A 71,370-nucleotide genomic window follows, 5' to 3' on the forward strand; every position below is an offset into this window, starting at 1 on the left:
CATGAACAAGCTTGAAAAGGACGAAAAGGGAAAAACTTAACTTTGTTAATGCTTCACCGTATATCTTTTATCATTATGTTGCTAATGTTATTTATATTAGTAACTCATATATATTATTATTATTTGTGTTTTAATATATCCACTTTTCATAATTATCTGTTTAGGATATTTATAACTTGAATCGCTGACTCAACAGCTTGGTTTGTGACACCCAACCCCCTACGTGTCACCAAACCATTCAAAACTATTCTCATCATTATTAATCACCATCATCAGCATCTCATCTTCTTCCTTTAACGTTACAAGAAGAAAGGAAAAAGAGAGAGAGAGAGGGAATGTAAAATTCATGGAACCCGAGAGCTTCCGACTTCGATTTCTTGAGATCTGTAACTCCAATAAAAAATCCAATCAGATAAAAGTGTTTGTATCCTCTTCTTTTACATATTAGTGTCACTTTTGTTTGGTAGAAGTTGATGGTGATGTATCTTTCCTTTCCCTTGAGTTCGGCCAATTGGAGTTCTAGGAGGCATAGACAATTTCTGATATTTTTTTTCAGCAGCTCGGTCAAAAAGCTTCTCTGAAATTTCCGTTGTTTTGATTTCGTATGGAGGTAAGGTTTGGTAATTTTATAATAATTAAATATGAATTTGATAAGTGAATGTTGGTTTGATTTATTATTGTTTGAGTTTGATTAAGTTTATATTGAATTATTGTTGAATTATTGTTGTTTGCTTGAGATTTTGGTTCAACTATGTATAAAAAGCCAGTTGGGGTGTTTTGATTATTTTGGGACTATTGTGATGTGGTATTTCAAGATAAATTTGATAATGTTTGATGACTGTGAGATTAAATTAAAAGTTGTGAAAAATCAGTTATCGAAACCGTTGAAAAACTAGTTAAAAATCAAGTATTTTTTATGAACTTTGGATGAGTTTAATTTGGTTCTTTGAAAAATAAAAAATCCTCATGTTTTGACTATTTTGTGGCTAAAATATAATTAAGAAAGTGTTTTGGGGCTGAAAGTTAAATAAAAAAAGTTTGTGAGTTAAAATAGAATTTCTAAAAGTTTAATGATAAAAGTGCAATTTCTAAAAACTTTGGAGATCAAAATGAATTTTCAAAAAATTTAAGAATTATACTAGCTAAATTTTGAATTATTAAAAAAAAAGATTTGATTTTGGAAGCGGTTGGATTTTGAGTTGGTTTGATTTTGAAAGAGATTTAATATTAGGATTGGTTCGATTTTGTAAATGATTTTGCTGTTGGAAATGGTTTGGATGAGACTCGAGAAGGGTGCAAAGTCCGAGATTTAGGAGAGGTGCTGCCAAAAGTTTTAGAAGAATTTTGAGAAGTTTTATTTTAGTTAATTTGGATTGAAGAATTATTTTATTTGATTTTGATTTATTTAAGGAAAGAATGAATTATGTTTGAGTTTAAATGATTTGGTTTTAAAATGAGATTGGTTGTCGTCCCCCTAAAAGTCTAGAAGCTTTGTCGAGGGGTTTAACTAATAAATGATTATTCTTTTATCTTTTGAAAGAAGAGTTGAGTTTGGAAAAAAAATTGGTTCTAAGTGAAATGGTTTTGAAGGTTTGTGAGTGTGTTTCTTGTGATTGTGGGTGTACTATATGATTGTTTAATTTCTGTCTCCTTTATTTGCTAAGTCTAAATGTATTCTACTGCTCGTTGCTATTGGCTATGGTAATAAAATGAACATAACTACACACCCCAGTTCTTATCCCCTTTTTCTACCCCTTTTAACTGCAGGTGTGAAGATTTAGAGGGGAGCTATAGGAGCAAAGAAAAGTATGTTTACAAGTTGGGTTGTTAGAATTTATTTTTCTTTCAACTTGTTAGTTAGAGTTTTATTTAGAGGGGTAGGTTTTGTAATTGGTTTTGTACGTAATACCATAATGTATTATAAACATTAAGTATGTGAATATATGTTGTTTGCTTTTGTTGGAAAAATTTTAAGTGTTTAGCGAAACCATCGGTAGATTTACGCGTAGAGGCTCATACCTTATTATTAAGTACATAAAGTAGTCGTAATAATTTTTGCTATCAAAATGGCGTAGTCGGAAGCGTGACATTCTGATAGTGAGGGTGTTACACCACTTATGCAAAGTTTTATGTTCCCTAAAAAGATTGCATTGAATACAACTCCACACATATTATAAATGTATCTTCCATAAACAGGGAATGAATCCTCTCAATTGTTAAAAAAAATTGAAGAAAAAATGTGATCTCTAACCTTCATTGCTCTCTCTCTCTCTCATTGATTTTCTTGGTCCCACTTATAAAATTAATAGTGAGAGATCACAGTTTACTCTCTCAATTGTTAAAAAGAATTGAGAGGATCCATTCCCCCATAAACATTGTGTTTTGGCAGATAACTTCATTATTGATTTCTATGGAAATGCTTACAACTTTAGGAATATAATGAACTCGTTTGTTTTGTTTATGTTACATGTAAATCACCAAAATACATTTTGTACTTCATGTTCCTAGAAAGTGTTCTTGCCTGTCAAGTTTAGTTGTGACTATCACACTTAATCGAGGTTAAGAGCGATAATTCAAACTAATATTGTCAAGAATATCAGCAAATGAAGAAAACCAATTTTATATCATGTGGATTTGTCACATGATACAAATTGGTATGTGATGTAAGGATTGTAGACATGTCAGAGTAAGTTATGGGATTTGATAAGGATCACATGACATTTTAAACCACCGAAAAACAAAAATGAATTGTCCTTTACCAGAGTCCATGACTCAAACGTTTTAAATTCTTTATTTTCCACAAAAATCTTTAACCACCAACATCCTTTTCACTTTTAGATACACTTGTGTATTCCAATTCTACCTTAGCCATAAATTACAACACAAACATGCCTTCCAAATCTCCAATGGCGTAGTTTCGAATACCAGAATTCTCTTATAATAACTGTTGTCAATTGTTGTTTCAAATAAAATCTGTCATGAAAGCTGCCACTTAGCGAGCTCTGGTGGGTCTCTTCGCTCTGGTTATCATCATACATTTAATAATGTGCTTTATAGTTTCAGTCAATTGTGAGAATAAAAGTAATCTAGTAGATAGGTTGGTGACGCGAAAGCTGCTAGCTCGTGCCTCCTTTTCTACAAGTGTAGATAAATTAAAAAGATCATATGAAGCTTCTCAAAAATATATAGAGCCAAGTTTGAATAAGGATCCTTCAAAGAACTCGAATCCAACATACAATAGATGATGCGAACGGAAAGAATGATCAACTCTAATCTCTTTCTGCATTTTTGTAGTTTATGTAACTAGTTAGTAAATCTTTCCTTTCATTTAATCAAAGATTAGAACTTTTCACTTAGCTGTTAGAACTTTGTTGTATTTTACTTTTGTCTGTTCTGGACTAGGAGGACAATATCAAACCATCTAAGCTTTTGTGGGATCACATGATACATAAATATTATGCACTTTTGACCAAAACAAAGATACACTTTTAGTTTGAACCATCTAATTCATAGGATCTATTAAAAATTAAGGCTCTCTTATCTATCTTTCGGCATACTATTGTGGCTGTTTAGGAATTATCTTATGCAATCTGATTCTACTTATTGGCTTCTGTAAAATAATCTTCAGAAGCCTAAGACCACTCCTTTTTTTTTAATTTGATCTTGTATAATATATTTCTAAAAAGTTCCTTAATAGTGATTACTGGTACTCAGATTATGCTAATAGTTACAGCACTTTGTAAGATGTTAATTATTCATGTTGAATTAATATGTGTTATTAAGTTTTAATCTAAAATTTGTGGTTTGTTGAGATTATAATATCAATATAGTATATCTTCTTTGCCACAACTCTAAAAAACATAATCTTAATTTAACTAAAGAGTCATCACAACAAATGATTCAGGTCAAAATGCGTACCTAGAAGTTATCAAATATGTACAATTTGAAAGATCTTATTGAAATGGTTTATAGTATTACAATTATCATCTTTCTTCCATATGGAAAGAGATGTATAAGATCAAAGCATTATACTTTAAGAAAATATATTATTTTTTTGTTTTAATCTTTAAAATTTGAACTTAATAAGTATATTCAAATATATTGAGTGCTTGTTTCATAATACTAGAGTGAAGAAACCCACTTTGATCATTCGTTTGCATGACTATTGAAAATCAAATTTCAACAAAAATAATATTATATAATATTTTATCAGGATCTTTTAACATGTACATGTTTGCTATAGCTTTTATGAATGCATTTTGACATGGATAGTTTGTTGTGTAGAATCTTTTTTTTACACTTAAATTCAATGTTTTTTAGGAGTGGCCAAGAGGATGTGTCACAGTTACATCATAATCTCCTTGATCCAGTGAAAAATGTACAACTCCAATGCTGTCTTTTGTGGCTTTCTGAGTTTCAACTTGCCACTTATTGATGAGCTCGTCCATAATGTCATCGGCCGGAGTATTATGAAAATTTTCCTCAGCATGAGAGCCATGTCCTTGAAACTAGCTATTGCCAGACTGATAAACATGATGATCCCTTCAACAAAAGGATGAGAGTATCCTTCTCTTAGAATTTCTTCCAAGTGCTCTGCCTGCTTCCCATGCAAAAATCAAGAATGAGAATATAATTTGGTGTCTTATCATTAAGTCATAAGCTATAGTTAATTAAAGTAGTACAATTTTATTCTAAAATTCTAAGAAGATCGTCTCTATCGAATTTTAAGAATGACACTGATCAAATTAGCATATGTTTTCATATCTTAAACATTGTCTAGAGTTTAGGAAGACCTGATTTGGATCTGAATCCACACTCACTTCTGTGAGCCATATTGGAAGTGAAGCAGCATCAAGCATCAAGAGTAGCTCTCATTTAAGCAAGATTTGGCTGGCTAGCAGTGAAATGGCCTTGCAACCCTATTGCTGCTGATTCCTTCATTTCCTGGAAATGACCGAATCTTTGCCTTTTTTGCAATATAATTGGCTGGGATGGTCGCTCTGTCACCACTATATTCAATAATATTATACTCATTCCTGAACAATAATGGTTTTGAATCAAGCTTGTAAGTTTTCGAAAAATACTATGCTGCATCATTTTCACCAAGATTGTCCTCAGAGAAGCTAAAGTGGAAATTCTCATTCATCACATCTCATGTAATAAGTTCACTTTCATATCTTGAAATCACATAATTTATTCTTTTTTCCACTGTTTCCCTTAACTCATCAGGAGATAAGGAATTGACCCATTTAAGCTACATGTTTTCATTGTCCTAGAAAATGTTATGGCCTCTGACACTAATGTCATTCTCTTTGGTGAAATCTATCATGGCATCTAATATGGTATAGTTCTCTTAACCTTGAATTTTCTCTGTGCTATACCATTTCATGGAATTGGTGAAAGTTGTATATTTGAATCTCGATGCAGACCAGTTCTGGTAGTCACTGTTTGTGATGATATGGAAGTTCATTCCACATCCAAATGGGAAAATAGACTTTTTATGGTAACACTTGCTCCTTTTAATGTTGTTTCATTTGTATGTATTATTTGGAAGCTGGCTTTTCTCTTAGACCATCTCCAGTAGAGAACTTATCCCAGTCTTTATTTATGGGCCACTGATAAACCACAATTTTGTGGTTTATATCGTGTAGAATTTAGGGGGTTTTGTCAATATTTTCCGCACTTATTCACAAGAAATGCATGGTTTTGTGTTCTCTTCCTAGTATTGCTTCATGATGAAAAACATGCTTCTTTTGCCTTAAAACTGCCATATTTTAATCCTCTTTTATTGCCATTCGATACCGTGATATATTTGTTGAGTGATTTCAGAAATTATAGGGTAAGAATGGCCTAGAAGAGAGAAAGAAAGCATGCACAAGAGGAAGGAACATGAAGATTTGGATTTCGGAAACTTCAGCATGGGCGCGCACGCGCACTTCACGCGCACGCGTGGATGCGGATAGCTAGAAGCGGCGCGGATGGATTGGCGCTTCCATGCGAATCAGAAAAAGCCCACCGACGCGCACGCGCACTTGGCGCCCACGCGTGGATCACAAAGTCAATCGGCGCGCACGCGTACATGGCGCGTACGCGCCACAAGCTGCACGTGACCTCATTAAAGAAAATCGTGCCTGGCAATTTCTGAGGCTCAAGAGGCCCAATTTCAAGCTGGTTCTGCATGAAAAAAGACCCAAGGATGCTAGGGGAAAGGGGGGATCATTCATTCACACTTAGACACAATTTTTAGCTAGTTTTTGGTTCTTTGTTCTTCTAGAGAGAGAAACCCTTGTTCCTCTCTAGATCTAGCTTTAATTTGATCTTCCCTTGTTGAATTCTGAATTGGATCTTGTTAATTACTAGTTTTAATTATTTAATTTGAATTCCTTAGTATAATTTTGTTTAGATCTTGTGTTAGTTTTATGTTTACTTGTCAATTGTCATTTTATACCCATTTAATGAATCTTGTAGATCTTGATTTGTTAATGTTGCATTGATGATTTTCATGGTTAATTGTGTTGTTTGAATGATTCTATATTGATAATTATTAGTGGGTATTTGTTAATTTCAATTTAATTGTTTTTTTTTTTGGAAATGTCTTTTACTAATGCTTACCATGTGTTTGACGAAATGTTCCCTTTAATTATGGAGTAGTTTTCTTTACTATTGGCATAAGCTAAGGGAATTGAGTGACCTTGAGTCATTGGGTCTCATTGAATTGGTGATTTGAGAGCCCTTGGTGATCAACTTGATACCCATTGACACTAACCCACTACTAATCTAATTAGTAGATAGGTTGGGACTTATGGGTTGATGTGATTAAACCTACTTGACGTACTTCAAGCCTAGGAGTAGACAATACATACTTAAGGCTTTTGAGAAGTAGACTTAGTGGGTTGATACCTCATAATTGTCAATGTTTGATATGGAGGCAAGGATAGCGATCTCAATTTCCATGCTTAGCCAAGAGTTACTTTTATCATTCTTATTTGAAAACCCAAAAATCTTGATTACTTTGTCTTAGTTATAATTAGTTGTTTAGTTTGGTGTAGAATTACATTGGATGTTATCTTATTAGTTTGGAATTGCTCACATCTTGCTTTAGTCATTTGAATTAGTTTCTTGCACTTCAAGATTGCTTGCTTGTTAGGATTCTGAGTTTAATTTCTTGCTCATGACTTGCAACCCCGGATTTCTAACCAATGTTGTTGCATATGTTTTCCCATTCCTTGTGAGACGACCCGAGGTTTGAATACTTCAGTTATTTCTATTTGGGGTTGAACTTGTGACAACCAATTCCTTCTAAATTTGATCTGCAGACTATTTGTTGGTTGAGGACTATACTTGCAATGCAAATTTCTTGTGAATTTCCTTACCGATGGTATCCGTGGCTTATCAAATTTTTGGCGCCGTTGCCGGGGAATGGTTGCAACATATGCCTAGGTATTGGTTATGTGAATATGTGAATATTGTAGATAGTTTACTTGCTTTCAATACTTAGCTATAGTTTAGATTTCTTTTATATTTGTGCTATGACTCCCAAGTTTGATGACTCGGTCTCAACCGAATTCTAGCTTAGCCGAGTTTGACCCTGAGATTGAAAGAACTTTGTTGCACACTCGGCAAGCTAGACGGCGGTTGGATTATACGGCTAGTACTTCGGCCTCTTTTGAGGAACATACCGAATCACTAGACGGTACTGAGAGTGACTTGGAGTCCACTACTTCCTATTCTTCTGTTGGCACTACTAATACATCTTTGCATCCTACAAGTGAGCCATACATTGCGGAGCCACGACGGATCACTTTGCATGAGCAAGGAGCTCCGGATATCATACTTCAACCTTTGCAAGCAAGGTATCCCAACCTTGATCCAAACTTTGAGTTGAAGAGTAGCTTGATAAATCTACTTCCTAAGTATCATGGGTTGCCGGGTCAAGACCCCATCAGACATCTAAAAGATTTTCAAGTTGCTTGTTCTACGGCTCGAAGGCATGGAGCCGATGAGGTGGCTATCATGGTTTTTGCCTTCCCTTTCTCTCTTAAAGGGCAAGCAAAGACATGGTTTTATTCACAACCAGATGAGATTGTGACCAATTGGGATTTCTTGAGAAGAGAGTTTCTTGATAAATTCTTCCCACCGGAGAAGACCGACTACATCCGGAAGAAAATCTCGGGTATAATGCAAAAGGACCAAGAGAGTTTGTATGAGTATTGGACTCGGTTCAAGAGACTATTGGAATCTTGTCCACACCATGGGTTGAACACTCACTTGCTCATTACTTACTTCACCGGAGGAAGTCTTTGTGCAGAAGATAGAAGATTGTTCACCGCTTCTTGTGGCGGTTCCCTTTCAAAAAACAAGACAGAAGGAGAAGCTTGGAGCTTGATAAATAATGTTGTCGAAGCTACACAACACGTAAGGGTGAGAAGTAATCCTCTCAAGGGTGTAGTAGAACCATCACCATCCGAAGCAAGCTTGACCAAGGCGCTTGGGGATATGACTACTATCCTCACGCAAATACAAAAAGATCAAAAGGAATACTACTCCATCCAAGCCATTCAAGCCCCACCCCCAATTTGCTCAACTTGAAGGCCCTCCTAGAATTTGTGGTTTGTGCTCTAGCACCACACATTACACCAATCAATGCCATCAAATTCAAGAGGAGCATGCCCTTGTCGTAGCTAATGTGAATTACAACAACCGTCCGCCTTACCCTCTCAAGGCCAAAACAACTACTCACATGGTAGTAATCAAAATCAAGGGAGGAGGGATAATGCACAAGGGAGCAATCAAAACCAAAGATGAAACAACTCTTCTTCTCACTACAACAACAACCAATCTTCATCTCAATACCACCATAACAACAACAACCACCAAGCCAACCAAAATCACCACAACTAAAACCAAAGTAACTACACCAAATACCAAGCACCACACCATAGACAACAATCCAACCAACCCTCTTCATCTTCCACCAATCAATTTGATGAGCTTAGAACCGCTATGGAGAAACGAGATGAGGGCTACAAGGCTCAATTCGATACCATGGGTGCTCAATTGGCCCATCTCACTAACATGATTTCAAAGATGGCCATGTCCTCCTCCAACAACACCAACCAACCCTCAAGCTCTTCTAACCTTCCTTCCCAACCCCATCCAAACTCCAAGGACAACCTCAATGCCATCACTCTACGGTCAGAGAATACATTGGAGGAGATACCTCCTAGGGTCATGGAAGATATCCATGAGGAAGAGGTGGTAGATAAAAGGCATGAGAAAGAAGGAGTAAGCCTTAAGGAACCCAAGAGAAAAGCTATAGTGGATGAGTCCATTCTTATCCCATTCCCTTCCTTGGTGAAGAAAGCGAAGAAGTCTCCGAAATTCGATTTAAACATGCTTCAAGTGTTCAAGAAAGTTGAGGTAACCATACTACTTCTTGATGTTATCCAACAAATTCCGAAGTATGCAAATTTTCTGAAAGACTTGTGTACTCATAAGGATAGGATAGGAGAGCTGGAGACATTATCCTTGGGTAGTTCAATTTCTTCCTTGATGGAACCTATTCCAAAAAAGTATGGTGACCCTGGACCTTGTTTGGTGTCTTGTTGTATTGGTGGACGCATTTTTCATGACTGTATGTGTGATCTAGGGGCTTGCATAAGCATCATGCCGCTCTCCATTTTTGTGCGGTTGAATTTAGCTCCTTTGAAGAAATCGGCGGCGAAGTTTGCCTTGGCCGATAAAAGTGTGATCACTGTGATGGAAATAGCAGAAGATGTACTTGTGGCGATCAAGGACTTGTTCTTTCCAGTTGACTTTTACATCCTTGAAATTACCCCAACAGAAAATAGAAGCTCATCCTCCGTTCTACTTGGTAGACCCTTCCTCAAGACCTCTAAATTCAAGTTAGATGCCTTTACCGGCATATATTCCTTTGAGGTCGGAGACAAAACTACAAGTTCAATTTGGAAGAAGCCATGAAGCATCCTCCCGAAGAATATTCCGTTCTCTGATGTGATGTAATTGATGAAGTGGTAGCGGAAGTGCGGAAAGAAGACCACAACAAGTTGTGCTACCCCATTGATGAGGAGACGGATATCCAAGAGGATGAACAAGAGAAAGTTGTTGAGAATGAACTCCGTGAGCTTGATGAAAAGGAACCTCAGCTTGAGGCAAAGAGTGAACTGAAGCCTCTTCCATCTCATCTAAAGTATGCTTTCTTAGAGGACAATCAAAAGTTTTCGGTCATTATTGCTAGTGAGCTTTCTAGTGAAGAAGAAGAGAAGCTCCTAGATGTTCTAAGAAAGTACAAGAAGGCAATAGGTTGGAGCCTAGCCGATATTGTGGGGATTGACCCCCACAAGTGCATGCATCGAATATTTCTCCAAGAGGGAGCTCGGCCGGTTAGGCAACCGCAAAGGAGGCTCAACCCAACCATCCTTGATGTGGTAAAGAAGGAGGTCACTAGACTACTTGATGCGGGTATCATATACCCAATTTTTGACAGTGAGTGGGTGAGCCCGGTCCAGGTTGTTCCCAAGAAATCGGGCATCACTGCGGTTAAAAAGGATGATGGTGAAGTGGTCACCAAGAGAGTACAAAATGCGTGGCAAGTGTGCATCGACTATAGAAGATTGAACGCCGCTACACGGAAGGACCACTACCCTTTGCCCTTTATCGATCAGATGTTAGACCGTTTGGCGGGTAAATCCCATTATTGCTTTCTTGATGAATTCACTGGTTACTTCCAGATTCATATTGCCCCCTGAAGATCAAGAAAAGACCACATTAACTTGTCCTTTTGGCACCTTTGCCTATAAAAGGATGCCATTCGGACTATGCAATGCACCTGCTACTTTTCAGCGATGCATGACAAGTGTCTTTTCCGATCTAATGGAGAATTGTCTGGAAGTCTTTATGGATGACTTCAGTGTTTATAGAACTTCATTTGATTGTTGCTTAGAGAACTTGGCCAAGGTCCTAGCTAGATGTGTTGACACTAATCTTGTCTTAAACTTTGAAAAATGCCACTTTATGGTAAGGCAAGGTATAGTGTTAGGGCATGTAGTATCTTGTGAAGGTATTTCTGTAGACCCGGCCAAGGTCGATGTTATCACCACTTTACCTCACCCCTCATCTGTGAGGGAGGTCCGCTCGTTTTTGGGACATGCAGGCTTTTACAGGCGTTTTATTAAGGATTTCAGCAAGATTGCTTTGCCATTGTCGCGCCTCCTCCAAAAAGATGTGGACTTTGAGTTTGACAGTGCATGTGTGAATGCATTTGAAGAGTTAAGGAGAGTTTTGACCACATCACCGATCGTGCGAGGACCCAACTGGACGCTACCATTCGAGATAATGTGCGATATGTCAAACCATGTTGTAGGTGCCGCGCTTGCACAGCGCGATGGTAAACTTCCTTATGTCATTGCTTACTCTTCTAAAACATTGGATGCAGCACAATCCAACTATACCACTACAGAAAAGGAACTCCTAGCTATTGTTCATGCTCTAGATAAATTCAGATCTTATTTGCTAGGATCCAAGATAGTGGTATACACAGATCATGCAGCTTTAAAGTACTTATTGACAAAGAATGAGTCAAAACCTAGACTTATACGTTGGATCTTGCTTTTGCAAGAATTCGACATTAAGATTAGGGATCGGAGTGGATCTCAAAACTTGGTTACGAATCATTTAAGCCGCCTTGAGAATTTAAAATTTGATCCATTTCTGATCAATGACTCATTCCCATTGGATAGTTTGCATGCTGTGTTAGATAGCTTTCCTTGGGTTGCACCAATGGCAAACTACTTGGTTGCAAAATCTTCCCTCCCAACTTTTCTAAAAACCAAAGGGACAAGTTGAGGAGTGATTCCAAATACTGTATTTGGGATGACCCTCACTTGTGGAAGAGGAGAGTGGACCAAATAATTCAAAGATGTGTCCCAGAATTTGAAATTCAACCCATTCTTGAAGCTTGCCATCCATCCGAATGTGGTGGCCACTTTGGCCCACAGAAGACAGCTAAAAAGGTGTTAGATTGTGGATTCTGGTGGCCAACCTTATTCAAGGATGCTAACCGATTCTGTGTGTCATGCCATCAGTGTCAGAAGTCGGGAAACACGTCCCAAAGAGATGAGATGCCTCAACAACCTATGTTGTTTTGTGAGATATTTGATGTATGGGGCATTGACTTTATGGGACCGTTTCCCAACTCAAGTGGGTATCTGTATATTCTGTTAGTGGTTGACAATGTGTCAAAGTGGGTAGAAGCAATACCTACCCACCTTGATGGTGCCAATACCGTCATTTCTTTCATTCGGAATAACATTGTATGCCGTTATGGGTCGCCACGAGCAATCGTGAGTGACCAAGGATCCCACTTTTGTAATAGGAAAGTAGAGGCATTGCTCAAGCACTATGGGGTATCGCATAAGGTTGCCACTGCTTATCACCCACAGACCAATGGACAAGTGGAAGTATCCAACCGGGAGATCAAGAGAATTCTGGAGAAAGTGGTAAATCCACAAAGGAAGGATTGGAGCCTCCGATTAAGAGATGCACTATGTGCGTATAGGACAGCCTACAAGACTCCATTAGGGATGAGTCCCTTTCGGATCGTCTATGGTAAGGCATGCCACCTTCCGGTGCAGATTGAGCATAGAGCCTATTGGGCGGTAAAGCAGTGTAGCATGGATTTCACCAAGGCGGGTGCGGCCAGGAAATTACAACTAGAGGAGCTTGAGTGCTTGAGGATAGAGGCATACGAGAATGCTCGGATATACAAGGAGAAGACTAAAGCCTTTTATGATCACCACATCCGAAGGAAGGGTTTTTAAGATGGTGATGAGGTTCTCCTCTACAACTCGAGGCTTAGATTTATGCCTGGCAAGCTCCGTTCTAGATGGGAAGGACCCTTCAAGGTGAAAGAGATAAAGCCCTATGGAGTGGTGGAATTGTTTGACCCTCAAAGTGACACAACTTTCAAGGTGAATGGACACAGAGTGAAGAAGTACCATGGCTACAAGTCACAAAGAGAAGTGAAAGTGCTCCTACTTGAGGATGCACCAAAAGGAGAGAAAGCTTAAGCGAAGGACCGTCTAACTTAAGGACGTTAAAGAAAAGTGCTTGGTGGGAGGCACCTCACCGTGGTAAGATCTTCCTTGTGTATACTTTCTTGCTTTTAGCTTTAGATTTTTGTGAATTTTGTGACTTCTTGATGTTGTTGATTGCATAGGAATGCTAGTTTTATTGTCCTTGTTAGATAGATAGGATGTTCATATATTCTCATCATTTTGGTATGGATGAATTGTTGAAGTAGGAAAAATGCTTTGTTTTGAATAGTGCATAAAACTGTGAATGTCTCTTTGACTACTAGCTTAAACACCTGCCAAGAATATGTTAGCATAGCTCTTTCTATGTTGTATAAAAAAAAAAGAAAGAAAAGGGAAATAGGGCATCCGCGCGCCAGCGCACTGTGCGCGTGCGCGCCGGTGGTGCGTTTTATACTCCTGCTACAAAAACCAGAGAGTTGTGCCCACCTTGTGCCCATTTCATGCCAGGCACCCATGCGCCCCTCCATACATAGCCATTGACGTGCAAGCGCACTGTGCACGCGCGCGCCGATCGTGCAATCTGGACTCCCTGGTACAAAAACCAGAGAGTTGTGCCTTCTTTGTGCCTATTTAGTGCCCGCGACTGACACGTAGGCGTACTTGGCGCGTCTGTGCCGATTGCCAACTCGATCAAGCACGCGTCCGCGCAGTGTGCGCGTTTGCGCGCCTGTGCTGCATGCCAACTCTAGTACAAAAACCAGACAGTTAGGCCTCCTTTGTGCCAACTTTGTGCCAAGCACCCAACTGACTTCACGCGTACGTGCCCTGGACGCGTACGCGCACCTTGCTCCACCCTCACCGACGCGCCAGCGCACTGCGCGCGCGTCGGTCGCGCGAACTAGTTTTAAAGCTAGCGCGCCCTGTTCTGTCTCTCTTTCTCACCACTTTTCTTATTTTCCTTCTCCTTCTTCTTTCTCCATCACCTTTTTTCTATTCCTCTTCTTCTTCCATACTTCACCACCGTCTCCGGCCACCCACCGGCGACCACGACCACTTCTGGTGGCACTACCACGACCACGACCACGACCACCGTCTCCAACTCCTCATCTGTTCCTGGCGTCTGAACGCCAGAACTGTGCTTCTTTTGGGCGTTCAACGCCAGTTCCTTGCTTGTTTCTGGCGTTGAACGTCAGTCCTGAGCATAGTCTGGGCGTTCAGCGCTAGCCTTCCACCCAATTTCTGGCGTTTTAACGCCAGAATTATCTTTCCCTGGGCTCTTACTGTCCTCAGATGGATTTTGGGTGATTTACTCATTTCTTGGCTTCCTGCTGCCTTGAGGTGGGGTATTTAATGTTTTTCCACTTCTTAATTGAACTGCTTGGCATTCTTCTGTTATTTGTTTTGATAGCTGCTGCTTTGTTTGCTTCAATTGTTCTTCCATATTTATATTAGCCATCCTTGTCTCTTGTAGTCTATCTTTGAATTCGGCTAACTGCTGTGTTAGAAAGTCCAATTGCTGATTGAATTCAGTAGCTTGTTCAGCAGGACTGGGTTTAGTAGTCACTGTTTTAGCCTCTTCTTTCATGGAAGATTCGCTGCTTAGGTACAGATGCTGATTTCTGGCAACAGTATCAATGAGCTCTTGAGCTTCTTCAATTGTCTTTCTCATGTGGATAGATCCACCAGCTGAGTAATCTAGAGACATCTGAGCTCTTTCTGCAAGCCCATAATAGAAGATGTCTAACTAAACCCACTCTGAAAACATTTCAGAGGGGCATTTTCTTAGCATCTCTCTGTATCTCTCCCAGGCATCATAAAGAGATTCATTATCTCCTTGTTTAAAGCCTTGGATGTCCAGCCTTAGCTGTATCATCCGTTTTGGAGGAAAGTATTGATTCAGGAATTTCTCTGTCAGCTGTTTCCATGTTTTTATGCTAGCCTTAGGTTGGTTATTTAACCACCTCTTGGCTTGGTCTTTTACAGCAAATGGAAACAGTAATAATCTGTAGATATCCTGATATACTTCCTTATCATGTACTGTGTCAGCAATTTGTAAAAACTGTGCCAGAAACTCTGTAGGTTCTTCCTGTGGAAGACCAGAATACTGGCAGCTTTGCTACACCATGATAATGAGCTGAAGATTCAACTCAAAGCTACTGACTCTAATGGAGGGTATGCAGATACTACTCCCATATAAAGCAGTAGAGGGTTTAGCATATAACCCCAGAGTCCTTCTGGATTATTCATTTCCACTTAGATCCATGATGGAGAAAGGGAGATGATGTAAAATAGAGAAGAAATGTTTTTATTTATTTAATTATTTATTTATTTCAAAAATAAAATAAATTAAAATAAAATAAATAAAGATGGGTGAAGATTTTCGAAAAAATGAGGAGAGAGAAAGTGGTTAGGAAGTTTTGAAAAAGATATGATTTTTTTTTAAAAAGTTTTAAATTTTGAAATAAATAAAAAAAATCTGAATTTTAAAATTGATTTTCGAAAAATTGCTTTAAAATAGAGGGAAAAGATATTTTTTGAATTTAACGAGGAAAGAGAAAAACAATAAAATAACATAAGATCTAAAATTTTTAGATTTAATGCTCATTGTTTTCGAAAATTTTGGAGAGAAAACACCAAGGAACACCAAACTTAAAAATTTTAAGATCAAGACAGAGGGAAAACTCAAGAACGCCTTGAAGACTCACAAGAACAACAAGAACATGAAGAAGGAACACCAAACTTAAAATTTTTAGAAAACCAAACTAAAATTTTCGAAAAACAAAGGAAAATCAACAAGAAAACACCAAACTTAAAGTTTGGCACAAGATTTAATAGAAAAATTATTTTTGAAAAAGAAGATTTTGAAAAGAAAATAAAAGACTCTGACCCAAAAGACAAAAATTTCCTAATCTAAGCAACAAGATTCACCGTCAGTTGTTCAAACTCAAACAATCCCCGGCAACGGCGCCAAAAAACTTGGTGCACGAAATTGTAATGTCAATGTTCACATTACTCTCTTACAACTTCGCACAACTAACCAGCAAGTGTACTGGGTCGTCCAAGTAATACCTTACGTGAGTAAGGGTCGATCCCACGGAGATTGTTGGCTTGAAGCAAGCTATGGTTATCTCGTAACTCTTAGTCAAGATATAATATCAATAATAATTTTTAGTTTGAATTGTAAAAAGTAAAAAGGGCAGAACACAAATTATACTTGTATGCAGTAATGGAGAATATGTTGGAGTTTTGGAGATGCTTTGTCTTCTGAAATTCTGCTTTTCTCTGTCTTCTTGTTCACGCACGCACGTCCTTCTATGGCAAGCTGTGTGTTGGTGGATCACCGTTGTCAATGGCTACCATCCTTCCTTTCAGTGAAAAGGGTCCAGGTGCGTTGTCACCGCACGGCTAATCATCTGCAGGTTCTCAATCGTACTGGAATAGGATTTACTATCCTTTTGCGTCTGTCACTACGCCCAGCACTCGTGAGTTTGAAGTTCGTCACAGCCATCCAATCCCAGAATCCTACTCGGAATACCACAGACAAGGTTTAGACTTTTCGGATTCTCATGAATGCCGCCATCAATCTAGCTTATACCACGGAGATTCTGATTAAGGAATCTAAGAGATACTCATTCAATCTGATGTAGAACGAAGGTGATTGTCAGACACACGTTCATGGATTGAGGAAGGTGATGAGTGTCACAAATCATCACCTTCTCCATAATTAAGCGTGAATGGATATCTTAGATAGGAACGCGCATGTTTGAATGGAAAACAGAAATACTTGCATTAATTCATCGAGACACAGCAGAGCTCCTCACCCCAACAATGGAGTTTAGAGACTCATGCCGTCAAAAAGTACAAAGTTCAGATCTAAAAATGTCATGAGATGAAAATTATATCTCTAAAAGTTGTTTAAATACTAAACTAGAAACCTAGGTTTACAGAAAATGAGTAAACTATATAGATAGTGCAGAAATCCACTTTTGGGGCCCACTTGGTGTGTGCTGGGGCTGAGACTAAAGCTTCTCACGTGCCTGAGCTATTTTGGGCATTCAACGCCAGGCTGTAACCTGTTTCTGGCGTCGAACTCCAACTTGTAACGTGTTTCTGGCGCTGGACGCCAGACTGCAACATGGAACTGGCGTTGAATGCCAGTTTACGTCGTCTATCCTTGAGCAAAGTATGGACTATTATATATTGCTGGAAAGCCCTGGATGTCTAATTTCCAACGCAATTGAAAGCGCATCAATTGGACTTCTGTAGCTCCAGAAATTCCATTCCGAGTGCAGAGAGGTCAGGATCCAATAGCATCAGCAGTCCTTTTTCAGCCTGAATCAGATTTTTTGCTCAGCTCCCTCAATTTCAGTCAGAAAATACATGAAATTACAGAAAAATACACAAACTCATAGTAAAGTCCAGAAATATGAATTTTGCCTAGAAACTAATGAAAATAAACTAAAAACTAACTAAAACATACTAAAAACTATATGAAATTAACCCCAAAAAGCGTATAAAATATCCGCTCATCACAACACCAAACTTGAACTGTTGCTTGTCCCCAAGCAACTAGACAAATAAAATAGAATACAAATGAGTCAAGAAACAATAATATCTCAGAGTTTTTGAGTGAAGCTCAGATTCTAATTAAATGAGCGGGGCTAGTAGCTTTTTGCTCCCGAACAGTTTTGGCATCTCACTTTATCCATTGAAGCTCAGAATGATTGGCATCTATAGGAACTTAGAATTCAGATAGTGTTATTGATTCTCCTAGTTCAGTATGTTGATTCTTGAACACAGCTACTTTTATGAGTCTTGGTCGTGGCCCTAAGCACTTTATTTTCCAGTATTACCACCGGATACATAAATGCCACAGACACATAATTGGGTGAACATTTTCAGATTGTGACTCAGCTTTGTTAAAGCCCCCAATTAGAGGTGTCCAGGGTTCTTAAGCACACTCTTCTTTTTGCTTTGGACCTTGACTTTAACCGCTCAGTCTCAAGTTTTCACTTGACACCTTCACGCCACAAGCACATGGTTAGGGACAGCTTGGTTTAGCCGCTTAGACCAGGATTTGAATCCCTTAGGCCCTCCTATCCACTGATGCTCAAAGCCTTGGATCATTTTTATTACCCTTGCCTTTTGGTTTTAAGGGTTATTGACTTTTTCTGCTTGCTTTTTTTTTTTTTTTGCAAGCTTTGTATTCACTGCTTTTTCTTTCTTCAAGAATCATTTTTATGATTTTTCAGATTACCAATAACATGTCTCATGTTTATCATTCTTTCAAGAGCCAACATATTTAACATTCAAGAACATCAAATTCCAAAGACATATGCACTGTTCAAGCATTCATTCAGAAGGCAGAAAGCATTGCCACCACATGTAATTAATCATAATTTCTTGTATTAAAAACCCGAGAAATATTGCCTCCTTATTCTAAAGAAAATCTTCTATTTTATTCATGTTTAATGATGATGAGAAAAATAAATTATAGCTTAATTGGAGATAAAATCAAAATATAGATACTAATTACTACTACTTATACGTAACTTCTAAGGTAAAGCACAAATAAGAGCAATTATCACAGGGTTAAGGCTAAGATTAGAACTCAACAACCTTGAGGTTGGGAAGTGGATGTTCCTCTACTCTGTGGGGTACTTGGTCCTTCAAGAGATAACTTCTGATGCTTCAGTTCCTTGAAGTCACGCCCTTGCTCTTCTTGTTCCCTGAGCAGTTTGCAGAGCATGCTATGTTGATTTTGCTGTTCTTCTTTTATTTGGTCCATTGCTTCTTGCAACTTGGTAACAGATGCTTCAAGCTGTTCCCAATATTCAAATTGAGGGACTTCTGGGAGGAATTCTTGCGCCCTCCTCTTGGTGTGGTCATCCTGCATTTGTTGTTTTTCCATTGTGATTTTAGTGATTGTTGCTCCACTGAGATATACTCTGTTATTCCCATCTTTACTCCAGCATCTTTGCAGAGCATAGAGATTAGGCTTGGATAAGCCAACCTGGCATCCTTGGAGTTCTTGTTTGCGAGTATGTAAAATTCAGATGGGATCAGTTGATGGACTTCTACTTCTTTTCTCAACATGATGCAATGGATCATTACTGCTCTTTTAACAGTAACTTCAGAACGGTTGCTTGTGGGCAATATAGAACGCCCAATGAAGTCCAGCCATCCTCTGACGACTGGTTTGAGATCTTCTCTCTTGAGTTGATTTGGGACACCCTTGCTGCTGGTGGTCCATCTGGCTCCAGGGATGCATATATCCTCTAGAATCTTATCCAGGCCCTTGTTTGTTCTCATCATTCTCCTATTGAAGGAGTCTGGGTCATCTTTCAGCTGAGGTAGCTTAAAGATCTCCCTGATTTTGTCAGGGTGGATGTGAACAATCTTTCCTCTGACCAAAGTTCGATAGTCATAGAGGGCAGTTCCAGATATTCTCTGCCTGTCTATTTGCCACAGATTAGCATAGAATTCCTGAACCATATTCCTTCCCACTTTCGTTTCAGGATTAGCTAGGACTTCCCAGTTCCTGTTTCAAATCTGCTCTTGGATCTCTGGATATTCATCTTCTTTCAGATCGAACTTGACTTCCGGGATCACTGATCTCAGACCCATTATTTTGTAGTAATGGTCTGAATGTTCTTTGGTTAAGAACCTCCCTTGATTCCAAAGTGGTTTTGGAACACTCTCTTTCTTGCCTCTTGGAGTGGGTTGTTTTCCTTTAGGAGCCATGATCTTAGTGGGTATGGTTTAGTGATCACGGATAAACACACCAAACTTAGAGGTTTACTTGTCCTCAAGCAAAACAAAGAAAGGAGAGGGATAGAAGGAGAGCGAGTGTTGAATGGTGGATGAGAGGAGGGAGGCCGAATGTGTTTTTGGGAGGGGGTGGGTTTTCGAAAATAGGGAGAAAGATAAGATAGAAGATATGATTTAAAAAGAAATAAGTATGATAAGAAAAGATATAATTTAAAATTGAAGAGATATGAAAGATATTTGAAAAGATAAATTTGAATTTTTGAAAAAGATAATATGGAGATTTAAAAAAAGATATTGATTAGTTGAAAAGATTTTAGAATGAAAAGAGATAGATTTGTTTTGAAAATTTGAAAAAAGAGTTGAATTGGATTGAAAAAAGGATTTGTGCTTATGGATTAAGATACATTTGATATTTTTAAAGTAGGGTTTTTAGAAATTAGGGATTTTAGAAATCAGGGTTTGTAACATGTTTATGCAAGAAATCATAAATTGAAACATGAAAATTAAAATTAAAATGAAAAATATGAAGTAAAAACGAAATTACCTCCTCCCCACCATCCTGGCGTTTGAACGCCCAAACGCTGCATGTTTTGGGCGTTCAACGCCCAACTGCTGCTTCTCCTGGGCGTTCAACGCTCAGCTGTTGCTTCTTTTTGGCGTTGAACGCCAGGAACTCCTTTGTCACTGGGCATTTTTCTGAACGCTCAGGACGCTGTAAATCTGGCGTTAAACGCCCAGAAGGAGCTTCTTTCTGGCGTTCAACGCCCAGAAGATGATTCTTTCTGGCGTTTAACGCCCAGATGGCTATCCTTACTGGCGTTCAACGCCCAGTGGATGCTTCTTTTGGGCGTTGAACGCCCAAAACAGACTTTTACTGGTGTTTTCTTGCTAGTGAGCTCTTTTTCTCTGTTTTGTGTGCAGGATCCTTCTGTAACCCTGTGAACTTATACAATTGCTTCTTTACCTTAGTATCAATGAACTTTATATAAACAAATAAAATCAAGAATAGGGCAAAATGCTTAGAGGAAGTGATGCCCCATGGCTGGGTTGCCTCCCAGCAAGCGCTTCTTTATTGTCTTTAGATGGACCTTGCTGAGTTTTTAATCTAGCCTCAGCCTTGAGCACTCTTGCTCAACATTGCCTTCAAGATAGTGCTTGATTCTCTGTCCATTAAGAATGAAATTCTTATCAGAATCAATGTCTTGAAGCTCCACAAAACCATATGGTGATACACTTGTACTCACATATGGTCCCCTCCACCGGGATTTCAGTTTCCCGGAGAATAGCCTAAGCCTAGATTTAAATAGCAGAACCTTTTGTCCTAGTTCAAAGACTCTAGATGACAGCTTTCTGTCATGCCACCTTTTTTATTTTTCTTTATACAGCTTGGCATTTTCAAAAGCAGTGAATCTGAATTCCTCTAGCTCATTCAGCTGGAGCAATCTTTTTTCTCCAGCTAATTTGGCATCAAAGTTTAGGAATCTGGTTGCCCAGTAGGCCTTATGTTCCAGTTCCACGGGCAGGTGACAAGCTTTACCATACACAAGTTGGTACGGAGAGGTCCCTATAGGAGTCTTGAATGCTGTTCTGTAAGCCCACAGAGCATCATCCAAGCTTCGTGCCCAATCCTTTCTACGGGTACTTACAGTCTGTTCCAGGATTCTTTTCAGTTCTCTGTTAGAAACTTCAGCTTGCCCATTTGTCTGTGGATGATATGGAGTTGCCACCTTGTGGCGAATCCCATACCGGACCATGGTGGAGTAAAGCTGTTTGTTACAGAAGTGAGTGCCCCCATCACTGATTAGTACCCTAGGGACACCAAATCTACTGAATATATGTTTCTGGAGGAATTTCAGTACTGTTTTAGTATCATTGGTGGGTGTGACAATGGCCTCTACCCATTTTGATACATAGTCAACTACCACCAGAATATAAGTGTTTGAGTATGATGGTGGGAAAGGTCCCATGAAATCAATTCCCCATACGTCAAACAACACAATCTCCAAGATTCCTTGTTGAGGCATGGCGTAACTATGAGGTAAATTACCAACTTTCTGGCAACTGTCACAGTTACGCACAAACTCTCGGGAATCTCTGTAGAGTGTAGGCCAGTAGAAACCACATTGGAGGACCTTGGTGGCTGTTCGCTCTCCTCCAAAATGGCCTCTATATTATGATCCATGGCAATGCCATAGGATCCTCTGTGCTTCTTCTCTAGGCACACACCTACGTATTATTCCGTCTACACATCTCTTAAAGAGATAGGATTCATCCCACAAGTAGTACTTTGTATTAGTAATTAATTTTTTCTTTTGTTGCCTGCTGTACTCCTTGGGAATGAACCTTGCAGCTTTTTAGTTTGCAATGTCTGCAAACCATGGTAATTCCTGAATGGCGAACAAATGCTCATCCGGAAAGGTTTCAGAGATCTCAATAGAGGGGGAGGACGCCCCTTCCACTGGTTCTATCCGGGACAGATGGTCAGCCACTTGGTTCTCTGTCCCTTTTCTGTCTCTTATTTCTATATCAAACTCTTGCAGAAGCAACACCCATCTTATGAGCCTGGGTTTTGAATCCTGCTTTGTGAGTAGATATTTAAGAGCAGCATGATCTGTGTACACAATCACTTTTGATCCTACTAAGTATGATCTAAACTTGTCAATGGCATAAACCACTGCAAGCAATTCTTTTTCTGTGGTTGTGTAATTTTTCTGGGCATCATTCAAAACACAGCTAGCATAATAAATGACATGCAGAAGCTTGTCATGCCTCTGCCCCAGTACTGCACCAATGGCGTGATCACTGGCATCACACATTAATTCGAATGGTAATGTCTAGTCTGGTGCAGAGATAACTGGTGCTGTGACCAGTTTAGCTTTCAGAGTTTCAAACGCTTGCAGGCACTCTGTGTCAAACACAAATGGCATGTCAGCAGCTAGCAGGTTGCTTAGAGGTTTTGCAATTTTTGAAAAATCCTTTATAAACCTCCTATAGAATCCTGCATGCCCCAAAAAGCTTCTGATTGCCTTAACATTGGCAGGTGGTGGTAACTTTTCAATTACCTCTATTTTAGCTTGATCCACCTCTATTCCCTTGTTTGAAATTTTATGCCCAAGGACAATCCCTTCAGTCACCATAAAGTGACATTTTTCCCAATTTAAAACCAGGTTGGTCTCTTGGCATCTTTTCAAAACCAGTGTCAGGTGATCAAGACAGGAGCTGAATGAGTCTCCATATACTGAGAAGTCATCCATGAAGACTTCCAGAAATTTTTCCACCATATCAGAGAAAATAGAGAGCATGCATCTCTGAAAGGTTGCAGGCGCATTACACAACCCAAAAGGCATCCTTCTGTAAGCAAATACTCCAGATGGACATGTGAATACTGTTTTCTCTTGATCCTGGGGATCTACTGCAATTTGGTTGTAGCCTGAATAGCCATCCAAAAAGCAGTAATAATTATGACCTGCTAGTCTTTCTAGCATCTGGTCTATGAATGGTAAAGGAAAATGATCCTTTCTGGTGGCTGTATTGAGCCTTCTGTAATCAATACACATGCGCCACCCTGTAACTATTCTTGTAGGAACCAGTTCATTTTTTTTTTATTATGAACCACTGTCATGCCTCCCTTTTTAGGGACAACTTGAACAGGACTCACCCAGGGGCTATCAGAAATAGGATAAATAATCCCCGCCTCCAGTAATTTAGTGACCTCTTTCTGCACCACTTCCTTCATAGTTGGATTTAGCCGCCTCTGTGGTTGAACCACTGGCTTAGCATCATCCTCCAACAGGATTTTGTGCATGCATCTCGCTGGGCTTATGCCCTTAAGGTAACTTATGGACCACCCAAGAGCTGTCTTGTGTGTCCTTAGCACTTGAATTAGTGCTTCCTCTTCTTGTGGATTTAAAGCAGAGCTTATGATCACTGAAAAAGTATCACCTTCTTCTAGAAATGCATATTTCAGGGATGGTGGTAATGGTTTGAGCTCGGGTTTAGGAGGTTTTTCCTCTTCCTGAGGAAATTTCAGAGGCTCTTTCAATTCCTCTGAATCCTCTAGGTCAGGCGGAACATCTTTAAAAATGTTTTCCAGCTCTGATTCGAGACTCTCAGCCATGTTGATCTCCTCCACCAGAGAGTCAATGAGATCAACTTTCATGCAGTCTTTTGGTGTGTCTGGATGCTGCATGGCATTGACAGCATTCAACTTAAACTCATCCTCATTGACTCGCAGGGTTATTTCCCCCTGTTGGACGTCAATGAAAGTTCGTCCAGTTGCTAGGAAGGTCTTCCTAGAATAAGAGTAGCACTCTTGTGCTCCTCCATTTCCAGCACAACAAAGTCAGTGGGAAAGGCGAATGGCCCAACCCTGACAATCATGTCCTCAATCACGCCTAATGGGTATTTAATGGAGGCATCAGCAAGTTGGAGACATATCCGGGTTGGTTTAACTTCTTCAGTTAAACCAAGCTTTCTGATGGTGGATGCAGGTATTAGGTTGATACTTGCCCCAAGATCACATAGGGTTGTCTTGGTGCAATTACCCTCTAATATGCATGGTATCAGAAAGCTTCCGAGATCTTTAAGCTTTTCAGGAAAGCTTTTCAAAATGACTGCACTGCATTCTTCAGTGAGGAGAACTCTTTCAGTTTCTCTCCAATCCTTCTTATGACTTAAGATCTCTTTTATGAACTTGGCATAAGAAGGTATTTGCTCAAGTGCCTCTGCAAACGGAATCTTAATTTCAAGAGTCCTAAGATAATCTGCAAAGCGAGCAAATTGCTTATCCTGCTCCTCTTGGCAGAGTTTTTGAGGGTAAGGTATCTTGGTTTTATATTCCTCAACCTTGGTTGCTGCAGGTTTATTTGCTACAGAAATGGTTGAAGAAGCCTTTTTAGAGGGGTTGTCATCAGCACTTGTGTGTGTCTGATCCCTCACTGGCATTTGAGTACCAGAGTTAGAAGCTAGAGTGACGTTAGACGCCAACTCCTCATCTGTTCCTAGCGTCTGAACGCCAGAACTGTGCTTCTTTTGGGCGTTCAACGCCAGTTCCTTGCTTGTTTATGGCGTTGAACGTCAATCCTGAGCATAGTCTAGGCGTTCAGCGCCAGCCTTCCACCCAATTTCGGGCGTTTTAACGCCAAAATTATCTTTCCTTGGACTCTTACTGTCCTCAGATGGATTTTGGGTGGTTTGCTCATTTCTTGGCTTCCTGCTGCCTTGAGGTGGGGTATTTAATGTTTTTCCACTTCACTGCTTGGCATTCTTCTATTATTTGTTTTGACAGCTGCTGCTTTGTTTGCTTCAATTGTTCTTCCATATTTATATTAGCCATCCTTGTCTCTTGTAGTCTATCTTTGAATTCGGCTAACTGCTGTGTTAGAAAGTCCAATTGCTAATTGAATTCAGTAGCTTGTTCAGCAGGACTGGGTTCAGTAGTCACAGTTTTAGCCTCTTCTTTCATGGAAGATTTGCTGCTTAGGTACAGATGCTGATTTCTGGCAACGGTGTCAATGAGCTCTTGAGCTTCTTCAATTGTCTTTCTCATGTGGATAGATCCACCAGCTGGGTAATCTAGAGACATCTGAGCTCTTTCTGCAAGCCCATAATAGAAGATGTCTAACTGAACCCACTCTGAAAATATTTCAGAGGGGCATTTTCTTAGCATCTTTCTGTATCTCTCCCAGGCATCATAAAGAGATTCATTATCTCCTTGTTTAAAGCCTTGGATGTCCAGCCTTAGCTGTGTCATCCGTTTTGGAGGAAAGTATTGATTCAGGAATTTCTCTGTCAGCTGTTTCCATGTCTTTATGCTAGCCTTAGGTTGGTTATTTAACCACCTCTTGGCTTGGTCTTTTACAGCAAATGGAAATAGTAATAATCTGTAGACATCCTGATCTACTTCCTTATCATGTACTGTGTCAGTAATTTGTAAAAACTGTGCCAGAAACTCTGTAGGTTCTTCCTGTGGAAGACCAAAATACTGGCAGCTTTGCTGCACCATGATAATGAGCTGAGGATTCAACTCAAAGCTACTGACTCCAATGGAGGGTATGCAGATACTACTCCCATATGAAGCAGTAGAGGGGTTAGCATATGACCCCAGAGTCTTTCTGGACTGTTCATTTCCACTTAGATCCATGATGGAGAAAGGGAGATGATGTAAAATAGAGAAGAAATGTTTTTATTTATTTAATTATTTATTTATTTCAAAAATAAAATAAATTAAAATAAAATAAATAAAAATGGGTGAAGATTTTCGAAAAAATGAGGAGAGAGAAAGTGGTTAGGAAGTTTTAAAAAAGATATGATTTTTTTAAAAAGTTTTAAATTTTGAAATAAATAAATAAAAATAAATAAAAAAATCTAAATTTTAAAATTGATTTTCGAAAAATTGCTTTAAAATAGAGGGAAAAGATATTTTTTGAATTTAATGAGGAAAGAGAAAAACAATAAAATAACACAAGATCTAAAATTTTTAGATTTAATGCTCCTTGTTTTCGAAAATTTTGGAGGAAAAATACCAAGGAACACCAAACTTAAAAATTTTAAGATCAAGACACAGGGAAAACTCAAGAACGCCTTGAAGACTCACAAGAACAACAAGAATATGAAGAAGGAACACCAAACTTAAAATTTTTAGAAAACCAAACTAAAATTTTCTAAAAACAAAGGAAAATAAAAAAGAAAACACCAAACTTAAAGTTTGGCACAAGATTTAATAGAAAAATTATTTTTGAAAAAGAAGATTTTGAAAAGAAAATAAAAGACTCTGACCCAAAAGACAAAAATTTCCTAATCTAAGCAACAAGATTCACCGTCAGTTGTTCAAACTCAAACAATCCCCGGCAACGGCGCCAAAAAACTTGGTGCACAAAATTGTGATGTCAATGTTCACATTACTCTCTTACAACTTCGCACAACTAACCAGCAAGTGCACTGGGTCGTCCAAGTAATACCTTACGTGAGTAAGGGTCAATCCCACGGAGATTGTTGGCTTGAAGCAAGCTATGGTTATCTCGTAACTCTTAGTCAGGATATAATATCAATAATAATTTTTAGTTTGAATTGTAAAAAGTAAAAAGGGCAGAACACAAATTATACTTGTATGCAGTAATGGAGAATATGTTGGAGTTTTGGAGATGCTTTGTCTTCTGAAATTCTGCTTTCCTCTGTCTTCTTGTTCACGCACGCACGTCCTCCTATGGCAAGCTGTGTGTTGGTGGATCACCGTTGTCAATGGCTACCATCCTTCCTTTCAGTGAAAAGGGTCCAGGTGCGCTGTCACCGCACAGCTAATCATCTGCAGGTTCTCAATCGTACTGGAATAGGATTTACTATCCTTTTGCGTCTGTCACTACGCCCAGCACTCGCGAGTTTAAAGTTCGTCACAGCCATCCAATCCCAGAATCCTACTCGGAATACCACAGACAAGGTTTAGACTTTCCGGATTCTCATGAATGCCGCCATCAATCTAGCTTATACCACGGAGATTCTGATTAAGGAATCTAAGAGATACTCATTCAATCTGATGTAGAACGGAGGTGATTGTCAGAACACGTTCATGGATTGAGGAAGGTGATGAGTGTCACGAATCATCACCTTCTCCATAATTAAGCGTGAATGGATATCTTAGATAGGAACACGCATGTTTGAATGGAAAACAGAAATACTTACATTAATTCATCGAGACACAGCAGAGCTCCTCACCCCCAACAATGGAGTTTAGAGACTCATGCCGTCAAAAAGTACAAAGTTCAGATCTAAAAATGTCATGAGATGAAAATTAAATCTCTAAAAGTTGTTTAAATACTAAACTAGTAACCTAGGTTTACAGAAAATGAGTAAACTATGATAGATAGTGCAGAAATCTACTTTTAGGGCCCACTTGGTATGTGCTGGGGCTAAGACTAAAGCTTCTCACGTGCCTGGGCTATTTTGGGCGTTCAACGCCAGGCTGTAACCTGTTTCTGGCGTCGAACTCCAACTTGTAACGTGTTTCTGGCGCTGGACGCCAGACTGCAACATAGAATTGGCGTTGAACGCCAATTTACGTCGTCTATCCTTGAGCAAAGTATGGACTATTATATATTTCTGGAAAGCCCTGGATGTCTAATTTCCAACGCAATTGGAATCGCATCAATTGGACTTCTGTAGCTCCAGAAATTCCATTCCGAGTGTAGAGAGGTCAGGATCCAACAGAATCAGCAGTTCTTTTTCAGCCTGAATCAGATTTTTTGCTCAGCTCCCTCAATTTCAGTCAGAAAATACCTGAAATTACAGAAAAACACACAAACTCATAGTAAAATCCAGAAATATAAATTTTTCCTAGAAACTAATGAAAATAAACTAAAAACTAACTAAAACATACTAAAAACTATATGAAATTAACCTAAAAAGCGTATAAAATATCCGCTCATCACTTGCTCTTTTCTACGTGTGTTGAGTTCATTTTGCTTTATGCATGCCAATAAGATACTCATTGAATATAACTTGCTCTTTGTGATGGATGCTTGAGCTTATACTTCTCATGCCATCTTGCATGCTTTATTTCCTCTTGCATCCCATGTCAATTGTTGTGACCCATGCCTCTATAATTGTTTTGTTGAACAACTCCTTTTGGGCACTACTTCTCACTTGCATGTTTTCATCAAAATGACTCTTTGGGTTTAATATTTTCCTTCTTCCCATTCCTTTTTCAGGATGGCCATCAAGAAAGGCAAGGAGAAAGCTCAAAGGAGACCGGCCACAAAAAGGGCACCCCAAAAGTCAACCTCTAAGGCGCACCCTACACTAGGAGCCAAACCCCTATCCAAGAAGGCAAAGGCACCCACTCCTATTGATGAAAAAGAGAAGATCAAACCGGCAAAGGATTCTTCAAGGTTCCCCAACCGCTTCTGTGAACTTGTGTTCCCCTCCATGGTTGTGAGGAACTATTATCCTGAGCATCTACTCACTCCGCCGGACAAGGTCGCTCATTGTATTCTACCCCGCATTGAATGGCGAGGATGGGAGTTTCTTTTGAGGAAACCACAGGAGATCAACCTCTCTTGGGTGGTAGAATTCTACACTAACTATCATCTTCCCTCTCTTCAATCGGTAAATGTGTGCCGGAAGCAAGTCCCAGTTTCAGAAGAGGCTATTTAGCAAGTGCTTAATGTCCTACCGATACCAAGTGACATGGATGGCTACCAAGAAGTCTTACATCAGCGAGAAGAGTTTGGGTTTGATTGGGACTCGATTCTCCGAGTCATTGCTGAGCCAGAGACATTTTGGACCCAAGGTCGACTCCGGATGTGGCCCAAGTGCATTGACGCACGTTCCCTCACTGTAGAAGCTAGAGCTTGGGCCCAGATCCTATCCCACTATGTACTACCTAGCACCCACAAGTCGTCCTTCACGGCGGATCTCACCTTGCTTGTTTGGTGTGTTCTCACGGAGAGACCGGTGAACATCCCGCTTCTTGTCAAGCAAGCGATGAGTCAAGTCCACGCTCGGGGGGAATTTGCCATTTCCAGCATTGGTATCTGATTTATTTGCTGCTGTGGGTATTCCGTGGAAGGCCACGGACACGAAGGCTATAATTCCGGCTAAGGACGATGTTGTCCCAAGCGGAAAATATTTACAGCTTCCCATGAACAACCCCAGCCTTGACATGGACCCTCCACTCATTTTTCCTTCTACCTCATCATCACCACCGCCACAAAGATCCACCCATCAAAGGTTAGAAGATCTACACTGGAAGATTGATAGATATGAGCGGCATAACCACCGCCGATACACTTACATCAGGAAGCTTTTGCGTTGTGTTACCCCTAGCATGGAGGAACTCGAAATATTCACATTCACCTCAAACCCAAGTGATGGGAGCTCTGATGAAGGGGATAGTGACGGTCCGGTCCCGACCGCCCTTTGTGCATTGTTAGTAGCATGGAGGACCGTGCTAAATTCTAAGTGTGGGGAGGTCATTCGACCGATCTCCATGGGTAACAATCTCTTCCTTTCAACACCCATGGATCTATCTATTGCTTAGTAGTTAGTACATTGCATGCATAGTTAGTCTTGCTTGTAAATATTCCTTGCATGATAGCTAGTCTTTATAGAGTTACTTGGTCAAAATAATGAATTCCTCCCCAAGAAACTGTGATTTTGGGGTACCCTACCAATTTTTGAAAAAAATTTTGCGGTAAACTTGCTTTAAGAATGTATTTTGGAACATAGAGATTGAGCTAAGAACACAAGCATGTAAGTTTTGAGCTTATTGTATGGTTATATCTTCTAACCACTAATTCCCATTCTTGTGTGCATTATTCTCTCTCTATGATTGTAATCCTTACTTTGTCTGATTCTATATGTCCATTACTTGTGTATGAATGCATTTACATGATTGAGGCCATCATTTCAATAGTCACTTTTCCCAAATGGCCTTAACCCTTTTATCTACCATTGCTAACTAATTTTGGGCCCATGATAAACCCTTTTTGTTCTTAAATAGAGCACATCAACAACCCTAAGTGAAAAACCATGAATATCCATAAATTTGGATCCTTGATTAGCTTGGGTAAGTGAGGGTGTGTATCATTCAATTGGGAGGGTATACTTGGGAACTTGGGTAGATATAGAGGTGTGTATTTGTAGTTGTAATTGAAATTTATGGGATTTGGGAACATACTCATGTATTGAATGATTGAACCATATGCATTGAAACTTTTGTACATGAAACCCCAAGAAAAAGGGGACCAAAAGGAAAAATTTTTTTATGTGTATATATGAGAATGTAAGAAAAAGAAATAGAAAAATAGAAGAAACAAAAATAAAAAAAAAAAGAGTGAAAGCAATGAAAGGGGACAAAAATGCCCCAAGACAAAGTAATAATAACAATGCATATGGGATGTGAATTGAAAAAGAATGCATGAGTATGCAAAAAAGTGAAACTCATGGGTAGCTAGGTATTGTATTAGAGTTGTATAGGTTGTTCTATGTGTTTAGTGAAAACTCAGGTTAATCAAGGATTCAAGTTTAAGCTCACTTGACCATATGCATCCTTACCTTCACCTACCCCCATTACAACCCATGAATAAGACCTCATGATACTTGTATGCATGCATTAAGTAATTGTTGATTGTTAGATGAAAGACAAATCTTGGAGAGCATGATTAGGAGAGGATTGAGTGACGAACCCTATACACTTGAGCGAATGGAGCGGATACACTTCTAGTGAGGGTTCGATACTCAACTCCTTGTTCCCGGCTTTCACGAGCGTTCATTTAGCAAGTTGTATGCACTTCATGTTGATGTTCAAATTGGTAGGATTCATGCACTATATATCATTTTCACCTTGTATACTCATATGTGTTCTTGGAGGATAGGTTTACCCTTGACCAAGTAGATAGATGCTTTCACGTTAGTTGCATGCATTCACTTAGGTAGTTTGCACTTCATAAACCCTTTCTTACCATAATTCTTGGCCTTTTTATTTTTCTTCTTAAGCATGAGGACATGCTTAGTTTAATTGTGGGGAGGTTTGATAAACCCTAATTTTGTGGTTTATATTATGTAGAATTTAGGGGGTTTTGTCAATATTTTCCACACTTATTCACAAGAAATGCATGGTTTTGTGTTCTCTTCCTAATATTGCTTCATGATGAAAAACATGCTTCTTTTGCCTTAAAACTGCCATATTTTAATCCTCTTTTATTGCCATTCGATGTCGTGATGTATTTGTTGAGTGATTTCAGGAATTATAGGGTAAGAATGGCCTAGAAGAGAGAAAGAAAGCATGCACAAGAGGAAGAAACATGAAGATTTGGATTTTGGAAACTTCAGCATGGGCGCGCACGCGCACTTCACGTGCATGCGTGGATGCGGATAGCTAGAAGCGGCGCGGATGGATTGGCGCTTCCGCGCGGATCAGTAAAAGCCCACCGACGCGCACACGCACTTGGCGCGCACGCGTGGATCACAAAGTCAATCAGCGCGCACGCGTACATGGCGCGTACGCGCCACAAGCTGCACGTGACTTCATTAAAGGAAATCGTGCCTAGCGATTTCTGAGGCTCAAGAGGCCCAATTTCAAGCTGGTTCTGCATGAAAAAAGACCCAAGGATGCTAAGGGGAAAGGGGGGGATCATTCATTCACACTTAGACACAATTTTTAGCTAGTTTTTGGTTCTTTGTTCTTCTAGAGAGAGAAACCCTTGTTCCTCTCTAGATCTAGCTTTAATTTGATCTTCCCTTGTTGAATTCTGAATTGGATCTTGTTAATTACTAGTTTTGATTGTTTAACTTGAATTCCTTAGTATAATTTTGTTTTGATCTTGTGTTAGTTTTATGTTTACTTGTCAATTGTCATTTTATACCCATTTCATGAATCTTGTAGATCTTGATTTGTTAATGTTGCATTGATGATTTTCATGGTTAATTGTGTTGTTTGAATGATTCTATATTGATAATTGTTAGTGGGTATTTGTTAATTTCAATTTAATTATTTTTTTTTGGAAATGTCTTTAACTAATGCTTACCATGTGTTTGACGAAATGTTCCCTTTAATTATGGAGTAGTTTTCTTTACTCTTGGCATAAGCTAAGGGAATTGAATGACCTTGAGTCATTAGGTCTCATTGAATTGGTGATTTGAGAGTCCTTGGAGATCAACTTGATACCCATTAACACTAACCCACTACTAATCTAATTAGTAGATAGGTTGGGACTTATGGGTTGATGTGATCAAACCTACTTGACGTACTTCAAGCCTAGGAGTAGACAATACGTACTTAAGGCTTTTGAGAAGTAGACTTAGTGGGTTGGTACCTCATAATTGTCAATGTTTGATATGGAGGCAAGGATAGCGATCTCAATTCCCATGCCTAGCCAAGAGTTGCTTTTATCATTCTTATTTGAAAAACCAAAAATCTTGATTACTTTGTCTTAGTTATAATTAGTTGTTTAGTTTGTTGTAGAATTACATTGGATGTTATCTTATTAGTTTAGAATTGCTCACATCTTGCTTTAGTCATTTGAATTAGTTTCTTGCACTTCAAGATTGCTTGCTTGTTAGGATTCCGAGTTTAATTTCTTGCTCATGACTTGTAACCCCGGATTTCTAACCAATATTGATGCATATGTTTGCCCATTCCTTGTGAGATGACCCGAGGTTTGAATACTTCGGTTATTTCTATTTGGGGTTGAACTTGTGACAACCAATTCCTTCTAAATTTGATATGCGGACTATTTGTTGGTTGAGGACTATACTTGCAACGCGAATTTCTTGTGAATTTCCTTACCGACGGTATCTGTGGCTTATCAGCCACCTGTCATAAAAAGTTAACTCCACATCAGCTTTTACGTCATAAACAGTAAACAGTAAATAGGAACTCAAAGCATCTATCTCTTCTCCATTAGGAGGAACTAACTTTAGTCCTTATTGTGATCTCACTTAATTAATTAATTAAAATAATTAAAATTAATGTAGTTACTATTTTTTAATAATATTATTTAAATTTATAAATTCAAAAATAATTCACTATTAAAAGATATTAATATTAAAAAAATTCATATATAACAATAATACACAATATATAATTCAGGATTACATCAATTTGTAAAATTACTTAATACAAATAAAAACATAGTTAAGCTCTATAGTTGACGACAAGCATTGTGAACTTACCATATATGTTCAATCAAGTCCTAATTCAACTGTTTATGTTGCTGCCTATTTCGAAGTTGGGCTTTTCTTTGGAAAAATTGATGGTATGGTGCAAAATCTCTCTCTCCCAGCTGAGATTGTGATAAGCCATTTTCGACATTGTCATACTCTAAGCCTTGAGCGTAATTTTTCTGCATAAGTGTCTCTTTCATCCTCAACAATCATATTATGCAATATAATACAAGCTCTCATTATGTTTGCAAGCTTCTTCTTTCTCAAAAGCGAGCTAGACCATGTATAATTTGCAAAGCATGCTTGCAACACTCCAAATGCTCGCTCGACATCTTTTTTTGCCCTTCTTGGTATTATGCAAATAACTTGCATTTCTCTCGTTGTGGCTTTGAGATTGATTTGATAAATGTGACCCATTCAGGATAAATACCATATGCTAAATAGTATCTCATAGTATAATTATTACCATTAATAGTATAATTTACCTCCGAAGCACAGTCATTTAGAATATCATCGAACACTGGAGAACGATCTAACACGTTGATATCATTATTTGAACCAGAAACTCCAAAGAACACATGCCATATCCAAAGGTCTGAAGATGCTATAATTTCAAGTACTATGGTTGCAACCCCACGATAACCACTCATGTACATACCTTTCCACGCCTTTGGATAATTTTTCTATTGCCAATGTATGCAGTCAATGCTACCCAACATACCAGGAAAGCCACGACCTTCTGCCATTTGTAGCAAGTGTCGTACATCATTTGGATTTGGTTTTCGCAAGTATTCATCCTCGAAGACCGAAATGACACCTTCAACAAATTTTCCAAGCATTCAATTATAGTGCTCTCGCCTATGCGCACATAATCATCAATAGCATCAGCTGCTGCGCCATATGCTAACATCTGTATCGCAGTGGTGCATTTTTGGAGTGGTGACAAGCCTCTTCTTCTAGTTACATCGACCCTCTGTCGGAAATACGGATAGACGTTTGAGAGAGTGTCCACTATCCAAAGGAACACATGTCTTCTCATTCGAAATCTCCGTCAACAAATGTCAGCATTATACACCGGTTCATCTGCAAAGTAATCTTGGAAAAGGCGATCATGTCCTACTTTTCGATCTCTGTTGATCTATCTACGAGGAGTTAGGATAGAGTTTCTATCAATATCTTCTTCTTCTGAATCATCAAATAAACACTCGTCGATCCAATTATCCATGAGTGTGTTATCTTGCCGTCTTCTTTTACCATATAAAGCATCATTACTTATATCATCAAAATTTCTAGCCATATCTTGAGATGTATTTTTTAGTATTCTTTTGAGGTGAGAAATAAGAGTTGAAATAGAGTTGCTGAATTATTGATAGTTGATATTTATAAGTGTGTTCGCAATAAGTAGTTACTTCTCAATAGCTAGTTTTACAACGGCTACTTTTTCTTGTCTAAGTTTAAAACGGCTAGTTTTGCAACAGTCACTTTCATAAACAATAATGGCACAATAATATTGACTAATTTAAAAAGTTACATCAAAAATGAATAAAACAGACTACATCACATACCAGTAATACGCAATAAAAATAAAAATATACTAATTAACCTTAATACAAGGAACCATTAAGTAAACCACTTATTAATTATTTTCTCACATGCAATCTCATGAAGAGCTCGTCGTTTTTCACTTATTGTAGACGTGTCAGTATTAAGTATTTGCATATCCATTTCTCTTTCCCTTTCCTTAGCTATCCTTTCCATTTCCCTTTCTTTTTCATTTATCTCCATTTCTTTAATATATCTCTGAGTTTGTAATTCTTGTTCTTTCATTGCCGCTTGCATTTGTAACTCCTTCTCTTTGATTGCCATGATCTTTGCTATATGTTCCCTTTCCTTTTCTCTTTCTTTTACCCTATCCATTAGTTTCTTTTCTCCAACATTCTTAATATCTTCCATGAGAGATAGTTTTTTAACAACCGATGATTTCTTTTTGCTAAGATCTTCAGACATTTGTAATTTTCTCTTACTTTTTCTCTTGCTCTTCTTTGATCCTTTTTAGCGAATGGGAGAGTCCACACCGGTTTCGTCAATCATGGTATTTCTGGATTTGATGAGGATGAGTATGGTCCAGTTGCACTAATCTTAGTTCTCTTTGAGCATCCACTCTGTATAGGTAGTTGACTTCTCCATTTTTACTCCAAATGAAGCATATTCCAATGCCTCTCAAAAGTGAATCTTTGACCATAATTTGTAGAATAAAGTCTATAGGCCAACTCCTTTATATCATTAGCATTCAAATCACTTCTTATGTTTTGACTAGCTTGATCGTAGCAACCAGCAAATTGTGCAACAACCTTGTCGATCTTATACCATCATTTCTTATATGTAACTACCCCCTTTGTCATGTTAGCACAAAATTCTACACGGTAGATGTGAATTTGACTCCAAAATGTTTTGTCCTTTTGATCGGTACTAACTATAGGGTCAATTGAAACATTTAACCATGCACTGATCAACATCTCATCCTCTTTCCAATGCCAGTGTTGAATACTATCTTGTCTCCGATTTTTAATATCATCATCGAGATCAATAGCATCTAATCCATGAGGGTTGGAAAAATCTGAATATTACGAATTTGGACTAGATTGTATCGGACTCTGAGAGGATGGGTTAGAAGAGCCACCAACACCAGATGAGTTATGTCTTGATGCACTGAATTGAGTTGAAAACGACAAGGATGTTGGAGTAATATTTCTGATAGAGGGGTTAAATATGGATGAAAATGGAAAGGTTTTTGTGAATTTTGATTTTGTGGTTGGAATATAGGAAATTGATTATCATAAGGAGCTTGAAAATTGAAATTAGGAAGATTTTGTAGATTTGGATTTTGAAATGTATTTGGTAGTGTGAAATTTTGATTTGGAACTTGAGAGTTTGAGGTTTGAGATTGTTGGGTATTTAGATTTTGAGAAAAGTTTTGTAAATAATTGAAAAAAGAGTTGAGTTAGTTTGGATCCATTTTTCGAAAAAAAAAATATCAGTAGAACTTTGATTTCGTAAACTTGGAAGAAGATGAAGAAGAGTAGAAGAAAGTGTGAGAATAGAAGTGTAAGTAAGTAATATATATAGAGTAATAAAATATAAATTTATTAATAATAACGGTAACATAGTAACAGCTAGTTTCCAACTGTTAATTTTGTAACGGCTAATTTTGCAACGGCTAATTTTAATCATGTGGTTAGCATTTTAAATTTTATAAATAAAAATAATCAACCCAACCAAAATTTATTTTGTAAGGTATAAAAATTAAATTTATTTTTTTATGTAAATAAATTTAATTAATTATAATATAAATAATATTCAATATTGATTATGATATAAATAATTAATATAAATTATTAATTAAATAGAAATTTAATTATTTAATTAAATATTATTTAAATAATTAATATAAATTATTAATTAAATAGAAATATAATTATTTAATATAATTACTTATTTAATTAAAATTTTGTATAATTATTTATTTTTATAATAACTTGTCATGTGTAAGTTATTATTGGGTAATACAAGTTTCCATTCAGAGGGACTCTCTCCTCTCAAAATATGTGCAGGAACTCTTTTCTCTTCTCTCCAATGATTGGCCCTCCTTATGTCAAAAAAAGTATAATGAGAACTGGACCGTTGGAGTTTCTCTTACGTACCTACAGGTTTAATTCAAACACTTAGTGTTGATGGAAGTAGAACAGAAGCATAAAACTTTCATGCTTGGTACGCACATTTTTAACTAAAAAATTAAAAGGGTATGTGAAGGGTATTTACAATTTTGATTAATTAATATTATTAATATTAATAAACGGTTACTAACCGTTTAGTACCATTTGGTTGAAGGGACGCAAGAATTGTGTATCTATTGGCAATAGAAAAGACACAACTATTTGTATACATAACTAATCATAATTGCTACGTGCCATATGTATAAATAAGCCATTGTCCAATATTTCAGATATAGAAGTACTAAGTGTACATTTTAATCAACTATTAAGAGATTTTCTTTGTTCAAGAGAGTTGAGAATTTCTTACTATTGCTAATTAAGAAATTCTCAGGTTTCATTGTATCCTGTGAGAGTATTGTCATCAACCCTATAGCAACTAAGTGTGGGGACAAATATCTCTCTAAAGAAAGCGATATAATCGTGCCTTGAAACCACTACACAAATATAAGATTTTGTCATCTTCTCATAATAATATACCCAACAATTTTAGAGAGATATTTCTTGAAGATGGCACAAGATCAAAACACTACGTTCAAGGTCATGAATCAAGAGTTCGTCAAATAAGATTGCTTTGATGGAACGAACTTCAACCATTGGAAAGACAAGATGATGTTTCTTCTTTCAGTTCTCAATCTTGCATATGTGATTGACCCAAAGACTACACCAATTGCCGATGCCGCTGAAAATTCTACACCGAAAGAGAAAGAAAAGATTGTTCAATTAAAGAAGTAACGTGATGAAGATACTTTTGCATGTCGAGGTCATATTATCAATACTTTATCTTACCGAATCTATGATCTCTACCTGTCAATTCAATCACCATTAGATATTTGGAAATCTTTGGAAGAAAAGTACAATACCGAACAACAAGGAACAGATAAGTTTATTATGATGAATTATTTTGAATTTATTATGAATGATACTATGCTTGTCATGGATCAAATTTATGAATTACAAATCCTTGTAAGTAGACTTCGTGATCTACAAGTGGTGATCCCTGAATCATTACAAGTTGGAGTAATTATTTCAAAATTGCCTTCATCTTAAAATGGTTATAGGAAGAAACTTTTACATCTCGGTGAGGACTTCACAATTGAGAAATTACTAAGGCATATACGTATAGAGGAGGAAACTCGAAAACGTGATGCTGTGTATCTTTCTCAAAGTTCTAAAGTGAATCATATTGGTGAAAACAACACCAATAAGAAGAAAAGAAAGTTCTCTAAAGATTCAAAGCAAGATAAGAAGAGACAAAGAGAGTGTTATCATTGTCACAAGAAAGGACACTATATCAAAGAATGTAGACTTCTGAAAAAGGAAGCACCAAAGACCAACTTAGTAGAAGAGAAGAATCTAATTGCTATGGTTGCAGAAAAAGTACAAAACATGCATATTGGCATGGTTACAGAAGTTAACATAGCAACACAAGGAAAATCACTTGAATGGTGGTTAGATTCAGGGGCTACTGTTCACGTTTGCAATGATCGCAACCAATTCAAAACATATGAAGAAGTGAACAATAGAGAGGTCTTAATGGGCAATGACAACTCAGCCAAAGTTTGTGGTCAAGAAACTGTGGAATTGAATTTTACATATGGAAAGAAATTAAGTTTAATAAATGTACTTCATGTTCCAGATTTGAGAAAAAATTTAGTTTCTGTTAGTCTCTTGTGTAAGAAATGATTCAAAGTTGTAATGAAATCTTATAAAGTGATCTTACTTAAGAATGATGTATTCGTAGGAAAAGGATATTGTACTGAAGGAATGTTTAAACTTAGTATTAATAAAGTGAATGTTTCATTGTATATTGTTGATTCTTGTGATTTATGGCATAGTAAATTAGCACACTTAAATTACAAATCAATTGAATATATGTAAAAGAATAACTATATTGATCTTAGTAACAAGGATTTTAATAAGAAATGTGATATTTGCATACAATCCAAAATTACTAAGAAGCCTTTTCCTAAAGTTGAAAGAAATACACATTTATTGGAGTTGATTCATAGTGATATTTGTGAACTAAATGGCAATATTACTAAAGGAGGAAAAAGATATTCTATAACTTTTATTGATGATTGTTCTAGATTTACTTATGTGTATTTGCTTAGAAATAAAGATGAAGCTTTCGAAATGTTTAAGAAATATAAAATGGAAGTAGAAAATATGCATAATAAGAAAATAAAACTTCTTCATAGTGATCGAGGTAGAGAATATTTTTTTAATGAATTCGATCACTTTTGTGAATTACATGGTATTGTGCATGAATCTTCCGCTCCATATACTCCGCAACAAAATGGTTTGGCGGAAAGGAAAAACCGTACCTTAGTGGATATGGTTAATTCAATGTTACTAAATGCAAAATTGCCTTACAATTTGTGGGGTGAAGCATTATTGACATCATGTCATATCCATAATAGGATACCATCAAGACATAGAAAGGTTTCTCCTTATGAAATTTAGAAAGGAAGGAAACCTAATTTAAATTATCTTAAAGTGTGGGGGTGTTTATCCTTTTATCGAGTTCCTGATCAAAAGAGAACCAAATTGGGGCCAAGAGCCATAAAAGGGAATTTTATAGGATATGCTCAAAATTCTAAAGCATATAGAATATTAGACTTAGTGTCTATTGTAGTTGTTGAATCAAGAGAAGTAGAATTTATTGAAAATAAATTTATCAATGATTCAAATTCTAATTCAGGGTATCCCCAAAATGATACTAATATTTCACAAGAAATAAATAATCAAAATAATAAATGTCTAAGCGACAAAGAGTTGATTGAACCAAGGAAGAGCTTGAGAGTAAGAAAAGAAAAGGACCTGGGTCCAGATTTTATTTCTTCTCAGGCTATCACCTTTTTGGTAGAAGGAATTAGGAATTCTGTAACAAACAAGATTTCTATTGTTATGAACATAGAGGGTATCCTCAAACATTCAAACAGGCTATGGCTTCAAGGAATTCTGCTTTTTAGAAAGAAGCAATAAATGATGAAATGGACTCAATATTATCTAACAATACTTGGGTCTTGGTTGATTTGCCTCCAGGATTAAAGCCTATAAGATGTAAGTGGGTATTTAGAAGAAAGTATAACACTGGTGATTCATTACAAACCTTTAAAGCAAGGTTAATGGCCAAGGGGTTTAGACAACAAAAATGTCTAGACTATTTTGATACTTACGCACCTGTGGCATGAATGACTTCTATTAGAACTCTTATAGCATTAGCATCCATACATAAGCTTCATATACATCAAATGGATGTTAAAACGGCTTTTCTAAATGGAGATCTTAATGAAGAAATCTATATGGAGCAACCAGAAGGTTATGTGCTATCTGGAAATGAAAATAAAGTTTGCAAATTAATTAAGTTTTTGTATGGGCTAAAACAAGCGCCTAAACAATGGCATGAGAAGTTTGATTTAGTGGTGTTATCAAATGGCTTCTCACATAATAGTGCAGATAAATGTATTTACTCAAAATTTACTAAAGATTATGGAGTAATCATTTGTTTATATGTTGATGATATGTTAATCATCGAAACAAATTTAGAAGGAATTCGTATAATGAAGGAGTATCTAACTTCTAAATTCAAGATGAAGGATTTGAATGAAGTTGATACAATATTAGGCATAAAGGTGCATAAGAATGAAGTTGGCTTTACTTTAAGTTAATCTCATTATATCAAAAAGGTATTGAAAAAGTTTGATCATCTCACAATTAAAGAATCCAATATGCCGTATGATCCTAATCTTAAATTAGAAGGAAATATGGGAAGACCTATAGCACAATTAGAATATGCTAGTGCTATAGGAAGTTTAATGTATGCAATGCATTGTACTAGACCTGATATAGTATTTGCTGTGTGCAAATTATCAAAGTTTACAGAAAAGCCTAGCAATCAACATTAGAAAGTTATAACAAAAGTTCTTGGTTATCTCAAGAAAACCATAAACTTGGGATTACATTATAGTGATTATCCCGCAGTTTTAGAAGGTTATTCCGACGCAAGTTGGATTACACATCTTAGTGACAACAAATCCACTTCAGGATGGATTTTCACCATACGTGGTGGAGCAATAAGTTGGGCCTCAAAGAAACAAACATGTATTACACATTTTACTATGGAGGCTGAGTTTGTAGCTTTATCAGCCGCAGGTAAAGAAGCAGAATGGTTAAGAAATTTGTTGTATGATATAAAGCTGTGGCCACAGCAGACAACAGCCATTTCAATCTTCTGTGATAGTAAATCAACAATGTCTCGAGCATATAATAAGGTTTATAATGGAAAGTCTAGACATATAAGTTTGAGACATAAGTTTGTGAGGCAACTAATAGATGATGGTGTAATTACCATCACTTATGTAAGATCTCAAGGAAATTTAGCAGACCCTTTGACTAAAGGTTTGTCAAGGGATAAAATCAAAGAAACTACTGCTAAAATGGGATTAAAACCTATTATTGCTAAATGATGGGAACCCAACCTTATTCTAGTAGACCACTAGTTTCAAGTTTTAATGGGTAATAACAAGTTATTTAGCAATTGGAGCACAAGGTATAGGATTTAGTGCTATTTACAATAAATTAGGAGGGTGAGTTTAAACTCTTAATGGAATGATAATATTATCTTTTAGAGGTTTTATTCTTGTAAATATTCATGAAACCAGGATGAGCACAAGGTCATATAAGTGCTTAAAATTGTAAACTCTTGAACTTAGAGGGTATAAGTAATGTGTGTGATTTTTGGTACTAGCATATGGAGTATAAGTTTAATCGATTAGACACCTATTACTTCGTTAGAACTTTAAAATTTACACTAAAAGAATGTTTAATCTTAGTGACACATTCTTTATGCATATACTTGTATGACATTTAAATTTTGCAAATAGTAGGGAATTGAAGGGTATTTACAAATTTGATTAATTAATATTATTAATATTATTGATATTATTAATATTAATAAATGGTTACTAACCGTTTAGTACCATTTGGTTGAAGGAACACAACCTTTTAAAGATTGTGTATGTTCAAAACATTGTGTCTATTGGCTAAAGGGACACAACTCTTTAAGAATTGTGTATGTTCAAAATATTGTATCTATTGGCAATAGAAAAGACACAACCATTTGTATACGTAACTAATCATAATTGCTACGTGCAATATGTATAAATAAGTCCTTGTCCACTATTTCATATATAGAAGTACTAAGTGTACATTTTAATCAATTATTAAGAGATTTTCTTTGTTCAAGAGAGTTGAAAATTTCTTACTATTGCTAATTAAGAAATTCTTAGGTTTCATTGTATCATGAAAGAGTATTGTCATCAACCCTATAGCAACTAAGTGTGGGGACAAATATCTCTCTAAAAAAAGCGATCTAATCGTGCTTTGAAACCACTACACAAATATAAGATTTTGTCATCTTCTCATAATAATAATATACCCAACAGTATGCACTTACTTACCCTCTCAATGCTTTAATCTTGATGTGATCTCCATTGCTCTTTGGTGAATAGTTGTAAGGAAACACTATCAGCCCATATTTCCACTTTTGAATTCTTGGTCTGCATGGTTGAATCAATTTCACTTCACAAAATTCAAAAGATAATAAAAGAAAATCAGAACTGTTTGAGCATTTAACTTTTTTTTCATGTTCTTAAAGCTGAGAAATATGCATGTATTAAGTCTAAAAAGTATCTCACTTCACCTTAAAAAGCATCCATGCTTTGCTTTCACGTGGCCTCCTCGAATCAACCCAGTTATCTTTATTTCCAATGTAATTGATACAATGTCACTTCCTTTACTGAGCCAAAACCAAGATGAATATGGAAATAAAGACACAAATTTTTGGTTGAAACATAACTCATGATATTAGAGATAATAACAAGTCTAGAACATAGATAGTATGTATGAAAATATTGTCTTCAAAGTTCAAAGTGTAAGTTACCAGTAAAATTGTATAGCGTTCCTTTCTTAAGTTGGATCTTCTGGGAGAAACTATCTAATGGTCGAGTCTTGTTTCGTGTAACATTAAACCTATTGCCTGTATTGGATATTCGTTCTTCGATAGAACTATTTTCGAATACTATCTGACCATCTATGCTGTGGTCAAATCCTGGATTTATTATAATGCTTCCATCATATTGAGCTCTTGGTGTTTCTGCCACACATTGCTTCACCAAGGCATTGTTAGCAACTGCTTATGTATCAATAGTTTATAGAAACTATCACATAAATAGTTTAAGTATTTGTCTAATTTAAGTTATATTTTTTAATAATCATGTATTCTTGAACCTCAAAAGCAAATGGTGAATATATACAAATATTGAGTATCTTAAAAAAAACACTTTCTAGTATTCTAATTTTCATTATTTTAGTATATAATTCTTATTCATGAGACTTTATATGTTCTTGCCTCAGTAATAGTAAAATAATCATAAGGTAAGAAATGGATGTCAGGTGCAGCATTTATTTCATAGAAATGTTAGTTAGTTATATGGTGAACAATGTAGATGGCACTGAAAGCGAGGGGAAAAAAGAGATACAATCCAATTGTTACTATAAGGTGTTGGTATCAAATTAATAGAGTCATGGCTGTGGGAGTTATTTTAGGCTCTAGATATAAAATAAAGTTGTTAAAGTTCTTTTCCTTAAAATATATGAATCTCAAAGTGAGAATTAATAGAGTAAAGTAAAAAAAATGATGGAAGAATTAGTATGTGAATATCAACTTAAGACTAGAATTAGAAGAAGAGCTCCAAATGATGATGGTTTAGCTTCTACTTTAAACTTTGAATGTTGGACATGATGAAGGATCTTTAAAAAGAAATTTTAGTTCTATTTACTTACAATTTGTAGAAGATATATATGAAAACTGAATTAAATTTCTATTTGAAAGATAGTGTTATGATAGTTAAAACAAATTTGGAAAATTTTGATATTTTGGACTATTGGAAAAACATTGGAGTGAAATATCTAACCTTACAAAATATTTCAAGAGATTTTTTAGCCATTTCTATTTCTACTATTGTTTCAGAGTCTGTTTTTAATATCGATGGTCAAATTGTACATTCACATCGCAATAGGTTGCATTATGAACTTGTTGATGTGTTTAATTTGCACTCAGTATTTGATACACTCTTCAAGTGAAAGTAATAATAACTCAAGTTTTTATTTGGAATCAAAGTTCAATTTCATGTCAAATTTAATTCACGTAAATTGTTTATTAATATAATATATGTAAATTAGGGTGAAAATTTCTAAATCTTTGAGATTATGAGATGGATATGGGAGATTTAGGAGTTTTGGTAATTATCTTTTTATTATGACAAATACTTATTTAATATATGGTATTTTTGTTTATGATATATGTTAACATATTTATGTATTTTTTTTAGCAGAGAATATGAAATTGTTTATCAGAAATTGTATTCTGACAATGAAAAAATATTTGATGTTGATGATCTTGTTTTATGGCTTTTTTTATAGTTTTAAAAACTGAACCGGATCAACTAATTTAACCGAATTAACTGAAAATTAGTCACCTAGCCAGTTCAATCGAAGCAAAAAACCATTTGGCAAATAATCAATAAAAGAACCAGGGAACTGACAGTTAATCGGTAAATCGATTGAACCGGCCGATTTTTTTTTAAAGATTTCCGGTTTCTAAAATTATATATATAAAATAAAAACAAACCCCCATCTCTCTCTCACACACACTTCCCAAACTGAATCCTACCGCTTGCTAAAGTCCTATCACAGACAAAGGCTCCAGCCATCACCATTCACCAGCTGCCACTCGCCCTCTTCTCACCGTGGAATCTCTGTTCGGACACATTGCAATTTGTTTGCGTCGCCCACCTCACCGTCGCACGTCGCTCATCTTGTCGCTCGCCTCTTCGGTCACCTCGCCATTACTCACCTCAACAGTAAGCACTCCTCGGCTCCTCCCTCACTAGCCACTGCTTGCTGCTTGCTTATTTTTAAAAATTTTATTGATTTATTCTTCAATCTTCAATGCTTCTTTAGTGCTTCTTCTCTCGGTTGTTGTCGCCGTCGTTGACACAACCAGTGTTGGTCACCTCACCCGCGTCCCTCTCCTTGCTACTTCACGGTTCGTCTACTTTGTCTCTGTCGCCGATTCGCCGCCCAAATCGCCTCTCTGCTCGTGTCTCAGTTCTCCGCCGCGAGTGATAATGTGTTGCCATTTGCTTCTTCAATTTCGTCGATGGCAAGCTCCTCGCCTCTAACCTTTCGTTCCTCCCTGACTCCCTATATCATCGCCCTGGGTTCTTCAGTTACTGTTAAATTAATTTTGGGTTCATCTTTTTTTCCATTAATTTTAAGATTGTGAACTGAGTTTGTGTTCTGGGTTTGGAATTGGATTATTTATTTAATTTGTTGAAGGTTGGTGTGATTCTGAATTCAAATTTAATTTGAATTCTGAGTTTGGAACTGGATTCAATTTAGTTTTTGTTGCTGATATGTTTTCAGTTTAATTTGGATTCAGAAGTCAGAACAATGTTGCTGATTAATGGATTAGAATCCCCAAAACTAAATATGATTATATGCTTTGGCTCTCTTATATTCAGCAGAAATTTGTAATTGAATTGAACTTTGTGTTATATTCAGCAGAAATTTGTAATTGAATTAAACTTTGTGTTACAATTGTATGATGTTTGGTTTGAGGATTTTTACTATTCAGTAAATAGAAATGATGCTCTTATTGTTAAACTTTTTGTTCTGAATTTTTTTCGGTGATGTGATAAGTATTATTGCTAACTACTTGATTTGAACTTAGAAATTAATGAAATTTGTTTATTTTGTAAATTTTCAGTGATAAATTATGGACATTGTGAAATTTTAAAATTAGTTTAGAAATTATTAAATTTGAATATCTGAAATTATATATTGAATTTTTAATAATTTTATTGTATATTTAATTAAATTGGTTCAATCACGGTTCGACTCTGGTTAGACCATCGAACCAGTCACTCAACCAGTTCAATGATCGGTTTAGTTCTCGCAACCTTGCCTTTTTTAGATTGGAAGTTGTATTTTTAAGATTTTGTTTTGTAGACTATGACTATAGTGTGTTATTATATATTTTTGGACCAAAAGAAAAAATAACTATTATTTGACACTGTGTGTCTTCACTTGTCATATTGCATCATCATTCTATCTTTGAAATGTAGATGCAGAGATTCTAACATTCTATGCAACGTCATCAACTTGAGCTTCCTTACTCTCTTATCAACACAAACACTTGCAAGCTCTTCTCCAAAAGCACCTTCAACAATACCGCCTCTTTCAACATCATATTGAGTTTCTCCATTGTCGCACCAATAGTAAACATCGTGCCAGACTCTGCTCCAATCCTCCATCTTTCAATTTACATCCATCATGTACTCCATATCCAATATACTCATTACAATCTCAATTAGTTAAAATGAGGAAAAAATCTTTTATCTCAATTGAACCAACATGTAGTTAAAAGTATGGTCATTTTTAACCTCTGGGCATTTTGCTTGTTTACATTGATCTTTTCTTTCTTATTCTGTGAAAAACACATTTAAGTAAAAGTAATAATTTTCTTCAAATAAAGCTGGTATATTTATATTTTGTAGCTTTGCTCTGAATGCCCTTGAACTATTTGCTGAAATGTTTCTTAGACCTGTTTGTGTAGATGCAAAATTCTGGTGAATGATACTAAGATATACATATGACTTAAACTATCTAATTTTCAAACATATGGTATGACCAAATGTTTTTTAGAATTGGAATGTTAATAAAGCAGATTGCATGATTAATAAGTTCGTTAGCCAACAGGGAATGAGGGTTTTAAGAAGCCTTGAGGTCTTGAAACTGGGAGTTGTCAACTACTTGGATGCCTTGAAACTGCAAGAAAAGCTGGTCTTGGATAGAAAATCTCATAGGATATGGGATACTCTTCTGTCTTTGCAACATCCACCTACATACACTGTTGGCAAGAGACAAACTGTTCACAATTTATTAATCCCACAGTCAGAATTGGAACAAATTGGAGCTGAACTTCACTACACATAACGGGGAGGAGACATTACATTTCATGGTCCACACCAAGCCATTTTATATCCTATCATATCACTTCGTGACATGGGAATCGGTGCTCGAAGTTATGTGGAAAAAATGGAGCTAACTATGATTGAAATGGCAGCTCAATACGGTGTGAAGGCTTGTCTTGGACAAGCTGGTGAGACAGGTGTGTGGGTTGGAGAAAGGAAGATAGGTGCCATTGGTGTCCGGATATCAAATGGAATCACTTCTCATGGTTTGGCATTCAACATTAATCCTGATTTAACCTATTTTAGGCACATTGTTCCCTGTGGAATTGCTGATAAATAAGTTACATCACTGAGAAGGGAGACAGATTCTATTTTTCCACCTGAAGAAATAATACAGGAGCAGTTAATTTCTTGTTTTGCAAGAATATTTGGTTATGATAACCTTATCTAGAAAGAGGATGCTTCAGTAGTTATTGATGGAACCGAATGAGATGAAAGTATTTTAGCAAAGAAATAGTTGTATAACTTCTATTTTTGCTTTTATTCTTTCTTATTTTACTGTGACAAATTCATTCTTACAATTATAGAGCAAATGGTGCTACTCATGCAAAGTTGTATGTTCCCGAAAAAGATGGCACTGATACAATTCTACACATAAATTTATCTTACATAAACATTGTGTTTTGGCACTTCGTTATTGATTTCTATGGAAATGCTTACCACTTTAGGAGTATAATGAACTCGTTTGTTTTGTTTGTTACATGCAGATCGCCGAAATACATTTGTACTTCGTGTTCCTGGAAAGTGGTCTTGCCTGTCAAGTTTAGCTGTGACCGTCACACTTAGTTAGGGTTAAGAGCGATAATTCAAATTAATATTGTTAAGAATGAAGAAAAGCAATTTTATATCATGAGGACTCGTCACATGATACAAATTGGCATGTGATGTAAAGATTGTAGAAATGTCAGAGTAAGTATGAAATTTGATAAGGGTCTCTTCACTCTGGTTATCATCATACATTTAATCATGTGCTATATAGTTTTAGTCAATTGTGAGAATAGAAGTAATCTAATAGTTAGGTTGGTGACGCGGAAGCTGCTAGCTCGTGCCTCCTTCTCTACAAGTGTAAATAAATTGAAAAGATTATATGAAGCTTCTCAGAAATTAGTAGAGCTGAGTTTGAAGAAGGATCCTTCAAGCAACTCGAATCCAACACACAACAGATGATGCGAATGGAAAGAATGATCAACTCTAATCTCTTTCTACATTTTTGTAGTTTATGTAACTAGTTAGTAAATCTTTCCTTTCATTTAATCAAAGATCAGAACTTTTCACTTAGCTGTTAGAACTTTGTTGTATTTTACTTTTGTCTGTTCTGGACTAGGAGGATAATACCAAACGGTTTTGTGGGATCACATGATACATAAATATTTTGCACTTTTGACCAAAACAAAGGTACAATTTTAGTTTGAACCATCTAATTTATAGGATCTATTGAAATTTAAGGCTCACTTATCTATCTTTTGGTACACTATTGTGGCTGTTAAGAATCATCTTATGCAATCTGATTCTACTTATTGGCTTCTGTAAAATAATCTTCAGAAGCCTAAGACCACTCCTTTTTTTTTAATTTGATCTCGTATAATATATTTTCTGAAAAGTCCCTTAATAGTGATTACTGGTACTCAGATTATGCTAATAGTGACAGCACTTTGTAAGATGTTAATTCTTAATGTTGAATTAATATGTGTTATTAAGTTTGAATCTGAAATTTGTGGATTGTTGAGATTACAATGTTACTATAGCACATCTTGTTTGCCACAACTCTAAACACACAATCTTAATTTAACAAGAGTCATCACAACAAATGATTCAGGTCAAAATGCATACCTAGAAGTTATCAAACATGTACAAAGTTGAAAGATCTTAATGAAATGGTTTCCAGTATTACTATTATCATCTTTTGTCCATATGGAAAGAGATGTATAAGACAAATGTGAATATTAAAAAACATCTGGAAAGTCATCATTTAAGCATGAATGCACCACTAAAACAGAGTAGAACTCAGTGTCAGGAAAGTGAAAATGTGCCGAACTTCAAAGTTCTAAGCATTATACTTTAAGAAAATATATTTTTTTTCTTTTTTATTTTTACAATTTAAACTCAATAAGTATATTCAAATATATTGAGTGTTTGTTTCATATCACTAGAGTGAGGGAATCCACTTTGGTCGTTCGTGTATTAAAAATCAAATTTTAACAAAAATAATATTATATAATATTTTATCAGGATCTTTTACGGTGTACATGTTTGCTGTAGATTTTATGAATGCATTTTGACATGGAAGGTTTGTTGTGTAGAATCTTTCCTTACGCTTAAATTCAGTGGCTTTTAGGAGTGGGCAAGATGATGTGTCACAGTTACATCATAATCTCCATGATGCAGTGAAAAATATACAAATCCAATGTTGTCTACTATGGCTTTCTGAGACTCAGTTTGCCACTCACTGATGAGCTTGTCCACAACGTCATCGGCAGGAATATTATTTAAAAGGAAAAGTCTAGGGGGCCAGCAACTTTATTAAATTTTGGCTAGCATGTAACCAGTGAGAGCCATGTCCTTGAAACCAGCTATTACCGCACCGGCAAATATGATGATCCCTTCAACAGAAGGATGAGAGTATCCTTCTCTTAGAATTTCTTCCAAGTGCTCTGCGTGCTTCCCATGCAAAAATCAAGAATGAGAATATAATTTGATGTCTTATCATTAAGTCATAAGCTATAGTTAATTAAAGTAGTACAACTTTATTCTAAAATTTTAAAATCATCTCTATCAAATTTTAAGGACGACACTAATCAAATTAGCATATGTTTTCATATTTTAAACATTGTCTAGAATTTAGAAAGGCCTGATTTGGATCTGAATCCACAGTCACTTCTGTGAGCCATATTGGAAGTGAAGTAGTATCAAAAACATCAAAAGCAGCTCTCATGTAAGCAAGATTTGGCTGGCCAGCATTAAAATGGCCTTGTAGCCCTATTGCTGTTGATATTCGTTCATTTCCTGGAAATGAACGAATCTTCGCCTTTTTTGCAATATAATTGGCTGGCAGCTCTATCACCACTATATTCAATAGTGTAATACTTATTCATGAACAACAACAGTTTTGAATCAAGCTGGTAAGTTTTAGAAAAATACTCTATCTGAAGCATTTTCACCAAGATGGTCCTCAGAAGCTGAAGTGGACGGAGATTCTCATTCACCGCATTCCATGCAATGAGTTCACCTTCATACCTTGAAACCAAAGAATTTATTCTTTTTTATACTGCTTTCCATAGTGATCAGAATCGAACCGATAATTAACCCAACCAAAATACTAAGTTATCGGATTACTGGTTCAACTATTAGCTGATTGGTTAAATCGGTAAATCCAGTCATAATTAAATAATTATATAAAATTATATATTTTATTCTCATAATAAATATTTTTTATTTTATTTATTAAATTTATACTTATTTTATATTTAAATAATTTATTAATTAATTTATATTTATTATATTTTAAATTTTTATTGAAAAAATAATATAATAGATATCATAATTTTATAAATAAAGAAGATATGTTATGATTAATAAAAGTAAAACTAAAATTAAATAAATATAAAACATAACATTTAATTTAAGATTTTAGGTAATGGGTTTGTCTTAGACCCGGGTTTATATATATATAAAATTTTTACGTAATATATATATTAATTAATTCATACAAAAGCAAATGCAAAGCTGGTGCAATGTTTAGGCTATGCGTGCTAATCTTTCATGTTGTAGGTTCGTATCCTCGTGGTACTATTTTAGAATTAATTCCAAAAACGCAAGGGTGAAGAGCAATTTGACACAAAATGGCCGATTTTTAGCGGGTTTACCTACCGTTGATCGGTCCGATTTAGATACTAATCCGAGGCTTTTTTTTTTTTTTGATGGTGACACTTGCTCCTTCTAATAATGTTTCATTTATATGTATTATTTGGAAGCTCACCTTACTTCTATGTACCTACATATTTAATTCAAACACTTAGTCTTGATGGAAGTAGAACAGAAGCATAAACTTTCATGTTTGGTATGCACACTTTTAACTAAAAAATCAAAAGGGTATGCACTTGCTTACCCTCTCAATGCTTTCATCTTGATGTGACCTCCGTTGCTCTTTGGTGAATGATTGTAAGAAAACACTATCAGTCCATATTTCCACCTTTGAGTTCTTGGTTTGCATAGTTGAATCAGTTTCACTTCACAAAATTTGAAGGATGTCTAAATAAAAGAAAACCAGAACCATTTGAGCATTTGACTATTTCTTTCATGTTCTTAAAGCTGAGAAACATTCAGGTATTAAGTCTAGAAAGTAATTCACTAGACCTCAAAAAGAATCTCAGCAGGGCTTGAGTGGTTGGCCACTATGCTACCTTTTAGTAGAGTCCAAGATCCATGCTTTGCTATCGCCTGACCTCCTTGAATCAGCTCAGTTGCATTCATTTTAAATGTAACTGACACAGTGTGCTTCTTTAACTGAGCTGAAACCAAACTGAATATGGAAACAAGGTCACGAATTTCTGGTTGAAACAGAACTCATGATGTTCCATTCAAGTTCAACTGAGGTATAAAACTCCGTTCACGACTGCTCGGCCTTGTGGATGGCTATACGTCATTCTGGGGAGACTGGCGAAAAACCTCGGCAATGTGAAACACGGCAGCAGGAGCACCTGAAAAAAACACTCCGATGCTCAAGTCACAACAAGATATAGAGAAAGTAATACTAATAAGAGAATGAAATGTATTTGTGACCTGCCTTCTACTGAGTTACCGAGTCTATTTATATAGACGAGTGAAGCGTTTAGCTTCCCTTTGCTTGTTCCCATATTTTAGTTTAAGAGATGGTTGCCATTATTGATAACAGATTGAGGGTGACGTTTGACTCGTTTGTTACTCTAGTCAAATTGTGGTTGATTGTTTCTGGATTATTTGGTCGGTTTTTATTGTTGATGCTGTTGCCGAATTTATAGGGTACACGTCATAGCCCCCAAGCTTGTCTGGTCTTTGTGCAAAAGCAACGGACAAGCTTTTAACGTGCTCTGTCCCTATGTGTGTTTTTTCCCGCGCGTTTTGGTTTGATCATTTTTATTTTTTTGCGATCTTGGGCCTTCCATGGGTTGCACTCAATTGTTAAAAAACAAAGAGGAAATTCAGAAGAGAGTGAGAAAAACACAAGAGACTTTTTGCCTTGTGACTCATGTCGCAATTAATGTTCCTTCTCACCGTTTGAGTTTTCGATGTTGCTTAGTGGTTATCACTTGTGCTACCCACGATGTTTAGTGGGCTTGTAATAATAGCTTGTTTGTTTTGGAATTGCCGTTTTGTTCTTTCAAATTCTTCCACTTGTGCTACCCACGATGTTTAGTGGGCTTGTAATAATAGCTTGTTTGTTTTGGAATTGCCGTTTTGTTCTTTCAAATTCTTCCTCCCGATTGAAAGTAGCATGACTTCTAAAGGTTAGTTTCTTTCTCCTAAGGTATTTTCTCTATTTTTTGTTTTTTGCAAATGGCGAGAGAGAAAGAGAAAGAAAAGCAGAAAGCGATTGAAGAGAAGAAGGATAACCCGTACCATTGGGTACATGACGACGTGAGGACTCGTTCCTCATCGTACATTGATGTCGAATCAATGTGCGAGCTTAAGGGTTTGAAGGTAGTGAAGGAGGGTTTGGGTACGGCTGTTGAGCTTCTCCACTGCTCTGGCGAGGATAGGGTTTATGAGAGGAGGGGGGACTGGCAATACTTCTACATTTACACACCCTGTCTTACTGAATTGCGTGTTAGATTTCCATTTTCTACTTTTGAGTGCGATGTTTTGACTCAACTAAATTGTGCGCCTTCACAGTTACACCCTAATTCATGGGCATTTTTTTGTGCTTTCTAGTGTCTGATGGATTTCCTTTCTTTTCCTTGTTCTCTGTCTGTGTTTTTCTCACTGTTTCAGTCTAAAGGGGTTTGGAAGGGGTTATGGGTTTGTCTAAGCAGCTTTCCTGGGCGTTCCCTTTTCCTGTTATATAAATCCTCTTTTAAAAACTTTAACTCATTGTTTATTAAAGTGCGGCCGGTAGAGTCTGAGTATCCTTTCTATTTGGATGACGAGCTTATAGAGACGTTTCCCCTATATCGGTGTTCGGAGCCGATCCAAATTCTTGAGGCTACTGAGCGGAATGAGGAAGAAGATTGTTTGTTAGATTTTTTGATAGAGAGTTTTGCTAATGGAGAGTGTTTATCCATACCCAAAGTTCTTCACTTTCATGATTCTGGTGACAGTGAGGGTTTGAAAACTTACATAGGTAATGCTTGGCTGTTTGTTTTTTCTTTCATGTGTTTATTTTCTTTGATTTTTTTGCTTTGTGTTTGTAGGTGGGCGAGTTCCTCTTCTTGATCCTTCACGATTTCAGTCATTCTTGAAAACGAAGAAGGAGAAGGGTGCTAGTGGCTCTGGGACCGTGAGGGAGGGTGGTGGCGATGCTGCTCAGTCAGCTGCTCAGCCGGCGTCTTCTTTTAAGAGAAAAAGGGATGACACCGAGAAATCCCTGGAGGTTATATCTAAAGGTGACAAGGAAGCTATTGGTGCTGGTAAGTCTGCCTTTGACAGGAAAAAAAGGCTTCATGGCTTCGTCCCTGGTACCAGTCCTCACTCCTTGTAGAGCGATCAATTTCCATTTGCCGATCTTTCTGATAGGGTCTCTCAGTATCCTGGTGACATGCTCATGACTCGTCGGATTGGCATGGAGGGGATGGAGAAGTTTATTCAGGTTGGTGTATTTTGCTTTTCTCTTTTTCTTTTTTGCTTGTACTGTTTGATGTCTTATGCTTTGCATGTTGAATGTATTGTAGATTGTTGCTTCGCGGCTGATGTGCGTTGGTCGGACGACTGAACTGCTTGGTGCTGAACAGCAGGTGGCAGTGGATAAGATCTCGGATCTGGAGAGGTCGTATAAGGACAAAGTTGCTGAACTAGAAAAGTTATCCAGAGAGAAGGATGAAGTTATTGTTAATGTTACGGCAAAGATAAAGGAATCTGAAGAGGAAGTTATTCATTTGCGGGATCAGATTCGGCTGCTGCAAGCCAAGATGAAAGAGGGTGATATCTCTAAAGGCCACCTGACCTCTAGGGTTCATGAATTGGAAGAAGAGGGGATGGAGATGTTTTCATCCGGATTTAACCGTGCTGTTAGTCAAATTGCTGTGTTAGCTCCCGAGTTTGATTGCGGCCGACTTGATGTGACCAAGATAGTTATTAGTGGGAAGCTTGTTGTGGATGGGACTGTGGAGGACCATGGTGAGAACGTCCCCCCCTTCTTAACTTATGTATATTTCTGTGGTTTGTCTATTTTGATATTTTGGTTGTCTTTTTTGTGAACAGAAGTGACTCTTTGTTTGTGCTGACTAAGTTTGGGTCAGTTTGACAATTTTAGTATTTTGATAATATTATATATATATATATATATAACTGTTTGGTTAAATATTTTTGCATTTGAAAGTAGGATAGAAGAGAAAATAGGAATAGATCGGTGATTCATGAACTGTCTGAATTTGATAATTTTGACAAATTGGGCGTCCGGCCTCGTTAAAACCCTCCTTAGGTAAAACCCTTATTTGGGAAAAAACCTCTAAGGGGAAAAAAGAGTACCTTCATCTGCGGATTGTACAAGTCATGATCTATACAACTTTAATGAAGAGATATTCCAATTTCCTAATAGTGAGTCGCCTTGTAGTGTTCGGAGTTGGTAAGCTCCCATTCCGAGCACTTTTGAAATCCGAAATGGTCCTTCCCAATTCACGGCGAGTTTGCCGTGCGATGGGGGTCATCTTGCTTCCTCTGTCCTCCTGAGGACTATGTCTCCTTCACTGAATGTCCTGGGTACTACTTTTTTATTGTGTCTTCTTTCTACTAGTTGTTTTATCGCTCTTTGTTTGATGGCGGCGATGTCTCTGTCTTCCTCCACGAGGTCTAGCTCGGCCCTCCTTGTATCGATATTATGGTTATGATTGTATAGCTCGGTCCTTAATGTGGGGATGCCGACTTCGATCAGTATCAGTGCCTCTGTTCCATAGACTAACTTGAATGGAGTCTCACCTGTTGTATTTTGTATTGTCGTGTTATAGCTCCACAGTATTTCTGGGATCAAGTCTGCCCATTCTCCTTTAGCATCATTGAGATTTTTTCTCATTGCCTGCAAGATTACTCGGTTAGCAGCTTTGGCCTGCCCATTTGTTTGTGGGTGTTCGAACGAGCTAAAATGATGTTGTATGTTAAAGTTTTCCAAAAAGGATGCAAGTTTGTTATCTGTAAACTGTCTACCGTTATCCGATATTATTTCCTTGGGTATTCCGAATCGGCATATAATGTTTTTCCATATGAAAGATCGTACCTTTTTAGTCGTTATTCTTGCTAGTGGTTGTGCTTCTATCCATTTTGAGAAATAATCTATTGATACTAAGAAGAATTTTACCTGACCTGGCGCTATTGGGAATGAGCCGAGGATATCGAGGCCCCATCTGTAGAAAGGCCAACTTACCTCCATACTGTACATTACCTACGCTGGCTGCATTGAGATGGTGGCATGCTTTTGACAATTGTTGCATATTTTGACCTTTGCTATACAGTCCCTCTTCATTGTCGGCCAGTAATACCCTGTTCAGATAATCTTGGCCGCCAGAGCTCGTCCTCCTATGTGGTTTTCACATACGCCCTCGTAGACCTCGTTCATGACTTCATTTGCTTCGTTTTTGCCGAGGCATTTTAGTAATGGGTGTGAGAAACCACGTCTGTATAGTTCTCCTGCTACAGTTGTGAAAAAACTTGCCTTTCATCTAAAGTTTTGAGGACTGGTCTCGTTGCTGGGTATGACTCATGTATTAACATATTCAGGAAAAGGTATTCTCTAGTCGTTTGTATGAGTGATGTTCATTATGCACAATGATTCGATGCTAGGTTTTTCTAGTGTAAGTTGTGATAGTGCCGATGTGTGTGTGCTTGCTCTAGTAGCGGCAAGCTTAGATAATATGTCCGCTCTAGTGTTGTTCTCTCTATGCACATGTGATATAGTAAATTTATCAAATTTTGAAATAAGATCCTTTACTATGAGCCAATACCGCTCTAACAAAGGATCTTTTACCTGGAAGTCTCCTTTAATTTGTTGGACCACTAAGAGGGAGTCACAACGTACTATCAGGCTTTGTACTTGGAAGCTGAGGGCGAGCTTGAGACCTGCTATGAGCACCTCATATTCGGCTTGCTTATTACTTGCCGAGAAGTGGAATTGTAAGGATTGCTCGGCCATTACTGTTTCTCCCTCCTTTAATACTATCCCGGCTCCGCTTCTTTCTCGGTTTGATGCGCCATTTACATGTAACTCCCAAGTCTGCTCGTAGTGATGCTCGTCAGGTGTAAGCTCGAAAACGAAGTCTGCCAGGATTTATGACTTCAGGGCCGGTCTTGATTAAAAATGAATATCAAACTCAGAAAGTTCGATAGACCACTTGGTCAGTCGTCCTGCCAGTTCTGGTTTTGTTAGTATTTTCCTTAGTGGTTGATTCGTCCTTACGATTATTGTGTGGCTCTGGAAGTAATGTCTTAGCCTCCTTGCTGTTGTTACTAGTGCCAAGGCCAGTTGTTCTATTCTGGGATATCTTTTTTCTGTTGGCTGCATGACTCTACTGATGAAGTATACGGGTTTTTGTGTTTTTCCTGCCTTAGTGACAAGAACCGAGCTTATAGAATAATTGGAAACAAATAGATATAAATATAAGGGTTTACCGACTTCTGGGCTCTGTAGTACTGGTGGCAAAGACAGGGTGGCTTTAAGTTCGGCGAATGCTGTCTCACATTCCTTTGGCCACTCGAATTTTTTACTTTTGGATATCGTCTGGAAAAAATGATATGATCGGTTTGATACTGCGGGCAGAAATCGTGACAATGCGGCCACTCTCCCTGCTAGTTGTTGTACTTCCTTTATTATTTTTGGACTTGCTATACTAAGTATCGCCTAACCTTTTTCAGGGTTAGCTTCGATTCCACGTGAAGTCAGCATGAAGCCGAGGAACTTGCCTCTTTGTACCTCGAAAGCACATTTCTCTGGATTGAGTCTCATATTATATGCTCGGATCTGATTGAATATTTCTTTGAGGTCATTGCAGTGCGATCTTTCTGGTGTAGTCTTGGCGACCATGTCATCCACGTAGATCTCCATGTTCCGACCTATTTGTTGGTGGAATACCTTGTCCATTAGTCGTTGATATGTTGCACCTGCATTCTTTAGACCAAATGGCATTACTCTATAACAAAAATTTCCATGTTTAGTTATGAAAGTTGTTTTGCTCTGGTCTTCTGGATGCATAAGGATCTGGTTGTAACAAGAGTATGCATCCATGAAGCTTAAGCTTTTGAATCCTGAATCATTATCTACCAGTTTGTCAATGCACGGTAGTGGGTAGGCATCCTTTGGGCATGCCTTGTTAAGGTTTGTAAAGTTGACGCACATGCGCCACTTACCCGAGTTTTTCCTTATCATTACCATGTTTGAGAGCCACGTGCTGAAGCGGATTTCTTTAATGAAGTTGGCACTGAGGAGCTTCTTAGTCTCTTCCAGAGCTGCGTTTACCTTTTTTGCTCCAAGGTTCCTTTTCTTTTAAGCCACAGGTCGGATCGCTCTATTGATGGTGAAATTGTGGCAAATGACGTTTGGGACTATTCCTGGCATGCCTGCCGGGGTCCAGGCAACAAGTCGGCGTTGTCTTGTAGTACTTTTATGAGTTTTATTCGTTCCTCTCCTTCAAGAGCTCGGCCAATGTAAGTAAATTGTTCTATCTTTGAGGTCAGGGGAACTTTCTAGAGTTCGTCTGCCGGCTGAGATATTTCTTGGGAATCTTCCCGAGGATCGAGTTCTGCTAGGGATAATACTTCGTTTGTGCCATGGATAGCCTTGACCTTTTTTTGATATTTGTCCCTCATGTCGGATCTTTATAGCTTGCATTGTAACACTGCCGAGCTTGTTGGCGGTCTGAGTGGACTGTTGCTATCCTACCATCCTGTGCCTGAAACTTAACACATAAATGTAAGGTAGACACTACTGCTCTGAATATGTTCAGAGCAGGTCTTCTGAGAATAATATTGTAAGGACTAGGGCAGTCGACTATAAGGTACTGGTTATCAATGGTCCGTGATAATGGTGTCTCCCCCATTGTTATTTTTAACCATATGTAGCCTTTTATTGGGACCCTCTCTCCGGAGAACCCTACTAGTTCTCCGAATGAAGGTTGCATGGCTTTTTCAGATAATTTCATTTCTTGGAATTTAGAATAAAAAAGGACATCTGCACTACTACCTGGGTCCAAAAGGACTTCTCTTACCAATAATCTGCCTGCTTGGATGGAAATCATCACCGGATCGTCTAAGTTTGGGATAGACGACACTATGTCGGCCTGGTTGAAGGTAATTTTGATATCTGTTGTATCCTTGTTCCTTTGTGGTACTATTACTTCGATTGCCAGCATTGCTCGGTAACTTCGCTTTGGTGGGTTAGGGTTGGACCATCTACTGTCATCCTTTTCTTCCGAGGTTCGCTGATGCCCTTCTCAGTCTCGAATGTTTTCCTTGCTTCTTCTTCCTTTGATGTATTTGTCCAGGAGGCCTTTCCGGGCTAACCTTTCTAATAGGTCATTGGCGATTATGCATTCGTCCGTCGTGTGCCCATACTTCTGATGAAAAGCACAGTATTTGTTTTTGTCGACGAATCATTGATCCTGGTAACTTCCTGCTTGGGTGGGGGTTTTATTATTTTGGCGTTGAGGATTTCTTTAATTATTTTTTCTCTCTTTGTGTTGAATCTGGTGTAATTATCAGATTTTGGGGTGAGCTTGAATGGCTTCCTTGTTTCCTTATTGTTTGGCGATCTTATAATCTTATCTTCTTTTTTCCTGGGTGGTTGTCTGTCCATTTTCTGAGCCTTACGGAGTTCTTCAATCTCCATTTGTCCCGCTGCCCTTTCTCGGAATTCCTTGAGCGTCTTCAATTTAGTAACCGCGATTGTCTCCCGGAACTTACCGGGTCGGAGGCCGGCCTTGAGGATGTGCAAGTGGACTGCTGGGTCTAGATCTGGTATTTCCATGGTTGCTTCGGCAAACTGAGTCATGTATTCCTTAAAAATTTCATGTTGTCCTTGTCTGATGGTGCCGAGGTAATCTTATCCGTGTACGTATATCCTTGAAGCTGCGAAGTAGTTGATGAAGGACCTTGCTAACTCTTCAAATGAGGAGATCGAACCTGCAGACAATTTAGAAAACCGAAGTAATGCAGCACCATCAAGATAAGTAGGAAAGGCTCAACAAAGTACAGGTTCATTGTTAGCGCCATTGAAAAACATCATGGATTGGAATTTTTTAACATGAGCACGGGGGTCACCAATCCCCTTGTATGGCTCAAGAGTGGTAGGCAACACGAAATTTTTTGGCATCTGAAAGTTGGTGATCTCTTTGGAGAATAGGTTGTCTAAGGTCAGCTTCTCTTTTGGCAGATTGATGCTCAATGGGTCTATGTGGCTTTGTGCTGAGCCTTTGGAGTTTCCTTCCTCGTTCTTTCCGGCGTTGTTATGGACGGACAGCTCAGCTATCCTTCGGACTTTCGCCTGGAGTTCAACAATCTAAGCTAGGAACTCTGCTTGTATGGGTTGATGGACCCCATTATCAGCCATCCTTGCGGATCGGAGATCCTGTAAAAGAGGAGAATAAAGAGCTTGGTAAAGGAAATAGTGGGGTTAGATGAATTTCGGACCCCACGATGGGTGCCAAATGTTCCGTTCAAGTTCAACCGAGGTATAAAACTCCGTTCACGACTGCTCGGCCTTGTGGAGGGCTATACGTCGTTTTGGGGAGAATGGCAGAAAACCTCGGCAATGCGAAACACGGCGGCGGGAGCACCTGCAAAAAGCACTCCGACGCTCAAGTCAAAACAAGATATAGAGAAAGTAATACTAATAAGAGAATGAAATGTATTTGTGACCTGCCTTCTACTGAGTTGCCGAGTCTGTTTATATAGACGAGTGAAGCGTTTAGCTTCCCTTTGTGTGTTCCGATATTTTGGTTTAAGAGATGGTTGCCGTTATTGATAACAGATTGATGGTGACGTTTGACTCGTTTGTTACTCTAGTCAAATTGTGGTTGATTGTTTTCGGATTATTTGGTCGGTTTTGATTGTTGATGTTGTTGTCGAATTTATAGGGTACACGTCACATGATATTAGAGATAATAACAAGTCTAAAACATAGATGGTATGTATGAGAATGCTGTCTTCAAAGTTCAAACTTCAAAGTGTAAGTTACTAGTAAAGCTGCATAGCATTCCTTTCTTAAGTCGGACCTTCTGGGAGAAACTATCTGATGGTTGAGTCCTGTTTCGCTCAACATTGAATCTATTGCCTGCATTAGATATTCGTTCCTCGATAGAACCATTTTCCAATACTATCCGACCATCTATGTTGTGATCAAATCCTGGATTTATTATAATGCCTCCACCATATTGAGCTCTTGGTGTTTCTGCCACACACTGCTTCATCAAGGCATTATCAACATTCAACAACCGCCTATGTATTAATGGTTTACAGAAACTATCACATAAATGGTTCAAGTATTTATCTGGTTTAAGTTGTATTTTTAAATTATCATGTATTCTTGAACCTCAGAAACAAATGATGAACATATACAAATATTTAGTAGATTAGAAAAAATACTTTCTAGTATTCTAGTTTCATTATTTTAGTATATGATTCTTATTCATGAGACTTTATGTGTTCTTGCCTCAGTAATAGCAGAATAATCATAAGGTAAGGAATGGATGCTAAGTCCTACATTTATTTAATAGATATGTTAGTTATATGCTGAATAATGTAGATGGCATTGAAAGAGAAGAAAAGAGAGATATAAACCTGACATCACTAAAAGCAAAGAGGTGCTAAATAATAATTTAGAGCCTTCTGCAGTAGTCTTCATCTTTTCACTACTAAATAAAGCCTTCTCTTTTTATGTTACTATAAGGCATATATATTTGAATATAATTCAGTTGTTTAAGAAGAACAATTGCTGGTTTCATCACGAAACCCAACGAATGAGTATAGGCCAATAAGAGAACGTCTCGTGATATGACATATCTTAAGCAATGTTAGATGTTCACTGTCACATAAATACACAACAAAATTCTTTGGTACATTTTGAAAATATTTATGTGAAATTTTATAAAATCATCATAGATAATTCAAAGCTTTTATAAATATTTAAGATAGCTAACTAATAAATAGACTATGTAAATATCATGGTTGTTAGGAACTTCTATGATAATTTATTATACTGCATTTGGACATATATCTCTACTTAGTGAAATAAATAAGAGTCGCACAATTTGGCCATAAATTTAAAGTGTTATAAGGTGATGCATTTTTAAATATAAATTGTCATTTTGTGAGTAGGGATGGCAAAACTCTCCGAATCGCAGAAATCTTAAAACAATCAATATTAAAAACAGTGCAACAATCATTAGGTTCTATGATAAACCACTATTTTATGGTTTATCTTGTGCTCAATTGAGTGATTTTTATCAACTCTTTACCCACTTATTCATACTATTTGCATGGTTTTACATTTGCCTTCCTAATTATGTGCTTTGATTGAAAACATGCTTCTTTGGCCTTAAGTTTCCTATGTTTAATCCTCTCTTATTACCATTAGATGCCTTGATATGTGTGTTAAGTGATTTCAGAGATTACAGGGCAGGAATGGCTTAGAGGATGGAAAGGAAGCATGCAAAAGTGGAAGGAATACAAGAAGTTGGAGAAATTGCTAAGCTGTCCAGCCTAACCTCTTCACACTCAAACAGCTATAACTTTAGCTAAAGAGGTCCAAATGATGCGGTTCCAGTTGCGTTGAAAAGCTAACGTTCGAGGCTTCGATTTGATATATAATTTGCCATATCTTCTCCGAAGTTAGGCGATGCGAACGTGTGAATGACGCGCCCGCGTTGCATCTGCGAACTTCAATCCGCGCGGACGCATGGACGACGCCTTCGCGTCACCTTCCCGTGACCTGAACGTAACAGAAATCACTGAGAGCGATTTCTAGGCTGTTTTTGACCCAGTTTTCATCCCAGAACACACAGATTAGAGGCTATAAAGTGAGGGAATGAATCCATTCATACAATGCTTTCATAATTCATAATTTTTAGTTTTAGATGTAGTTTTCATAGAGAGAGGTTCTCTCCTCTCTCTTAGGATTTAGGATTTTAGAATTTCTATTAGTTTAGTTCAACTCATCTTCAGTCACAGGTTCAATATTCCTTTTATTTTATATTTCTCTTTTACTTTCAGATGCTTTAATGCTTGTATTAGTTATGTTGCCTAATTGGCTTATGAACTCTATGTTAGAATTGATTTCTTTATTTAATATAATTTGAGGTATTTCAGAATTATGATTGCTTCCTTTTATTTATATAAATAATTTAGATTTTTCCCTTTTTGGCTTTGGTTGAGTCATTGGAGACGCTTGAGTTATCAAACTCATGGTTGATTGAAAATTAGAATTCTTCCAGAATTAATTTGGGTTCCAATAACTCTAACTTTTCCCAAGGAAAGACTAGGACTTGAGGAATTAGAATTAATTCATCCACTTAACTTACCTTCATAGTTAGAGATTAACAAAGTGGGAGAAAAATCCAATTCTCATTACAATTGATCAGGATAACCAGGATAGGACTTCCAATTTTTATACCTTGCCAAGAGTCTATTTTATAGTTATTTATTTTATTCTTATTATCATTCAACATACTGCTTCCTTACTTTCAAACCCCCAATTTACAAGACTCATAACCAATAATAAGAACATACCTCCCTGCAATTCCTTAAGAAGACGACCCGAGGTTTAAATACTCGGTTATCAATTTTAAAAAGGGGTTTGTTACTTGTGACAACCAGAACTTTTGTAAGAAAGGTTGATTGCTTGGTTTAGTAACTATACTTACAACGAGTATTTATTATAACTTCTAAACCATCAATCTTCAGTTCTTTCATTCTATAGGAACGAAAAGGCTAACGGATTCACTTTTGGTTGGAAACTTCACATTTAGTCAAGAGGCAGCACGATGAGGACTTGCAAGATGGGTTATTAAGCACGAGCATCTTATAACATTTGTTGAGCAAGAGAATTTTCATAAGCTTATGGCTGAGACTCAACCTTTGTTCAAATTTTATACAAGAAATACATTGAAAAAAATGATATTGTGAAGATGTATGAAGCTGAAAAGGTAAAGGTTATAAAATTGTTGAAAAAAATTCAAGCCGTATTGCTATAACTACTGACATGTGGAGTGCTGATTGTCAAAACAAATGTTATATGTCAATTACAGCTCACTTTATTGATGATGATTAGAACTTACAATCTCAACTTGTGAGGTATCATTTAATTTATTTGTGCTTTTAGTATCTTTTATATATTTGAATTGTTAATGTCATAATTGTTTATTATATTTACATTACTTTAGGTTTGCATACGTACCTGTGCCCTATACTACTGATGTTCTTAGTGATGCTTTAGTGAATTTCTTGTATAATTGGAACATAAATAGAAAATTGTCAACTTTAACGGTTGATAATTGTAGTACAAATGATGTCATGATTGATCTTATACTTGATAAGGTTTCACCATCTAACTTTATTAAGAGAGAAGAATTTTTTTCACATGTGTTATTGTACTCACATTGTTAATTTCATTTTGAAAGATGGCATCAATGTAATATATGTTTTAATTGAAAAAATTAGAGTGTGTTTGATTTTGGGTTGCAACAAAGAAGAGGGAAGAAAAATTTGAAGAGACTTATAGGCAATTGAATATTAATTATAGGAGAAAGCTTGCACTTGATTGTAGAACTGGATGGAATTTAACTTATTTAATGTTTGCTTCTCCATTGCCATATAGAGAAATTTTTTGAGCGTTTAAGACAACATGAATCACTGTATAAATGTGTACCATCTGATAATGAGTAAAAAATGGCAAATAAACTTGTTGAAAAAAGTCTTTGTTGAATTTGAAAACTAATTTCTATTATGAACAAACATTATAAGCTATTTATCAATTATTTGTGTAATTTATTTGGTTAAGTGTGCAGGAAAATAAATTAAACATCTTGGCCCAAGGAACAAATGATTGAGCCCATACTAACACATACATTGGTCCACCGTAACTAAGCCAAGCCCCATCACAAATTAACGAACCAAAAGAAAGATAGATGGCCCAAATCCTTCAAGCACATTCGGTGACCTGTACTTCTCACTTTCAAATAATTGAACCCCAAATTCATTTCAATTAATTTCCTTGAAGCTTCCACCAAAAGTCAAATCCTTTCTTCTTTCTCCTCTCTCCTTTCACTTCGGTCACGTCATTCCAAGGAAGAAAGAAAGAAAAGGAAAGTGCAGAAGCTATGGTGGGTTGAAGAACAAAAAGTTTGTTTCCAAAACCAAGTAAGAAGAAACGGCTACAACGTAGCTAGTTTCATACAGTCAGAGCACATCAAAAAGTATCTTCCCTCATTTGTGCTATACCGAGGAACCAAGAAGAAATCAACAAAGTCTCAAGCACAAATCAAGCAACTATGGAGAAATCAAAGTCAAATATGAATAGCAAAAGATCTACGATCTAAATCAAAACTTGGAGGCAAAGCAAAGCTCTACGGTCAAGATTGAAGAAGCTTGAAGAAAAGGGATGAGAGAGTGGATAAGTTGCATGCAACCGATTCGACCTTCTCTCTCATCAATGATGAAGCCGCTGCGAATTCAGAGGAAGGAGAAGAAGATAGAATGGACCTTGAACTAGCTTCAACCTTGGAAACTTCACACTTCTATAATAAAGGTGAACGGCCAAGGGTTGAAGGAAAGAGAGTAAGAACTAAGCACAGAGTTCGGTTCTCATAGCTTCCTAAGCTTGTTGAGTTCTTTTCCTTCATGGTTCTCATTTAGTAGTTTCTTTTTCTCAGTTTAGTCTGTTTGAGTCTCATTGAAGAAAGGCAAACATGGTAAGGTTTGTAAAAAAAAAAACCAATGAGAGGTAAAAGGTAGTGAGGTAAACTTGGAGAAAAAGCCTTAAGATGTCTCAGTTTTCTTTGTACATCTTTCTATTTTGTTTCATGATCCTGTGGGAATTTTCTTACAAGTTAGATTAGCACTTGGCTGTTGAAAGCTAGATTGAGGTCTCGTCAAATTTAGATTGGGTTAAAATCTGGATTTGTCCCGGATAGGATTGGGTAGATCCCAGGGAAAGATTAGTGTATGTACCTTATGAAAAAGATAGTGAAATTCCATCATAATTGTGATGGAGACTGGATGTAGGCTACATTGCATTGAGTAGCTGAACCAGGATACTTCTAGGTGTCACTCTCTCTTCTTTGCTCTTTTATTATTTCTATAATTTAGGAGACAAAAAGGAAAGTATCTCCTAACTCGACAGGAGATAAAAACAAAATATCTCCTAAGTTCTCTTGATTAAAAGCGAAAGTTTAACTCAGCAGAAAAAAAAGGCCAAGATTCAATCCCCATTCTCTTAGCCACTGATAACCATCAATTGGTATCAGAGCTTGGTCTCAAAGAGATCAAGTTTTGCATCTTGGAGGAAAGATCATGATGGCGAACAACAATGGTTCCAATATGGTGGCATACACTCTGACAGAAGGGCAATCCAATAACAGACCTCCGTTCTTCAATGGAAAGAATTGCATCTATTGGAAGGAGAGAATGAAGTTTTTTGTTCAATCAGTAGATTACAACATATGGAAGATCATCTTGAACGGTCCCCAAGTCCCAACCAAAATAGGAGTTGATGGTGTAGTTGTTTCCAAGACTAGGGCCGAATGGAATGACGATGATAAAAAGAAGATAGAGCTCAATGCCAAAGCTGTCAACTTGCTCAACTGTGTAATCAGCTTCGAGGAATACCAAAAGGTATCAAGATACAAAACAGCAAAAAAAATCTAGGACAAGCTCCAAGTCATACATGAAGGCACTACCCAAGTTAAGCGGACCAAAATAGACATGTTGAACAAAGAATACGAAATGTTCTCTATAGAGGAAGGAGAATCTATTGATAAAATATTTGAAAGATTCAACGTCATCATCAATGGCTTAGATGCTATGGGGATTACTCACTCTAAACCTGTGCTTGTGAGGAAAGTACTAAGAAGTCTCACTAAAGAGTGGGAAACTAAGGCTATAGTTATAGCTGAGAGCAGTGGTATTGATCAAATGACATATGATGATCTGAGAAGAAATTTACTTGCTTTTGAGACTCCTTACTTGAAAAAGGACACAAAAAAGAAATGAATTGCTCTCAAATCATTCACTGAGTCCCTAGATGATGAATCTAGTGACAATTTATCTGATGACGAGTTTGTTCTTTTCGCAAAAAAAAAAAAATTTAGGAAAATGATGAAGCTTAAAGAAAGAAGCAAGGGAGGCAGCTCAAGAAGACCAAAGAAGGACTTAAGCAAGATCGTCTGTCACAACTGCAAAGAAGTTGAACATTACAAGTTTGACTGTTCAAAGCTGAAGAAAGAAGATAAGACAAAGAAGGAAAGGAAGAAGGGGCTCTTGGCCTCTTGGGAGGATCTGGAAAACGATTCAGACGAAAAGGAAGAATCAGAGAACAAATCTCAAACCTGTCTCATGGTCGATCAAACCGATCAGGTGTGCCTAGCATCCAAAAGAAAGGACAACATGTGGTACTTGGACAGCGGATGCTCTAGGCATATGACCAGAAAGTCGACATTCTTCATCAAGATAGATGAGTATGATGGAGGCTTTGTAACTTTTGGTGATAATGGTAAAGGAAAGATAGTGGCCATAGGTAAAGTAGGTAAAAATTTCACATCTGTCATAAATGATGTTTTTCTTGTTGACGGATTGAAACACAACTTACTAAGCATTAGTCAATTATGTGATCTTGGATATTTGGTTATATTTAGAAAATTGGACTGCTTAGTTATTTGTGAAAAATTCACTGTAGTTTTATTTGAGGGAAAAAGATGTAACAATATGTATGGACTCACTCTAGAGGACGTAAAAGATCAAAATGTGACATGTTTTACCTCAAGAAAATCTGAAAAATGGCTTTGGCATAAGAAATTGGGACATGCTAGCATATACCAAATTTCTAAACTTGTTAAGAAAAATTTGGTTAAAGGTATCCCTAATATAAAGTTTGACAGGGATATTACTTGTGATGCTTGTCAATTGGACAAACAAACAAAATCTTCTTTTAAGACCAAAGATAGAATCTATACCAAAAGGCCATTAGAAATGTTACACATTGATCTTTTTGGTCCCACTAGAACTCAAAGTTTGGGAGGAAAGCATTATGACTTGGTAGTGGTTGATGACTACTCTAGATACGGATGGGTTCTTTTCTTAGCTCACAAAAATGATGCGTTCTATACCTTCTCTTCTCTTTGTAAAAAGATTCAAAATGAAAAATTGAAAATTGCCCATATAAGAAGTGATCATGGAAAATAATTTGAAAATCAAGATTTTAAAATCTTTTGTGATGAGCTTAGAATTTCTCATAATTTTTCATGTTCTAGAACCCCTCAACAAAATGGGGCTGTTGAAAGAAGAAATAGAAGTTTACAAGAAATGACTAGGGCAATGTTTTGTGAAAATGAAATTCCTAAATTCTTATGAGCCGAAGCAGTAAACACAGCTTGCTATATCCTAAATAGAACAATCATTAGAAAAGGGTTAAAGAAAACCCCTTATGAGCTATGGAAATGAACTCCTCCAAATCTTAAGTACTTTCATATATTTGGATGCAAATGCTTTGTGTTAAATAACAAAGATAATCTTAGAAAAATTGATCCAAAATCGTATGAAGGTTTATTTGTTAGATACTCAACCACTAGTAAAGCTTATAAAATTTACCTCAAAGAACATAGAATTATTAAGGAATCTATACATGTATCTTTTTGTGATACTAACTTCATACCAAGTGCGGTCTTAGATGATGATGCAGGAAATGAAGCTGAGGGGGTCCACAAGTGAATCAAGAAAATATCAAATCAGGTCCTTCTATGGAGAATGTCAGTTCTGAACCTGCTCCTCAAAATGAAGGAGACATTTCTGTTTTGTCTCCTGATGAAGCTAGAGAGGAACGATGAATGAAGCTTAACCAAGTCATAGCCAAGCCGAAATCTCATCTCAAAATCTTAGAGAGTGGAAGTTCTTGAAGAACTACCCACACGAGTTCATTATTGGAGATCTATCCCATGGAGTTACTACTAGATCCTCAAGCAAGAAGAAATTCAAAACCAATAATGTTACTTTCTTATCCCAGTTAGAACGTCAAAATGTAAAGCAAGCTCTTAAAGATCCCTCTTGGGTGAAGGCCATGGAAGAGGAGTTAAACCAATTCAAAAAGAATAAAGTTTGGACTCTTGTACTTTACCCTAATGGTAAGAAGGTAACCGGTACCAAGTGGACTTCTAGAAAAAATTGGGTGAGGATGGTAGTGTGGTTCGTAACAAGCTAGATTAGTAGCCCAATGTTACGATCAAGAAGAGGGCATTGACTTTGATGAGTCATTTGCTCCGGTGGCAAAAATGGAAGCAATTTGGTTGCTACTTGCTTATGCTGCCCACAAGGGTTTTAAAATATTTCAAATGGATGTCAAATGTGTCTTTTTGAATGGATTTATTGATAGAGAAGTATTTGTAACTCAATCCCCCGGTTTTAAAAACAAAGATTTTCCTAAGCATGTTTTTAAACTATCCAAGGCTCTTTATGGCCTTAGGCAAGCTCCAAGAGCTTGGTATGAAAGACTTAGTGCATTCTGGTTGTAAAATAATTTTCTAAGGGATACTACTGACACTACTTTATTCATCAAAGAATCTAATAATGATTTCTTCCTTGTCCAAGTGTATATGGATGATATTGTGTTTGGATTGGCAAATGAATCCTTGTGTAAAGAGTTTGGAAATCTAATGACTAGTGAGTTTGAAATGAGTTTGATGGGAGAACTAACATTCTTCCTTGGACTTCAAAACAAGCAAACTCCTAGTGGTATTTTTGTTCACCAAGAAAAAAATTCCAAAGAGTTAATAAAGAAATTTGGTTTAGAAAACTCCAAACCAATGGGTACTCCTATGCATCTAAATACAAAACTTGGCAAGGATGAAAATGGAAAAGATGTTGATGAAATTCGGTATAGAGGTATGATTGGATCATTAATGTATCTAACATCTTCTAGGCCAGACATAGTTCAAAGTGTGGGTGTATGTTCTTGTTTTCAATCTCACCCTAAAGAATCACATCTTTCAGCTGTAAAACGAATCATTAGGTACATAAAAAGCATATCTGACCTTAGTTTATGGTATCCTAGAACTAATGAATTTTGTTTAGTTGGTTATTGTGATACAGATTTTACGGGGGATCGTGTGGATAGAAGAAGCACCTCTGGGATGTGCTGCTTTATTGGAAAATTCCTAAATGTTTGGTCAAGTAAAAAGCAAGCCACTGTTGCTTTATCCACGGCTGAAGCAGAATATATTTCAGCCTCTGCTTGTTGTTCACAACTAATTTGGCTTAAACCTCAACTTGCCAATTACAAACTAAAAATTAATAGTATTTCCTTACTTTGTGATAACATGAGTGCAATAAATATCTCTAAAAATCCTGTGTTGCACTCACGAACTAAGCACATTGAGGTTAGATATCATTCTATTAAGGAACATATACAAAAGAGAACTATTGAAATTCAATTTGTTAAATCGGAAGAACAATTGGCTGATATCTTCATTAAGCCACTGTGTGAAGAAAGATTCTTCAAACTAAGAACTGCACTGGGAATAATTGACATTAATTCTGTGGAGTAATTGTGTTTCTCTTCTCTCTAAGAGTTTGTTTGGAATGCTAGGAATTAGAATTCACTCAAGAGTTGAATTCTGGTTCTTGCTTTGAAACAACTGAAAATGAATGATTTGAATTCCTTTGAGAATTCCAATTCCTATTTTTCCTTCATTTGTAAATCAGACCAAAAAGGGTCTGATTTCCAAATCAACTCTCACACTCTTTAAACTTGAATTCTATTCCATTAATATATTATAGTTATTCCAAATCATGAAATTGAATTTCAAATAGAAATGAATTCTTTTCTTAAAGGAAATAGAATTCTTTTTTCATGTTAAATGGTTTCCAAACAAGCTCTAAGTTGTTTTGTCTCGCAGGTAGTAGGGAGACAAAACTGGACACGTGATAAACTCCTCAAAAGGGCTTGAACAAGGCCCAGAAAATTTCTGGAATAAGAAACTCGAGATCTGGTTCATATAGCCCAATCTGCTTTTACAACTTTTGGGCCTATGTAAGACAAACTTTGTTTAAATGATATGGGCTTCATACTAATATCATAAATTTTTTAATAATTTTCTTGGGTTCAAGTCTTTCTCTTTCTATTCCATTTCAAGTCATGTCAATCAGAAACGTTTATCTTCCTTCATGTCTTGTCAATTCGAAATTGCATTGTTTTAAAATTCAAAAATTTTAAAACTGTTTCATTAAATATTCTTGCTTTAAAAGAAAATTTTTCCATTAAGCATTACTGACGGTTTCTCTTTAACTTCTCTCTTCTTCACTACCCCTCTTCGACGCTACCTCTTCCCTTTAATCTTCCTTCCCTTTTTCAATATGAGAAAGAAAATAGCCACAAGAAGAAGCACTGATGCATTCATCCCTCCTCGAAATCCTCTTCACTCCAAACAAACACAATCTCACACACACATTTATATTCACTTCCATTCATTTTCATCTCATTCCTCTCAACTAACCGAACCCATGGCAAAGAAAACCATTCATCCTAGAGCTCCCTTTGCTTGTAAGGAAGTTGAGTCCTCTGTGGGAAATATGGAAGGGGAAAAGCCCCATGCATGAAGAAGAAGACCGTCCAACATCACCACCTCATCGCTCTATTCC

The 71,370-nt window shown here is 37.0% G+C and overlaps 1 protein-coding gene and 2 pseudogenes across 1 annotated transcript; 1 reads left to right on the forward strand and 2 right to left on the reverse strand.

Annotated features, from left to right (window-relative positions):
• Positions 1-4,246: 4,246 nt before the first annotated feature.
• Positions 4,247-46,638, reverse strand: LOC112757388 (endo-1,4-beta-xylanase 5-like; annotated as a pseudogene).
• A 448-nt stretch (positions 46,639-47,086) lies between these two features.
• LOC112758880 (octanoyltransferase LIP2, mitochondrial-like) lies at positions 47,087-47,788 on the forward strand (annotated as a pseudogene).
• Positions 47,789-58,337: 10,549 nt separating this feature from the next.
• LOC140180187 (uncharacterized) lies at positions 58,338-58,883 on the reverse strand. Its single transcript, XM_072220614.1, has one exon. The coding sequence runs from the start codon at positions 58,881-58,883 to the stop codon at positions 58,338-58,340; it is 546 nt and encodes a 181-aa protein (XP_072076715.1).
• Between the last annotated feature and the right edge of the window lie 12,487 nt (positions 58,884-71,370).

Source organism: Arachis hypogaea, chromosome 16 (assembly GCF_003086295.3).
Source record: "Arachis hypogaea cultivar Tifrunner chromosome 16, arahy.Tifrunner.gnm2.J5K5, whole genome shotgun sequence".
NCBI lineage: Eukaryota > Viridiplantae > Streptophyta > Magnoliopsida > Fabales > Fabaceae > Arachis > Arachis hypogaea.

Coding starts and splice junctions, on each gene's coding strand:
- LOC140180187 (XM_072220614.1), bottom strand. CDS start 58,883: ATGCTGGCAATCGAAGTAATAGTACCACAAAGGAACAAGGATACAACA.